The following is a 72,089-nucleotide window of genomic DNA, read 5'->3' as shown; positions in this document are numbered from 1 at the left end:
AATTTAAACCACTAGGACATATCGAATGGGTTCAATATAAGTTGGGAAAGGAAATCATTGTTACTAACCGTGTTGTATATAAATGTTTATGAACTTACCCTAAGTTCAACGAAGGAAACCTCGATAGCTAGAAACATACTCCCCTTAGTGATAGCCACAATATGATTTCGTATTGTCATGTTCAATGCATGGAGCCGTCAATGACCAATGACCACCATTCCTTCAGCCCAGCACCTTGGAATTTATTCTTTGACTTGTTTGGGAAATCCATAATCCACAATCCACACAACGTAAAAATCTCATACAATGCCTACAGCAGTCTCCAATGCTTCTTAGATTGTGCAAACATACACAACTTTGATGGATGGGGCACACCGGATGTCTTCCCTACGGATTCTGTCTACTTTGACGATTACTTCAATTACATGAAGGCAATGATTCACAACAAAATGAGAGTACCTACCAACAATTCACTTACATAGCAGTGACATGATTCACATGCCAAAACGGAAATATTCCATCCAAATATTATAAAGGATTGTTGGGATCACGTGTCAGACATACTTCCAGAATGGGACCATTATGATCCTTAGTTGAAGGATGTCACAATGGCTATTATAGATTACATTACATTAGAGCCATTAGAATTTATTAAACTTTTGTAAATTTCTCAAACCTCAAACATTTTGCGATGTAGAATTGAAATTCATTCAACATTCTTTCTCCTACTCGCTTGTCTTATTCTCAATTGTCTATTTTATTTTGCTAAAAGGAACTTCGAGCGGAATAGAGTATTATACTAAGAATAACCTTGGTTGATATGGTGTAGTAAGTTACCATGCCTCCTAGAGAAAATACAGCCGGTACAACTACCAATGTGCTAACTATACCTCAACATACCATCATTGATAGGGACATCAATGCTATGCTCTGCAAGTCTCAACCTGGGAACTTTAGCAAGGAAGGCAAAGATGTAGGAAAAGTTCTTGAGATTGGATTGAGCGCATGGATGACTACTTTGATTTGGCTCATTTATCTCTGCAAAGAACAAGTCTATTATTGCTAAGTTCAAATTAGAAAAGACAGTCAAGCATTGGTGGAGAAACCACTGTTTTGAGAATAATGTTGACCCTAATGCAACAACTTGGGATTATCTCAACTCAACTCAAGAAGGACTATCAGAACAAAGTATATCATTTGGACCGTATGAATGAGTTTCTTGATTGTACTCAAGGGACCAGAGATCTGGAGTCATATTATCAATATTTCTTGACTCTTGTCAACTATGCTCCACCAGGGATGACTCAAGAAGTCAAAGTAGCTCGATTCTTGTCAGGGTTACATAATCCTATGAAAGCTAGACTTTAGAGTCTTCATCTTACCAGCTTTGCAGATGTCCTTGATGCGGGCAAACCTATTGAGCTAAATTTATCAAATAGTGGAAAGAGGAAACCAAAACCTACTTCTCTTTGTGAAATCAAAAGACCTCATCTTGAGGAGGAGCAAAGGTCTGGAAATTGACAGCAAAGAAGAGAGAACTTATTACGTATGAAAGCTAGAAGAGATCATCTGTATTATACTTGTCTTGATCTTGACCATCAGTCCAGAGATTGTCCATTCAACAATTCAAACTTCACAGAATTGGTGGACAAATATGAACCCAGAAACTTCAACCCGAAACTGAACTTCAAAAATTTTAGACCTAGATCGCCTACAGCTTAGTGGAGCAATCAACAAAACTTTAACCAAAATCAGAGACAACCTCAAAACCAAGGGAATTTTAGACCAGGGAATCCACCTTTTGTACAAAATGGGCCACCCGCCAACAACAACAATAATGGGAATAACTTCAACCGCCAATCTTGTCCAGGAGGAGGAGGGGGAAATCAAAGACCTCAAGGAAGATCTCAAGCTAACAAAGTTCAAGGTGCTAGATGCAAAGGGAATCAAACAAATGCATATGTTCATGCTGCGATCAAACATCAGGGAGGTAGCCATTTTATCTTATTGATTGATACTGGGAGTACACATTCTTTCATCTCTCCTAGATGCCTTAGAAATCTCATTATGCCTGAACACCCTGATGCAGACCTTACAGTGGAATAAGCTACGTGTATGAAGGTTAAATCTTATACTTCAGTGAATAATTTGAATTTTATTTTGGATGGTCAAAATACTTCTACTCACTTCAAAATCTTACCCATAGGAGTATACAATGGAATCCTAAGAATGGATTGGCTTAAGGCCAATGATGCTCACATACATTGTAAAGATGCTTCATTGACTTTTGTAAATAACCAAAACTCTAGAATTATAGTTATTGGAAAACGGGGGAAACCAAAACTTAAACTAGTGAACTTTATCAAAATTATGAAGAGTTACAAGAAGAATGAAATGATATATGCACTAAAGCTTAACCCTACAGAGAAGAAGCCAGACACACTTGAGCCCTAATGACTGACAAAATTTGATGATGTATTTATCGAAGAAATTTCATAGTTACCACCTAAGCATGGAGTTGATCATGCAATAGAGCTTGTTCCAGGATCTCAACCAATTGCTCGTAGACCTTATAAGATGTCGGTACCCGAGTCTGCAGAACTCAAAGAGCAACTTACTTTACTTCTTGAACAAGGCTTCATTCAGCCCAGTGTTTCTTCATGGAGTACTCCTGTTCTCTTTAACCAAAAGAAGGATGGTACTCTACATCTTTGTATCAATTATCGTGGATTGAATCAAGTAACAATCAAGAATAAGTATGCAATACCAAGGATTGATGAGTTACTTGATCGATTACATGGAGCTTCTAACTTCACAAAAATTGATCTTAAGTTAGGGTATTACCAAATCCAAATCAAGGAGGAGGATATACCAAAGACATGATTCAACACTCGCTTTGGACATTATGAATTTATAGTCATGCCTTTTGGACTTACAAATGCTCCTGTAACTTTTAATTGTCTTATGATTGACGTGTTTAGAGAGCATCGTGATGATTTTGTTCTTGTCTTCTTTGAGGATATCTTGGTTTACTCAAGGAACAAAGAAGAACATGAACCACATGTGCAACGAGTACTTGGACTTATACGTCAGAATCAAATTTATGCTAAGCTTAGTAAATGCACCTTCTTTAGTGACAAAGTGGATTATTTGGGATTTATCGTATCCAGTGATAGTGTTTCTACATCCAAGTAAGATTGAACATATTGTAGCTTAGCCAGTACTAAAATTATAAAGGAACTATGCCAGGATTTCTTTGTTTAATAGGATGTATCGTACATTTATTGAAGGCAATGCTAAGATTGCATCTCCATTAACTCGTAGTAAATGCACCTTCTTCAGTGACAAAGTGGATTATATGGGATTTATTGTATCCATGATGGTGTTTCTACTTATCTAAGTAAGGTCAGACATGTTGTAGTTTAGCCAACACTAAAATCATAAAGGAACTATGTGGATTTCTTGGTTTAATAGGATGTATCACACTTTTATTGAAGGCTATGCTAAGATTGCATCTCCATTAACTAATACACTTAAGAAGACTAAAGTGTTTAATTGGAATGAACGTGCTCAAGCTAGTTTTGAGAAACTTAAAGAAGCTTCGGTAAAAGATCCAGTATTACAGCTTCCAGACTTATCAGAGACATTCACTATGCTCATTGATACAAGTGGACAAGAAATTGGTGGCATTCTTTCTCAAGAAGGAAGGCCGATAGCTTATGAATCTCGTAAGTTATGTACAATGAGTTGAATTATCCTACACATGACTTAAACTTATTGACCATTGTTCATGCTCTTAAAAGTGTGGCAACGTTATCTTCTTGAAAGGAGATTTGAATTACATACAGACCATAAGAGCCTCAAATGGATTTACACTCACCTTGATCTTAATATGTGGCAACGAAAATGGATGTAGTTATTATGCGAATATGATTTTGGAATTGAACATAATCCTGCAAAGGAAAACCTCGTAGCCGATGCTTGAAGTAGAAAGAGTATTTAGCAGCTATCACAACCTCTACTACCTCTTTAATTGACCTTGTTCGGGAAGGTATACATCATGATCCATATTACACAAAGATTCAGTATCTAATGAACTTGAATAATCGTACAGAGAAGCAAGAAAGGCAAATAAAAGGCTTCCATGTTGAAGACAATGATCTATACTTCAACAATCGTCTTAATTTGTATCCCAAATCATGGTGGGATTAAACTTCAAATACTACAAGAAGCTCATGATATATCTATTAAAGGATATCCAGGGTACATTAAAACTTACAATACTATAAGGAAGAGTTTCTTTTGGCTAGGATTAAAGCGTGATGTGTTCAATTATGTTACAAGATGTTTAACATGTCAACGTATTTAAGTTGAATGAGTTCAATACCGCGATAAGCTTCAACCAATTGATGCACTACATATGAAATGGGAATGAATATCCACAGATTTTATTACAGGACTTCCTACATCTTTAGGATATGACTCTATTTTTGTGGTTGTTGATATGTTTACAAAAATGACTCATTTGTTTCCAGTCAAGACAACGTTTACAGCTAAGGATATAGCTCACGTCTTCATGAAAGGTATCTTCATGTATCATGGTTTCCTCTGTCGTATAATTTTTTATCATGATGCAAAGTTCACCTCAAATTTTTGAAAGGTCTTATTCTTAGCTACAAGAACCTAGTTGGCCTTTAAGATTGCTTTTCATCCTCAAATTGTGATGGACATACAAAAAGAACCAACCCAATCATTGAAGACATGCTATGAGCTTATTGTATGTATGAGAAGGATAAATGGACCAGATATTTGTTTTGGGTTGAATTTGCCTATAATTTCTCATTTAACTTTCAATTGGAATGACTCCTCTTCAAGCGTCGTATGGACAAGAGTGTCTTACTTTATTAAAATGGAAAGACCCTCTAATACGAGTTCAAGCATCCAAAGAAATGTTGGATGAAATGCAACTACAGATGGACCTTATACGACAAGATATTAAGACTACTCAAGACAGATAGAAAAGTTACGCTAACCCTAAAAGATCTACTTGACTCTTTGAAGAATGAGATATGGTATTTTTAAGAGTGAAACCCATTCGTACCTCTTTATCAATGGATAAATATAAAAATCCTAGTGCCAGATATTGTGGACCTTTTGTAATCACAGAGAGGATCAATGATCAAGCTTACAGAAAATTATTATCACCACACATAAAGGTACATGATGTTTTTCACATCAGCTTGCTCAAGAGGTATGTACCTCATCCAAATCACATTCTTCGTGATTTTTTATTATCTACCTCTACTGATGGAACTTTTGAAGTGTATCTTGAAGCGATTCTTCACAGTATAAGTAAGCCTCTTCGTAATTGAACCATTATTGAACACCTTGTCAAATGGTCAACATACCTTGAGGAAGATGCTACTTGAAAACATGATGATGTAATGAAACTAAATTACCCATAATTTATGTCAAGGTGAGGAAACCTCGAATTTTTGAAGTGTGGGAGGATGTAAGATCCCCAAAAAATTGGGTCTCTTTTAAAAATTATAGATTCTAATGCATGTTTCATAAAATTTTGGTTTAGAATGCTTATTTAAAAAGCAATATCCTTTTTTTTTCGACACACCGAGGGCCCACAGGGGAGGTGCTTATCCCTTCCAAATATTATCCATGTTACATGGTTGGGCAAGCACAATGTACCATCCAGGCAAGAGCCACACGTAGGCATCACCATGGCCACCTAATTGATGCACACATGCTGGGAATGACGAAGAGAACTTGTAGCAACTAGCTAGGAACCTCCTCCTCAGGTGACCCACCCCAGGAGGAGGATGCACTTGAGTGTCCAAGGGCAAGAGCCCTAGCAACGTGAACACTAGGTGAGCACAAGGTGTCCCTCTAGAGTGTGACCCAACGAGGATTTGAACCCACAATCCGTAGGTTGAGAGGCCAAAGCCTTACCATTCGACCAACTCTTTGGAGACACAACATGCTTTTTAAGATGACCTAAACATATAAATACACAGCTTTTTAGTCTCCGTCGAATTTAAAAATGACTACTCGGAGGAAAAACGGGATTAAACAAAATTTTATGAGAATTATTTTTTATAAAAAGCGATATTATAAATACGCCAGGGTAGTATGGGAAAGTTATAATTATGTTAGGGTATCATGGTGCGGCATAGTGTAGTCACAGTTTCATTAGTTGCAGGGATACTAGCCAGTTAGTCAATTTTTATTGTAAAATTGAATGGCAAGTAGAAGAGTTGACCACCAAAAAGCAAGCCATGATTTTAGAAAAGATCCTAAAAAGTTGCAGCTAAGCTTAACAGAAGAGGTAGTGCTAGTTTTTGGCTTGGAGCACATTCCAACTTGGCTCAACACCTACAAATTGGCAGGGAGTGCTAAGATTTCATTGTCGATAGTTGTGTCTACTACAGCACGGTAATACGTACCTATTATACGGAGTGGTGAAAGCTCTTCATCACCATCTCCATAAACTCTTGTCTCTCGTTCACAGGAAGAAGAAGAAGAAGAACACTCTCTCACTCTACTTGCTTATTATCTCCTCTCTCTTTTCACGGTGTACGCGCTCTCTGACGGCCTTTGTGGTGAAAACCTTTACATAGCTCTCATTACCGCTCTCTTGCGGCAAAGCAAGAAGCCTTTTGACAGCCCTTAATCAATTCTAAAGCATGGTGAGAAGCTCTAAACTCGATAGCCATCATCTCTCTCTCTATGTCGTTTTTCTGAGTAGCTACCCTCTCGGTGGTTGCTTTTTTGTATACGAGTGTATGTATGGACTTGCCGAGTGTGTATGCAGTTGTTCCATACTTATTTAATCATGTTTAGCACGCTGAATTATGCACACGATGTGTTTATGGTTATGTGTGTACATAAAAAGCGCTTGTGCAGACTCTTCTTGATGCTTTGCCAGATTCTTACCAGACTTTTGCTAGTACGTGGACACTTAAGACCCAAGGAAATTTAAAAAGTTGTCAAGTTTGATGCATTATGCACATTGCTATTGCAGGAGTCACTTTCCAAAAAAAATAGGGTTAAAACTCCATGCAGCTGAACAAGCTTTTATTGCTACTCAAAGAAAAGGTGGTAACAACAATGTAACCACTTCTCATGGTTCTTCTAAAAGTGGAAAATTTTATGTTCCTAAAAATTTTGATGGCAGCAATTCGTCTGGGAATTCTGGTGAAAAGGGCAAAAAGAAGATGCGTTGCCATCATTGTCAATCTAATGGTCACTTGATCAAGCAGTGTCCTAAGTTGAAGGCCAAGAAGGCTAAGAAGAAAGAGGCTTGTTCCACTACAAATGTTGGCTCCGCTACAAATGCAGCCATTGTTGAGTCTTCTGTGAAAGGAGACAATGATGCTGATGTTGATGTAGAATGGGCTTTTAGTGCAGAGTGCACATATGATCCTTCTGTCATGATGCATGCATGTTAGTTACTTTAGATTCACATGTGTGGTATTTTGACGGTGGTGCTACAAAGCACATTACCTCACATCGTGATTTTTTTACCTCTCTTGAGTCTGTCCCTCATGGGAGTACTGTCACTTGTGTCTACAATGCCTCTTATCCAGTTGGAAAGATTGTGCTTACTGACGTAAATGGCAGTTCTTTCACACTTGTTGATGCATTACATGTACCTGGGATCAAGAAGAATCCTTTCTCGATATCTACACTTGCTAGACTTGGTCTTGTACTCGAATTTGTGGATGAAAAATGTACAGTACATGATCTCAGTTTTGGTGATAAAATTGTTGTATCTGGCATTTTATGTTGTGGGCTGTGTAAGCTCACTTTGTATGACAAGTGTGGGTACAATTTTTCAAATGATGTTGTGGATTCAAAAGCTATTTCAGATGCAAAACTTTGGCATGCACGTTTTGGACATCTAAATTTTACTAGTTTGCTTGGTTTGCAAAAATATGATATGGTTGCTCCTTCGCCACCTCTTGAAGCACATGTTAAGCATGTTTGTGAAAGCTGTATTCTGGTCAGATATAGCCTTCGAAGTTTCCAAAGGATGGTTCACTTAAGGCTACATGCAGGTTGCAGCTTGTGCATTGTGATGTTTGTGGACCCATGCAAACCTCGTCCTTGGGGAATTACCTTTACTTTGTGACTTTCATTGATGATTAGTCCAGGCATGCATAGGTGTATCCGCTTAAAGCGAAGTCCGAAGTGTTTATGTGCTTCAAGCAATTTCTGGCTACGACTGAAAATATCTTGAAAGGTATTATGGGCACCCTCCATTCAGATCGAGGGGGGGAGTAAATGTCTCATGAATTTAATGCATTTCTCGCTAGTCGTGGGATAAAACATCAATGTACAATGATGTATACACCTCAGCAAAATGGTGTTGCTGAGAGGAAAAACATGTTATAGAATTGGCACGATGTATGGTCAGAAGTCAAGCTTTGTAGCATTCGTTTTGGCTTGAGGCCATCATTTGCCCCACTTATGCACTTAACACATGTCCTACGAAAGCTTTGCAGTCTATGACTCCATATGAAGCATGGCATGATAGAAAGCCTTCTATTGAGCACATGCGTACTCACTAACACATATGCTGCAACATTACATTTATTTAATTATATTGCATGCTCAAAGGTCGATCATACAAGCTCCACGATCCCCCATTCTTGACAGTCACCTAGAAGGGCCACCCAAATTGGAGGAGAATGAGATGATGGAATTGTCTTGATTACTCTCAATACCTTTGTCAAAATGCCTTGCCTGACTTAAAAGATCATTAAGCATGTGTAGTGCTTTTTGTCCTATATAATGCCATAAATTTCCCTCATGCTATCCAAAAGCATTTGACCCTCATCCAACAAACCAGAGTGACAACATGCGTTAGGCATTTGGAAGGAGGCCTTCCCTTCATATTCAATGAAAACAACAGAGAGCTTCCTTGCCACAACCATGTTGGGCATATCCTGCAATCAAAGCGTTCTAAGAGATGATGTTTTAGAGAGGATGCTCATCAAGAACTTGTTGTGCTTTCTTGAGGGCATCACATTTTGCATACATATCAATCAAAGGACCGGCAAGCAATCCCATCCTGAATCCTCTCACCCATGTGAAGATCTTGCCTACGGCCATAAACCTTCAAGGTGCAAGCATAGGTGAATGCATTTGAAGAAAGGCCCTCCCTTCGCATCTGGTTAAACCAGCCAAGAGCTTCCATTTCACAGCCATGTTGTCATATCCTGCAATCGAAACATTCACCAAGAGAAGTGCTTTAGTGAGGGCACCATATTTACCTTACATATTGACCAAAGCACCAGAAACGATGACATCTTTCTTCAATTGCCTCGGACTAGAAATCTCATCGTGAATTCTCTCACCCATATCAATGTCTTGCGTATGGCCACCAAATTGCATCTGAAGTGAGGCTTTTCCTCTGCATGTACTTAAAACAACATTGAGTTTCCTTACCACAACCATGTTGGGCATATCTATCTATCAATGTGTTTAAATTTCAGATAAAAAGCTTATCAAGAATTTGTGCTTTTGTAAGGGTGCCGCATTTGGTACACACACCAACCAAAGCATCGCCAAGCACAATATGGTTTTCCAACAACCCAGCAATCTCATCGTGAATTCTCTCACTCATATGAAGGTCGTGTGTAAGGCCACATGCCTCCAAGGTGCAAGCAAAGATGAATGCATCTATGGGTCCTTCAAGTTGCAAGCATAGGTGAATGCATGTGGAAATGAAATGAAATGAAATGTTACATTAAACGTCTTCAAAAGGCCAAAATGACCTATGAGACCAAACTCATACAATCTTGGTGGATCTAATCCAATGTATGGGTACAATCATAACATAAAGCGAAGTATAGTGAAAGACTAAAAACATCACCATCATCATCAGTGCTCGAGGATGCCCGGCATTGGGTGTTTTTCGAGAAAGTATTGCATCAGTCATTGAAGAGCTTTGTCATCGGTCACCTCTATAAATAGTCGTACTAGGTGTCTCACATGTCATGCTAGAATAGTCTTGATCCTCTGATGGATCTTCTGTCAATGTCGTGGTCGCCCTCGTAGACGTGGGCGCCTAGCGCTCCCGAGCTCAATGGCTCTGTCAACTAATATACCTCTAGTATGAGTGGGCTCTGAAGTCTGTTGTGGAGCATGCTAATTTTTCTATTGAGCCCTTGCTCTAAAGAAGTCAATAATCTCCCTCTGTAAATGTCTTTCATTGCCTGATCTCCTCAAGAGACTCTCCCTGTGTCTGTGCAGCTCTAGCAAAAACAACTAGAGGCATCTCTGATCCTGATATCTCATGACTCTAGCCAATGGTCCAAAGCCCTCTCTGAATAGAACATGAAAGCGGCCTCGTATCTCATAGTATATCGAACAATGACAAATGTGATGTAGCTTTGTCCCTGGCTCTATATGACACAAATGGCATATCCTGGCCTCTGCTGGTACTCTCCTAAATCTGTCAGTCTCAATCTCTAACTGGTGCAATGATGTGCGCCTTTGACCCATAGCACATCGTATCCCATAGGACAAACTAATGTCTATATAGGCCGGTTTGATCACATATCCATCTTCTGCTAGTTCGAGAAGATACTCTCTATAAAAGCCATCTTATTACCCAACTCTTGTGTCGGCTGTATCCATGTGCTCTTGGTATCTAGTTGAATCAAATCTTTACGTATGATTCTAAAGATCTCTGTCTGTGTGAGAAAAAGGAGGGTGCGTCCAAGGAGTACTAGAACGGCATGTTGAAGCCATGTGACTAAAACCATGATGCCATCTGCCCATACCAACATGTTCTCCCCCTGTAGCGCTAGCTGTCGAGATGACTCAAGGGCTAGCTGAGCATATCTTTCTCTGGGAAGGTCCCCTAAATTATACATGAAGGGACTCGACCACAAGAGAGGGGGCAGCTAGCTCGACTCGAATAATCTCATATGGCACTGACGCCTTAGCTTGAAACACTCAAGAGATCATAGAAACTAGAGGCCTCTCCATAAATCTCCATCCATTAGTGGCTACCAGATTTGCCATGGTGGTCCACTTGAGGGTCCCCAAATCTGAACACCATACAGCGTGGCTTCATGGAAAATCTGGGAAGGATAAAAGCTATATGGTAAACAGGTTGTGAAATGGTCCTCTTGCGTTCTTCTGGTTAAAGTTTGTGGCTAAAATTGGTTGAAAAATTATATTGACTCCTTGCAGGACGTCTAAAATTTTAAATTGACTTTTACTATCTAGTGCTTGGCACTGACACAAGAAGCACCATATTGGACTAAGAATTGATTTTCATAAGTTTTTCATGCTCTAATTTTCACATGAGATGCAGTGACCCTAGGTGATCTTTGCATACTATAGTAGTTTGTTTCTTCCTCTCTATTTTGTCTTACATACCATCATACCTCTCTTCAAAATGTGGAGAGTTTTTTTCTTAAATCATGAATGATGGTTCATTTTCGCTCCTGATATCTTGTCCATTTATTTTGGTACCTCCTAGATTAGCTTCTTTAAGTCTTATTCTACTCTTTTAATCGGATTTGAAAAAGAAAACTCGTTGCTTCCTTGGCACAGCAATGTTGGGCATACCTTGCAATCAATGTGTTCCGAGTGATGACAGTGAGGATACCGCATACGTAATCATTGATGTGCTTTCGGATTGCATGTGACAAAAACAACGGGAATATTACGTGAGACTCGGTGCAAATTTGGGGAAACCCTTAATAGGGACAATCAAGATCTTGTATTTTCAACTAGATTTGATGCAGTTAGATTTGTCTTCTTTGCAGATGCTCGATATCTCCAACCACAAATAATTGAGTCTCCCCACTTGCATCAATCAAAAGGTACTCCTAATGGCTTCAAAAAAATTAAAAGGTATTCCTAATTCAATGATTCCTCTCAACAACAAGAAAAACGATGTGTTAGTTTATAGCACATAACAACAAGCAATGACAAAGCACATAGATTGCTAGCTCGAAAGGACGGATACACCATTGTGTGTGTGTGTGCGTGTGTGTGTGTGTGTGTGTGTGTGTGTGTGTGAGAGAGAGAGAGAGAGAGAGAGAGAGAGAGAGAGAGAGAGAGACGCTAAAGAAAAGATAACGCTCAAAAAAACAATGAAAGAGAAGAAAAACACCTATTTATGTGGGCACAAAAGGTCTTTTGACTTTTCAACTGTGTATTTTCATTTCCTAAACTCACTCTTTATGTTTTGAAAGAATTTTTATTTTTCTGAGATTGGGGAGACCTAATCCCTTCAAAAAAAGTATATTCACACCTGCTCGTAGCCTCACAAGTTCATTCAATTATCGCCTCTGTCCCTCACCCTCTCTCTGCGCGCCACCCTACCTTTGCACGTAACTACCTGCTCTACGCGTCGCCTTGTCCAGACCTTCTTGTTGTGCCTATTGCGTCGCTCAACACTTGCCATATGGCTTCGATTGTACCCACTCAACGCATCTCGAAAAATTCCCTTTTTTTTAATACCTTTCGCTTTTCGATTTTTCTAAGATTGAGGAGACCTAATCAAGCAACTTGCATCAACCGAGCAACTAGGCCTTGGCTGCTCTCGAGCACCATTCTTGATTCTCATGCATTCAATGTTTTGTGCTGCCTCTTGCCTACCATCATGTGCATAAGATCAGCTTGGCTTATGTGCCAACAGACGAAAACCTTGTAGATCTTTTCACAAAGGCATTCTCTCGTGAGAAGTTTGAATCTATCAGCAAAGCTTTAGGCTTCCTCCCCTTTGTGGATTGATCATGTCCTCAGGGCATGGCACTCTATGTGCCAGCTCTCATTCATCGCATCACTCCAAGGGGGAATTTGTTACCATATACATATGGTAGTGATGTGTGTGAACACACTTAGGACCGGTGGGACATTTTTTCACTCACTAGGAAGTTTTTCCCCGTGCATTGTATATACGCCCATCACTCTAGGGCTATCTATCTTTCCATTGCACGCTAAGTTATACACTCTCTGTTGTGTGCCTTTAGTTTTCTTTGTCTTCTCCAAGCTGTGTGCGTTTTCCTGCAACCCTAACTCCAACATGCTTGGATATGTTTTGTAGGTATCAAGAAACCAATCAATTGCAATCCATGTTATACCTAAAATTTTTTAGATTTAGGTATTGCCCTAAAAGTTAGTTTGTATGAAGTAGTAAGAAGAAAGCATTCTCTTTTTAATTCCAATTTTTGGTTTTATCAACAAGGGTTATCACTCCTTTTCTTGAAAAAAGTTTTTAATTCCATATTATGTTTTAGGTCTCCCTTTTTTATTAAAATAATTTTTATATGGTGGAATTGATTAGAACAAAATTTGTTTCATATTCCAGCAAATCTCGTGACATGATAGTAAAGTATGCAAAGCACTGCTTTTAAAAAAATAAGCCAACTTCTCCGAATGTTATCAAGACCGCATCACAAGTGGTCTTTTATGCCAACTTTTAGTTACTTGTTTTTTTTTAAAGATATTTCCGATAGGTTAATGATGCTATTTTTTCTAGGAGACATTGTATGACAAGATTAGTCATGAAAGCAAACCCAAAGTACTAAGCTTTGCAAATTAAGATAGCAACCTTATACAAAGAGAATTCATGACTGCTAGTAGAAAAAGGTTACCGATTGTAGAATAATTCTCAGGACAAGAAAATTAGTAGGAAACAACTAGCTGAAAACCAAATTAAAGTAAGAAGGCAAAGCCTTGGAAAATAAAAACATATCCTGTATGGAGACAAAAAGATCATGATGGCGGGATGTCCTCTATCGGAACACGTCGATTGTAAGGTCTTGTGAACATGGCTGTTTTGGATGGCCTTTATTAAGCTACAATCACCTATGCTTGCACCTTGAAGGTGTGTGGCCTTATGCAAGATCTTAACATGAGTGAAGGAATTCAGAGATTGCTAGTCAATGGCTGTTGGAAGAGCATGATGTGCTTGGCGGTGATTTACTCAACATGTATGCCTCATGAAAGCACAAAAAATTCTTGATGAGCGTGCGAAACATCCTCTCTTGGAGTGCATTGATTGCAAGATATGCCAGACATGACTATGGCAACGCACTACAGATTGTTATAACCAGATGCAATGTGAGGGTTTCTCGCCAGATGAAGTCTCTTGGCACATTCTAATAGGAGGATATGCCCAGCAAGGGTTGTCTAAGGAAACTCACCCATGCTTGCACCTTGAAGGCGTGTGGGCTTACACAAGACCTTCAGTTGGGGAGAGAATTCATGACCAAGTTGCTAGTCAAGGGATGTTGGACAAAGATGTTCTTGTTGGTGCTTTGGTCTATATGTATGCCAAATTTGGGAATACCATGGTTGTGGCAGGGAAGCTATGGGCTATTTTAACCAGTTACCCGATGCGAAGGGATGGCCTTTATCCAGCTACACACACCTATGCTTGCACTTTGAAGACGTCTGCCGTAAGATCTTAGCATGAGTGAAGGAATTCATGATGAACTTGCTAGGCAAGGGTTGTTGGAAGAGCATACTATGCTTGCCAGTGCTTACGTCGATATGTATGCCAAATATGGTGCCCTTGTGAAAGCATGAAAAATTCTTCTTGAGAGTGCAAGTTGTCCTCTTGGAGTGCATTTATTGCAAGATATGCCAAACATGGCTATGGCAATGAAGCTACAAGCTGTCACAACCAGATGCAAATTAAGGCTTTCTCGCTAGATGAAGTTTCTTGGCACATTCTAATAGGAGGATATCCCCAACAAGGACGTGAAAATTTTGGTTTTCGACGAGTGATTTTATTTTCTGGCGAGTTATTTTTTTTCATGCATGATAGCTTCTCCTCATAATAGGGGCTTTACAAATGTGCGTTTTTAACACAGAAAATTACAAGGGGTAAATCAAGCTCCATACTTAACAATCTCCCACTTAGAAACTGATCTCTACACCAAATCTGTGACTGCTTTCCATCCTGGCTTCTTATCGTTGAATGCCAATTGACGATGAGCAAGAGCTCAACTTTTCCTTGTTGACCACCTTTGTAAACATGTCTGCAAGATTTTCACTTGTATGCACCTTTCCTAGCTTTAGTTGTCCATCTTCCAAAAGGCAAACGCGCATAAAACCCTAGAGTGTACATGGTCATCTAAGAAGCCCAACTAAAGGGACATTACCATATGTGCAAAGTGGATAGAGAGATGCACGAGAGCAAATCATTGCACTGCATGAGACAAGGGAGAAGACAATCTTTCCATTCAAGGTGTGCTCACCTGCACCCACTACTCACCCACACTGTGAGGCACACTTATGAAGTCCAAAAATCAGCCCCCACTCAAAAATGGGCGCCGCCTCTTGGATGAGGCTTCTAGAAAGTGTGTGTTGGCCTGCATGCAGCTCCCCTTCTGCCAAGAGTCCATTTGACTCCCTTTGGTTTAATTTCCTAGTACCCACCAACTTCAAAGTCCTGCCAAGGGGCCTAAAGAACTTTTAATTGAGCCTAGCTAACCTTTTACTGCTCGGATTTCAATGTTGACTAGCCCGACCATCTCGTGGCGACCTACCCTTCTTAATTGGGAAACTCTCGGCCAACGACCGTTTCACACCGGTCATGCAATGTCTGGGCATTTGTGATTTTAATAAGAGGGTCCCAAAAATTATATAAAATCAAGGGAAAGAAACCAAACATATATAGTGGTTGCCACAGTCTCACATTCTCGAGACAGTGACAAGAGGGAGGATGCTTGCATCCATATTAGATCCACCTCTTCTTAAAATATCATAAATGGGAGAGGAAAGGCATGCATGCCATACATCACAGCATTCCAAAACACCGTTATGTCCAATGGGACTCATGCATACACCCAATGTATTTGAAACCACACCCAAGGTTAACAAAGCCAACATTTTTAAGTAAGGTGAAGAGAGCAGTAGTCGGGCAATCTTAATGTGACAGAAAACCAAAACAAGAGGCAAAGTGTTTTCTGTTCAAGCAAGGGAATGGTGCTGCCATACTTATAGGAACAAAAAGTGCGCCTGTTGGCTCATTCAAAGGGGGAGTAAAGTCCCCATTTGATGGCAGAAAGAGAGGGGGAAGCTCCGAAGGCATGACAGTAGTGCAAGGAAGCCAGAAATGGGACAGAGGGAAGAGCCAAAATCAGTCCACACGGTGGTATTAATGAAAGTCCAACGTAGCAGATAGGTAAATTAGAAGGTGAGATTGCCACCACACAAGTTACCAAGGATGTAAACATTTTGAGAAAGTAAGAGGCTGTTTTCAAGGGGATCCCATGACTTTCAAGTAATCCTCACAGGAGTGAGTAAGAGGCAACTCATATGAAGTTCCTTTGTGTGTACAAGCAAGCCTGGCATCAGTCGCTAGTTTAAGTAAGGGGAGGACCCAAAGTGGGTAAGTATTTATACAAACCAAAAAGCATTCCATAATGAAGTAGAAGCATTAAGGCAAAAAGCCCAAAGGATGGGGCTTTTCAGATCAAGAAGGGAATGGTTAAGTCATACTTTGCCAAGGAGAATGCATTGTCGTGTGCATAGAGTGTAGAAGCTCCTATGCTTGAGATATCAAAATGAAGTAACTTGCAAAACTGCCTCCTGTGTGCCATGGCGCATAGGGGCTTTTTTTGCCCCTCCCAGCCCCGCCAAGCGCCACGGTGCACCGTGGCCGCACGCTCTGCATGGCCTCCCAATCGACCTGTTTCGACAAAAAATTGCCCAACGGTCATCCACAGCCTGCAACCCTGCGACCGGGAGTTTGTGTGTGTGTGTGTGTGTGTGTGTGTGTGTGTGAGAGAGAGAGAGAGAGAGAGGGGGGGGGGGGGAGGGGGCACACCTTGCAGTAGCCAACCTTCAAATTCTCCACTACAACGCTTCTGACAGCTTCAAAAAATGCAACCACTGAAACTTTTTAAAACTGAGCCTTACATTGCAGCATCTCTAAGTTAACTGCATACTTTTAGGGCAATCCTCCCATTGCAAAAAGTAAACTGCCTTTCAAAGGGCAGTGCCAAAGACACATCCCATTCTGGAGCCCAAATTGCAAAGATGTTGGTAAACCCACTGCCTTTGTCAAAACTGGAATCAAGGTTCTACACACTTTTTAAATGCCTTAATGCATGCAGAAGAAAACTTACCAAAATGCGCTTTTAAGCCGGTCAGTAAGATAAGTCACCCCTATTACCCTCAAAAACCAGTGCCCAAAGCTCGTTCCATAAGGGGCTACAATTGAAGCTATTCTGGGCAATACTGGATATGCTAGAGTTCCTAAAACAAACCAGTTGAAGCTTAGAAGTGCGACAACGTCAAATCCAGGTCCATTGCATATGGACAACAGAAACTGTGCCACCGTCTTCAAAGACATACACACCACCATAAACACAGCCCCTATGAGAGGGATGCACGGGTCTTGCGCTTCCCATGCAACTGCTCCGACGAGTAAAGTCAGGAAAACGCTAAATAGGCTTGAGACTATTGCAGCTTTCCAGGCCTCATATTTCGCTATATGACTCGCTATGCACTTATTGGTGCTGCCAGGAGCACCATCATACTTGTGATCAAGCTGTAAGGGTGTCTTTCCCGTAACACGTATTAAGTCTGGTGTCCTTGGATACCTGGTATGCATGAAGAATTCGTCCTTGTTGTGGTTTCTCTCCATGTTGCACTCTTTCTTGGGAGACTCCATAACAAATCTGTTGTTTTCCAGGTTTTTCTGTTGTAGAACCAGAATGTTTCTTTCATGGATACCTTTCAAAGCTCTCTCCTCTCGCGATTTAAGTAAATCATTTTCCTCTTCCAAATGCATCACCTGATATCAACCAACACATTAACATCTCAGTACCTAAATGTCAAGCAACACAACTATATACCAGCACTGTAGAGAAGACAATGAAAATTCAACCTCACTTCTACGTGTGCTTTCTTCTCTCGTGTGTGTGTGTGTGTGTTTTCCAGATTTTCTTTTTTTGGGCCGGGGGAGGGGGGGGGGGGGCGCTTTCAAGAGCTCTAGCTTGTCTACAGAAAAAAGCAGGATTCATGCCCGTCCCTTACTCGCAATTGAAGCACCTGGAACTTTTTCAAAATGGCTCTTTTTTCACCTTCAACCTTCTCAAGAAGATTCTTATGCTGTCTACATTCATCCAAAACTTGCTCCAACTCACACACTAACTCCCTTAATCTCTCTTTAGACTCAGTATGAAGCTTTATCATTTGCTGCAGCTCTTCTTCCATCTGCAATTCATCCAATAGAATTTGAAAAAAAACCAATCAAACTCGAGATGATGCTGTGCGCACACATACTCGAGATGTACACATGGAATAATCAATATGTTGCATTACTTCACATTTGTGTAACAATAATCAATACCCTGTATTACTTCACATTACTCTTACATAATCCTCCCATCTATGTAGATATGATACACAACCATACATACCAGGTCCTCTTTCTGAATGGCATTGTAAATTCGGAATGGCAACACCAGGATCTTCACAGTGAGAGAACCAATCTCACTCCAGAGGCAAACGTAAACATTAAAGCAGAACCAAAACAGATTTCGCCATGGCTGTATAAAATACTCAGCAAAGTTCAATAGTCCATCCCACACTGCTTCATGGATGGTGTTTAACTGCCTTGTAATAAACGGAAAAAGTAACTCCATCCTCCGTTACCGTGCTGCCTTGTGTTCATTGGTTAGAATTTTATGCTGTGGAACCTGTATGCCACAAAAAAAAAAGCTTCATACTGTGTTTCACTCACAGTTTACAAAGCCATTGCTATCACTTGTGAGCACAACAGTATATGAAAATTGTAGCATGCAGAAAAATTGGCAACAACCAATTTGTCGGGCTCTAGAAATCTGCTGAAAAGAGTTGGGAGTATAATTCTGGGGCTTTTCCAAAAACCAAATTTTTCTTTGTGATATGATACCCAACGGTTGCATAAGACATAAGTAGCTGCCTGTTGGAAACCTCCTTGCCAAAACAATAATCATGGAAGGGAAAAGATAACCCAGCAGCACACTGCCCAAGAACTGCCAAAGAATAGTCCCTGAATAACATGTATCTCTGGCTGTAGTCTCAAAGGTATCAGTAGGATACATTCATTGTAACCAGCTTGGTACTGACAAGGCGATAATCTCACAGCAACACACGAACAGAGCTGAAAACTTTTAGCACTTGAAAAAACAACAATTAGTGGCAACACAAAGTGGCAAGATTTCTACTTCAAGATGTACTGATCCCAAAGTCTGGCGCCCCTTTCGGAACTTCCTTTTGTATTAGGAAATCACGTAGTACAACTGTCGGGGAGTCAATCTGCGATCTGTGTTTCCAAGCTGATTTGCCGAGAGTGACTCTTTGAGCATCCTTTTAAAGGCCACTGGCCTAAAAGCAATAAATAAACAAGCTGGTGCTGCTCAAAAGCAACTGCTCAAAACACTCGTGACCCAAAAAGTCAACGATGCAAAGCTGCCCGGAATTTCCGGAGCGTATTGCAACCGCAATCGTACGGACTAATGCCATGTCATCATCTGAGATCTTCTCTCTCTCTTCGTGCCATGTCACCACTTTGTGACATGCATTTGACACTGACTCTATGCTTACATGCATTTGACGACTCAAGCCATGCACTGACACAAAGGCACAAGTCACTGAACAATCATAAGCACCATCCCTGTCGAGATGTTAGAAATCAACCTTGATCATTATGACTTATTTAGCCATCACATCCACACCACGATGATCTCTCACGGATATCTTGATGCACTGAATCTCGTCACTCCGAATCACATCAACTAGACAAAATGTTGAGTCATTTCGTCTTTCACGCATACTTAGACAAAAGAAAACAACAATTGTAGTACACAAACTATTCAGTTATTAAGGAGTTCCAATTCACAATCCCAAAATTATACTCAACTTTCATGTTCATATCATAAAGTCACTCAACAGAGTACTGTCAGCCTATCAACACCTCCAAAATCTCAAAGAGAAATTGGTTAAATCTATTCTCTTTTGGGCAATTTAGGAGCGATTCCTCTCTCGTGCAGCACACATGGCACCAAATCCAGCCCGCTGATTCGGCATGCACTTATGGAATAGTCGGAGCTAAACCAAAAGCCTCAAGGTAAAGCTCTAGAATCTAAGGATTATCTGTCAAGTCATCCTCCATCCACTTTGCATCAAGAGCTCGATAATTCCTAAACTTGACCAAATATCTAAACTTGACCAAATATCTGTGGACCAGCTTACCCTTCATTTGCCTTTCTTTATGACTAGGACCTACTCAGTAGTACCTGCTCATGTATAAACATCTTTTTATTTTCTTCTACCTCTAGTTGCTCTCGCGCTCCCTGTCCTCTTCACCTTTGAAAGGTCTCAATAACTCACGTGGAAGGCATTGTGAATCTTCCAAGTATCTAGCAACTTCAGTCAAAAGGACAACTCGTTGATCTTTCATGAATTTGGAAGGGCCCATAGTATCTTATACTTAGCTTTGGAAAAAGCCTCCCCTTAACCTCTTCTTTCTAAGGCGTCTCTTCTCAAACCTAAGAAGCATCCAATCACCTTCCTCCAATTGCAAGTCGCAGCAATGCTCGTCTGCTACTCTCTTATGTCATTCTTGAGACGTCTGCAAAGACACCTTAACTTTAGCACAAGGAGTTTCAGATCCTGGACAAAATAATCTGCCCGAAAAATCATGTTCTTAGTGCACAAACACATGCGGAATCTTTTTGCCACCCTCAACAATCTCAAATGTGCCTTCCTTGGTGAAGTATGAACAGTGTTGTTATAAGAAAATTCCACCAATGGCAAATACTTCTCCCATTGAGACTTATTTTCAAAGATATAGCACTTCAACAAGTCTAAAACCGCTGAGTTGATTATCTATGAGTGTCCATTGGTCTGTGGACAATATGACCATCAACTCCACCAACGTGGTCATTACCCAATAGTGGGTGTAGAACTAGGTACCAATATATGCTCCCCACACCCACACACCACACCCGCACACATGAGCATACATCAATACAAAGATTTTCCTATTGAATTTCTGTCATAACTCTAGAGATGCACGGCAGAAGCGGCCATAAATGAAGCCTACTATTAACAAAAGTATTAAATAGGAAAAATTAGCACAAAAATAAGGAAGTTGAAAGGATTGAACCAATGAGGAGGAATAACATTGACGGAAGTATGGGTAGTAGGAGGATATATAAAAATGAAGCAAGCCTGGAGCGCCTCCAAATCAATCCTGTCATCTATCGAATAGTGTCACCATTGCTCAGCCAAGTGCAACAATTGTCATACCACATACTACGCATGAGTGTAACCAGCTGGAAACATGTGCCAGGTCACTTTTGAGACGTGCACAAAGCAAAAAACGCAAAAAACCATCTGCAAGGGCTGCCCTGCCATGCCAACAGAATCTCCACGCAGCTGCTAGGTCATTTGCCATTGGCAAGGAGGTAAAATCATTGCAACAATCGCTGAACTGAACCAAACCGATCAACACTTGAGCTTGACGAGAGATCTTCATACTGTAGACAAGAGACACATTAACGGAGTTCCGACCACCTTACAAAGCGAGTAGAGCTCAACAAGAAGAAATCATTCTGATCAATTGCTGCGTTTTTTCCTATCTTGGGGCTGCCCTCGGGCAAGCTGGGGCAGCCGTCTACTAGCCCTTCCCACCTTTTCCGCCGTCACCACGAAGTTGCAGCTTTTATGGGCTGATTTTCAGCCACATTTTTTCTTGGTCATGGACGATGCAGCCTCCTCTCCGGAATCTCCTCTCCTACGGAAATGTCAGACCTTGTCATCGGATGTTCTTCCTCTAAATCTCACACCTACACTGGCTGGATCTCATCTTCCTTTTGCGTTATTGGCATCAAAGGACTTCTACTGCGCATCAAAGCTTGGAGATCGGTTATGAGGGTTTCATTTCAGAGGAGATTCTACAATGGAGATTGACAACAGATTAGCCTTTGGACACCCGTCTACACCTGTCCTACGAGTGGTTCAGCGACGATGGCGACATTAATACAGTTGTTTTTGAGCTACATGCTGTTTTCCCCTGTTTTCAGCCTCTTGACGGCAGTGCACATGGAGATCTTCTGTCACAAGACGGTCACCACATGCCAATAGAAAAGAATAGACTGAACAGACTTTTAGCACTTTGATAACAACTAAACTGAAAAAGAGAGAGCACACACGACACGGAGTGGCGGAATTCCACCCCAAAGAGTACTGGCCCCAAACCTTGAAGCCCCTTCTGGTATTTCTTTATATTGCATAAACACAATACAAGCCGGTATCCTAGGACCCAAAAGCAGTTTACACGAAAATCCTTCTAACTCAAAAGCATGTGGTCCAAAAGCAATGCCCAAAAGCCAACGTAAATCACGGAAATCCGTACAACTGCCAAGACAACAACGCAAATCACGGAAATCCGTACAGGCTGCCACGTCAACATGTCACCGTAATTTCTGGCCCGTCCGTACAGTTCTCACGTCAGCATGTCAACGTAAAATGCGGGATTCCGTACGACTGCCACGTCAACATGTCAGCGTAAAATACAGGATTCCGTACAGGCTGCCACGTTAGCATGTCAACGCAATTTCCGGGTTGTCCATACAGTTGTCACGTCAGCATGTCACCCTAAAATGCGGGATTCCATACGGCTCCGCCACGTCAACAAGTCAACGTAAGATCCTTCTATTGCTTCTGCTTCTTCTAGGGTTTAGGCCCCTTGGCCGGTAGCTCCGTTCTTCAGTGACGACACGTCAGCAGTTTGTGACGTCTCCCCTTCTTGAAAGAGAGTAATTGTCCGTGATTACACAACATATCTACAAAACAACTCAAGTTAGCTTAAAAATTTGTGAGGACATTCCATGGGACATTCTGAGGGACAATCAGTTTGCTCTTTTTTTTATTAAGGAGTTGGCTTCTCCTTTCGGCTCCTTTGATCAAGGAGTTGGCTTCTCCTTTCGTTATCGGAATTCTTGATATTCTGGCGCAGTAAAATTAGCTATCACACCCAAACCGCACTGATCTTCCACAGGTGTCTTTGATGCACCAAAATTACATACCCAGGCAATCTCATCCAATTAGGAATAATTAGTAGTTGGCACATCACAATGCAACACAAATGCATGTTACAAGACACAACAAATAGCGCCGCTAAGCACTCTCCCAAGACAAATGGTCTGCGGTATGAAGCTAACTACCTCGTCACTCCCCCTGCAAATAACCTAAACAGGTCTAGGCCATGAGCTCAAAGGACTATATAACCAAACGCTCCCCAGACCACAGTATGCGTCGCTTGGAGGTTCAAGCATACGACCAAACGCTCCCCAGACATCGGCCTGCGTCGTTCGGAGGTTTTCTAGCATACAATGGAACGCTCCCCAAACATCGGCCTGCATCGTTCCGAGGTTTTCAAACAAACAACGAAACGCTCCCCGGACATCGGCTTGTGTCGTTTTGAGGTTCAAACAATACTAACACAATATTTCTCACTTCTCCACCTGGGAGTACAATCAGCAATCAATGAAACCAATATAGAATTCGTCAAACAACTCAAATCGGCACGAAGATAGGTTCAAAACAGATACCATCAATTTCAAACAAATTTCAAACAAGTTCTCAAACAGAACTCAAACTTAGAAAGCAATCTCGACATCAGTCGAGCTCGAAAAGTCGACTGACTTTCCATCTTGAAACCTGCACAAAAAATTAGGGTTAGGTTCATTCCATAAGGTCGTAGCCAACCACAACATGGTCCATAAACTCTTGAATAGTCAAAACAAGCCTCGACAAGCAATGTTTCAGTGGCGGTGATGGTAGTCCCAAGACATACCAATCACACTGGACCTCAAAGGTTATCAGCTTGAGAAGAGACATCAGGTGAGAGATGTCCAAGAATTTCAAGTCGTAATCTGCCACGGTTTTTGTGGCAAACATTTCAGGATACCCCACTCTGCCAGAAGCTACCAGAAACCATATAACTTTGGGCAAAATTTTTCTTGAAAGCTTTGCCAAGTCTTTGAAGTGTGTGGCTTGGTAGCTATAGGCATCAACATCTGCATAGCACTGCTTTTGAGAAAAACAGTGACTAGAAACAAATATTGGATCCTTCTCTTGCAAGTGATCTTTATGGCTTATGCCCTGTAAGACATGAGCGGTGGAGACGGAAGCACGCCCGATGCGTTATGAAGTAAGGGTGGGAGTGGCTAATAAGTCCGGGATCAGAGCACGAACCTACTTCGAATAAAATTCCAATAGTCTTTGGTTTGCTCTGTCTGCTCTTTTGTAGGACCGGTATGCTTTCAAAAAAGCAAACGCCTGATGCTTTGATACCACTGTCACAAGACGGGCACCACGTGCCAATAGAAAAGAATAGACACAATAGACTTTTAGCACTTCAATAACAATTGAACTAAAAGAGAGAGAGAACACGCGACACGGAGTGGCAGAATTCCACCCCAGAGAGTATTGGCCCCAAACCTTGGCGCCCCTTTCGATATTTCCAACACAGTACAACATAGTACAAGCTGATACTCCATCCTTTGCACCTTCATCCAGAAGCATGCCAGAGAATGAGCCCATGGCCTCATATTTAAAGGCCCTAGGCCCCAAAAGTAGTTTACATGAAAAGCCTTCTAACTCAAAAGCATCAGGTCCAAAAGCAATGCCCAAAAGCTGCCAACATAAATCACGGAAATCCGTACATCTGCCACGTCAGCAACGCAAATCATGGAAATCCGTACAGTTGCCACGTCAGCATGTCAACGTAAAATGCAAGATTCCGTAAGGCTCTGCCACGTTAGCAGGTCAGCATAAGATCCTTCTATTGCTTTTGCTTCTTCTAGGGTTTAGGCCCCTCGGCCGGTAGCTCCGTTCTTCAGTGACTTGACACGTCAGCAGTTTGTGACATCTTCCCTATTTTGAACCTGGTCCAGACAAGCACAAATTTTTACCGAGCATCAGCATTTTCAGTCCCTTGCATGAGTGATTTTGGATAGACAAAAGATTCAAAGTTTTCCACTTTGCATCTTCTAAGGTTACCCACCGACACGACACCGTCCATTAAAGTCCGTGCGGTATCTGATCTATGCTTACGGCATATGGAGACCTCGACTTCTCAAAGAAGACACCACCATCCATTGTTGGATAGAGACTTATGATTGGACCTTCATACAAGATGTACATCATCTTGCAAGAGCACTCCCTCAACCTTGATCTACAAACTCGAGTGGAGCTTCATGTAACGAACTTGGACACTCCAAGTCAAGATTCTACCGCGACACAACAGAGATTCACTTCAAAACAATTCACAATTCACACTTGATTCGACACGGCCTGGCGGAGTTCCGTGCCTAGAGATATTGGCCCCAAAGACTAGCGCCCCTTTCAGTATTTCTTTTTGTATTAATCTGTGTTCAAAGTACAAGAGAGTGGGAGGGTTCTCACTCTCAGACTCTGCGTCCAGATACTCTGAGAAGTGAGGGCCCTGCCCACTAATTATAGGTTTACAAGGGATGCCCAAAAGCTTCTCAACTCAAAAGCTCTTAAAATAAAGCAGCTAATCCAAAAGCTTCTAAATCAGCCTGCGTAGAATTCAGCCCTACGTAAAAACAGATTTCCGTATGCTTTGCCACATCAGCAGGTCAGCACAAAAATCGGGACTGTTGTACGGATGCCACGTCAACAATGCATCGGGTTTTCCGGGCTATCTGCCACGTGTCATGCTGCCGCATTTTTCGGGCCTCTAGCCTGTGTGAGTGTGTCCAGGCATGCCACATCACCAGTTTGTGACATACCCCCCTCTTGAAAGCATTGTAATCGCCCTCGATTATGCTTGCAAAACGACAGAGGCCATAAACTGTCTTAGCAAACATTGACTGTTAGTACCGACGTACTAGGAACAATACATCTAGCACATGTATCAATCGACAGTCACATCACAAGACATCACATGACAAATCACATTCAAAAATCATCCCAATCTCAAACCATGATTAATCGGCAATGTATTTAGCAATTGCATCTAGATCCAGTCGGGACCTCACAGATGCCCAATTAACTAATCCTTATTGCAATAATGTCTATAGAGATCTATCAGACCGAAATGCTGCAGTCATCTCGTCTATCAGTTCCAACACTTAGACAAGTCAAGTACAAATCAGTATCATTATCATTATCATTATCAGGAATTCCAAATCATAAAGTCATACAACAGAATACTGTCAGCTCAGCAGTATCCTTGAAACCCAAAGGGACATCAGTGACTCTATATCAAATCAAGGTATCGAGGCAATCCGTCGTCAAAGGAGTGGAGTGACTCCCCTCTTGTGCATACCCACTGTCACAAACTGGTGACATGGCTGCCCAGTACATACACACACCCCCAGGAATTTCCCCTGTTGAAGCTAATGACGTGGCACTACCGTACGGACAGGCCTGCAGAATCCGGAAAGTCCGTACTGCTGACATGGCAACTTGTAAAACGCGGCGGAATTTGCGACAGTTTTGACGACAGCTTTTGTTATGCTTTTTGGCTAGCAAATTTGAGAGAGAGAGAGAGAGAAATGAAATGAAATGTTATATTAACGTCTTCAAAAGGCCATAGTGACCTATGAGACCAAAAAGTTACAAGGTGGTGGATCTGATACAAAGTCAGAGTAACAAAATAACAACAGTACAAAACAAAGATATATACTATGGGATCCTAGATTGGTCGATGTGAACTAAGCAAAAATGGGGGGGCGGCTTGCTGGGATAGCTGAATCACAAGAGATCTAGCATCGGTCATTGGCGGATCTCATCAATCTCCTCCATGGTTAGTAGTCTGACAGGGCGTCGTGCATGCTTGGCCAGCGTGCTCCGAATCTTCTGACGTAGCCTCCATCGATGCTGTGTAGTCCTCCGCAGTCGTGGGCGCCTGGATTTCCCCAGTTCAATCGCTCAGTCGATCAGTGTGCCTCTGGTGTGAGACGAGAGGGAGCTCTGCTGTGGGAGTGGCTCTTGTGGCTGTCCCGTGTCTGCTCTGAAGAAGTCTGTGATCCGTCTTTGAGACTGGCTAGCCTTGCCATTCATCAGGCTATCTCTGTGTCCAGCTCGAGCAAGAACAGACCCAGGCATCTCTGATCTTCGTATCCCATGACTCTTGAGAGTGGTCCAAAAGCCTCTCTGAACAAGCAATGGAAGCGGCCTCGTATCTCGTAGTAGACGGGGCAGCGGCATGTATAATGCAGCTCTGTCTCAGGCTCCATGTGACACAAGGGGCATGTCTTGGCCTCTGCTGGTACTCCGCTGTATCTCCCAGTCTTAATCCGCAACTGGTGAGAAGATGTGCGTAACTGGCCAATAGCACAACGTATCCCGTGAGACAAGTGGGTATCCATGTATCCGGGTCTTGTCACAAAACCATCTTCCGTAAGCTAGAGAAGGTGGTCTCTGTAGAAAGCCATCTTCGTGCCCAATTCCTGTGCTGGTTGTATCCATGTCCTCCTGGTGTCTAGCTGGGTCACGTCTTGGCGGATGAGCTTGGTGATCTCTGACTGTGAAGAGTGAGAGATGGTGCATCCAATGAGTACTGGAATGGTGGCAGCCTGTCTATGCTGAACCCATGTGCCTGAAACCATGATGCCATCTCCCCATACCAGCATGTTGTATCTCCTTGTATGGCTTAACTCTCAAGAGGACTCAAGTGCTATGCGAGCATATCTGTCTCTAGGAAGTTCCCATGTGCGGTTTATGAAGGAGACTGATCTAGTGAGCGCCTCCACCACTAGTGGGGGGGCCGCTAGCTCTGCTCGGATAATGGCCCGTGGTACTGATGCCTTGGCTCCAATGAGCCGCAAGATCATAGAGACGAGAGGTTTCTCCATGTTCCCCCATCCATCTGTGCGACCCGGCCTCCTGCGGTGATCCAATGAAGGTCCCCATATCTCAGCTCCATAGAGCAATGCTGAAGCCACCAAAGTGTCAAAGAGCCAGAGCTTCGTCCTGGGCTCCTGAAACTGAACCTGCGAACACATCTTCTCTAATCTACCCAGTGCTGCCTGGGCTCTAGTCAATCTGGTCTCTGCTGCTCTTCTGAGTGAGAATGCAGGTCCGCTAAAAACCACTCCAAGGTAAGTGTAAGCATCTGTGTACTCCACAGCCTCCTGGCCGTATGTGAATGTAGGTGCTGACCTCCTGATCCACTGTGGAGTGGTATTAAACACCATAACCTTGGTTTTACCAAGGTTGACAGACAAACCACTTTCGTGGGCAAACCTATGCAAAGCATTCAGTTGACATTGCATTCCCTCTGGAGATTCGGAGATCAACACTATATCATCAGCATATAACAAAAGTGGAATCCGTGTCCCTGCCAACTGTGCACCTCTATCCCCATCGCTCTCAATGTGAGAGAGAGAGAGAGCTCTCTCTCTCTCTCTCTCTCTCTCTCTCTCTCTCTCTCTCTCTCTCTCTCTCTCTCTCTCTCTCTCTCTCTCTCTCTCTCTCTCTCTCTCTCTCTCTCTCTCTCTCTCTCTCTCTCTCTCTCTCTCTCTCTCTCTCTCTCTCTCGCTTTTGCTTGATTTGGCAAGGCTTTTGATTTTCAGCTTTTGGGGCTCTGCTTTTGGCATCCCTTGTAAATCTTTGAATTAGTAGTTTGGGCTCTCACTTCTCAGAGCATCTGGATGCAGAGTCTGAGAGTGAGTCCCGACTACTCGCTTGTACTTGGAGTTGCAGATTAATATAAAAAGAAATACCGAAAGGGACGTCAATCTTTGGGGCCAATATCTCTAGGCACGGAACTCCGCCGGGCCAGTGTCAAATCAATTGTGAACTGTGAACTGTTTCGAAGTATTTTCTTGTGGTGTCGCGGTAGAGTCTTGACTCGGAGTGTCCAAGTCTATTACGGTGGTATCAGACCACGGCCGATTTCTCTTCTACGGGAAATCGGATCCTTTTTACGCGACGCTTATGGGTTCAAACAGAGATCAATCGACTTCCTCTGCATCTGGAGATGCCGGAAAAGATCACAACGAAGATTCACGCGGGGATTATGGCCCACCTTGGCCTACTCAGGCGGAGCTGTAAGAGATGGAGCGTCGACGATTGATAAATGATGCAACAAAGATGATGCCTAATTTTGCGAACGACCCAAAATTTGCAAAATATATGAACCAGACCTCTTTTGATAAGGTATGGCGGCAGACCACAGAACCACCCCTCAAACGGGCTCTCAAGAAACCTCCTACTCCTAGGATGTATACATAGCAAGAATTAAAAGAGGTGGTTGATGCACGAATTGCTCAACTTTTTGACTCCTAAAATAAAGCTAAAAAGCACGACAAAAAGCAGAAGAAAGGAACTAACTTCCCGGGTTATTTGGGTTGTCAGTCTACATTTGAATCGGCAAGAAAGCAGAAGAAGCGTGTTCGATTTGGAGTACCCAGTTCTTCTTCTTATTCTTCTTCTTCTGAGAGTCCTTCTAGCTCCTCTGACTCGAGCGAAGAAGACAGAAAAGGCAAAAAGCGAAGCAAAAAGCAAAGCTTCGGAAAGGCCAGGAAAAAGACAAAGAAGCCTAAATCTCGCCCCGTGGTTGAGAGTTCTACAGAGGACTCGTCTTCAGATAGTTCGGACTCTGACGACAGTAGCTTTTATGCAAAGAAGAAGAATCTTTATAAAGCCAACCAGTATGACTTCTTGAAAAGTCCGAGAATTCAAGGAAGGTGGACAGTCAATTAAATTTGACACGTTTTTTGGTTATAGAGATGCTTCGAAGGCTTTGTCTTTCATACAGCAGTTTGACATAGCTTTCTCAAGAGGGCGTTACTCAGAGCACTCCAAGATTCGGAGGGTTGCCTCTTACTTCAAGGGGAATGCTCGAACTTAGTGGTCCACGCTCCTATTAAACAAGACAGCGCCAATTAAATGGCTGAAATTCAAAAGGTTTTTTATTTCTTCTTGGTTGACTCGAGAGTATGAACGCGACATACAAACTGCTTGGAACCATCTTCGGATGACCAAGAAGGATACAGTGGACGCTTATTGCGAGAGATTCTAGAGCTCTTTTCTACCCGCCTCTTCATTTAAGAAGATCTCATTCAAAGAACGGATTGAGCGGTTTACCTTGGTCTTCCTACAGAGATCCGAGATCACTTGTCATGTGGCACATCCAACCCTATGTGTCCATGGACAAGCTACAGTATGACCAGGGTTCAGTCCGTCAAGTCAGTCTAGAATAGGAAGTCATCTGGCACTTTTGTGAGTCTGTTCGCAGACCGTGCATGTCCAGAAAGTTAGTGTAGATGCATATCCTCTGGTTGCAAACAGCATGATCATAAGCATTCCCATCAGAATCCTTCAAGGCAATTTTCCAGTGCATTTAGCCTATTTTTTCCTATTTTTGACATTTTCACTTATTATTTTTAAGTGACTTTTGTTGGAAAGTAGGTAGGGCAAATTGAGTAAGTTTGTATATAAGCAAACCTAGACTAGCACTAAATGGCAGAAGAGGCAACAGGAGCCAAGCTAAGCAAGCAACTTCTCAACAAGAACTTGGTGGACTTTCCCCCTCCAAGCAAGACCATCTCCCCCCTAGCGTTTTCTTCAACAGCCTAAGCCTAGCGTATTTGAAGGAGCATCAGCCTGGCGTTTTTGCATCAGCAACCATCGCCACAGAACCCCCCATCAGCTAGCGGTTTTGGATTTCCCTTCCACTAGCGTTTTGTAGACCACAGCGTTTGCAGTTTTGCAGCGTTTTCAGCAAAGAAGACCCTGCAAATTCAGCCCTAAGAAGTAGCAAATTCAGCCGGAAAGACCATCAGTTTTCAGCCTTAAAGAACCTCAGTTTTCAGCCCTAAACCTGCAGATTTTCAGCGACAAACACCCACGAAAACAGCCCCCAAAATCACCGTTTTGGACTAGCCGCAGATTTCAGCCCATAGCGTACCTGCAGATTTTCAGCGACAAAGACCCACGAAAACAGCCCCCAAAATCACCGTTTTGGACTAGCCGCAGATTTCAGCCCATAGCGTTTTTGGACAGCAATAGAAAGATTGCAGATTTCAGCCCTAGTGTCGGCCTCGTCATCCCCGTCGTCGTCGTCAACATAGCCTAGACTTGCATCAGTCTCATGCATACCATTTGTACCAGATTGTGCGATCATAAGTAGGCCACTCTCGCCGACGAGAGTGGGGCCTTCGGAGGAGGGTTTTACAACATCTCTGGTGTCGTATCTCTCTATCTCTCAAGTCTCCTACACTTGCACGCACAGTGTCCATTCACTTTGTTTGTGATCATAGCATTCTCTCATTAAGAACGGAAGGCTCTACCTTCCATAAGAACGAAAAGGAACCTTGAGCACAGTTCGGAGCACTCATCTTGAGCAAAGCACAAACATTCATTCCGCTGCACCTAACATCACTACTTAGAACAAAAGTCAGCTTCCATTCCGGAGTTGATGAGTCATGCGAAACGGGGTTTTGCCATTCACTCGAGCAGTTTGACCCACCCCACAGATGAAATCGTGACGCAAAGGGCAGAACAAACTTCGACAAATGAAAGTAGAAAGAGGAAGAGAAATCCAGAAAAGAAAGAGAAGGATGCACGACCCAAACTCACTCCTCAAGAGAGAGCTCTCTACATCAAGGAGGGGAAGTGCTTTGGATGCAGGGAAACTAGGCATATCTCCGTGAAATGCCCTAAAAAGGCACCGAAAGAACAGAACAACAAGGACGATGAAAGGCCTGAGAGTTTGAGAGCAGTTGAGAAACGTGGAAGAAAAGGCAAGATGAAAACGGGACTGATTCCAGATTACATGGGTACTGACCCCAGCACGATGGACGAGAGTACAGAACTTTGTCGAGCTTGGGGCAAAGTGAAAGACCAAGAAGCCCTGATCTTCTTTGATGGAGGAGCCAAGGCCAAATTCAATTCACCGGAATTGGGGGCGCGGCTCGAGATCACTCCCGATCGGATAGGATCACTTGCAGAGGCAGTTCTAGCGGCACTCGGCAGGGACGTAGCCATTAAACCTGTCATTGGCAAACTTCGGTTGCATTGTCAGGGGTATTTGGGGCATGAGGACTTCTACATAATGCCTTTGGAAGGTTGTGATGTCCTCTTGGGAATTCCCTGGTACCACAAGAACAATGCCGTGATCGACTATCAGGCGAGGAAAGCGACTTTGACCACAGAGAAGGACAGAACCATTGTACTCCATGTAAAACTTAAGGGCGAGTGTCCCTATTGTATCGGCTTCGACCATTTCAAAATTAATGAAATCCAATCTGTTTGTTTACTCGATCTTTTTGAAAGAGTTGAATGATGAGGATAGGACAAATATGTCTGAACTTGATAAAGAACACCAAGATTTTCTCCACACTCATGCCGATTGCTTCTCAGAGGGCCTGCCAGGAGAGTTACCACCCGCTCGTCCTGAAGATCATATACCATTGATTTGGTACCTGGAAGCACACCACTGAACCGGCCACCTTACCGTGTGAGCCGGGCCCAGAACGAAGAAATTATGACCCAAGTGAAAGACCTCTTGGAAAAGGGTCTTGTCCGGCCTAGTACATCACCGTACTGCTCTCCAGTGTTGTTGGTTTTGAAGAAAGACGGATCTTGGAGAATGTACATCGATTATAGAGCTCTCAACAAACATCAAGAACAAATTTATGATTCCTAGAATCAATGATATACTTGACCAACTTCAGGGGTCCTCGTGCTTTAGCAGGATCGACTGTAAAAACTGCTGACGTGTCAAAGCCTAAAGAATGGAGCCAACTTACAGATGTGGCCGAGGGGCCTAAACCCTAAGAAGAACAAGTAATAGCAGAAGTGTCACAAAGTGGTGACGTGGTTGCCCGAGAGCAAAAACCCTAACCCTAATTTCTGCCAAAACCCTAATTGCTGAAACCCTAATTCTGGAAACCCTAACCCTAGAACCTGCAAACCCTAATTTTGGAAACCCTAACCCTTAAACCTGCAAACCCTAATTCTGAAAACCCTAACCCTAAAACCTGCAAACCATGATTTTGGACCCTAACCCTAACCCTAAGGGCAACAGGGAGATTTTCAAAAATTGCGCTCGCTGATGACGTGGCAGGTTGTACAGATTTCCGTGATTTACGCTGGCAGCTTTTTGGCTTTGCCTTTGGACCAGAAGCTTTTGAGTTTTGAAGGCTTTTTATTATAACTGCTTTTCAGGCCAAGGGCCTTTAAGTATGAGGTTTGGGCTTCCTGGAGAAGGTGCAGAGTCTCGAGCTTGTACTTTGATGATGCAATATAAAGAAATACCGAAAGGGGCGCCAAGGTTTGGGGCCAATACTCTCTGGGGTGGAATTCCGCCACTCCGTGTCGCGTGTCGTCTCTCTCTCTCTCTCAATTCAGTTGTTATTGAAGTGCTAAAAGTCTGTTTCAGTTTGTTCTTTTCTATTGGCACGTGGTGCCCGCCTTGTGACAGTGGTATCAGAGCATCAAGCGTGTGCTTTTCTAAAAGCATACCAGTCCTACAAAAGAGGAGACAGAGCTATTGGAATTTTATTTGAGGTATCTTTGCGCTCCAACCCGAGCTCATTAGCCACTCCACCCTTACTTTATCGCGCATCGGGCGCGCTCCCGTCTTCACCGCTATCACTTACAAAAGAAGGATCCAAGATTTGTTTCGAGTCACTGTTTTTTCTCAGAGACAGTGCCATGCAGAAGTTGATGTCTACAGCTACCAAGCACCATACTCCAAGTACTTGGCAAGCTTTCAAGAAAAAAAAAAAAATTTGCCCGAAGTTATCTGGTTTCTGATATCTTCCTTCAAAGTGCAATTTCTGGCAGAGAGGGGCATCCTGAAATGCTTGCCATGAAAAACCCTAGCAGATTATAACTTGAAATTTCTCGACATCTCTCAATAGATGTCTCTTCACAAGCAGATGACCTTGGAGGTTTAGTGCGATTGCTATCTTGGGACTACCATCGCCGCCAAAGCAACACTGTTTGTCCACGAGCTGATGGACCATGTTGTGCTCAGCTACGACCTTATGGAAGGAACCTAGCCCTAATTTTTGGTGCAGGTTTCAAGATGGAAAGTCAGTCTTTTCGAGCTCGACTGCTATCAAGATTGCTTTTTAAGTTTGAGTTCTGTTTGATCTTGTTTGGTGATCCTGTTTGGAATTTGTTTGAAATGGATGGTATCTGTTTTGAACCTGTTTTGGTGGCGATTTGAATTGTTTGACTCTTGTTTGATACTGGTTTCAATGATTGGTGATTTTACTCCCGGTGGAGAAGTGAGAAATACTGTTCTGGTATTGTTTGAACCTCGGAACAACGCGGACCGATGCCTGGGGAGCGTTTCGTTGTATGTTTGAAAACCTCCGAACGACGTAGGCCAATACCTGGGGAGCGTTTGGTTGTATGCTTATAAAATAATTGTTGTTGTGACTCCCGGCCCGGACCTGGATGGTTATGTGGGAGGAGTATTAAGAAGTCTGAGCAATGGTTACTCTCAGCACTTCCAAACGACGCAGGCTGCGGTCTGGGGGACGTTTGGTTGTAAAAGGCCTCTATATCTCCCTGCCCGGATCTTTTTAGGTTAGGCGGGAGGAGTGATAAGGGAGTGTTGAATATCTCCCGGCCCGGACCTTGTTAAGTTATGAGGGAGGAGTGTTCATCGGTGGCTTTATGTTTCTATGTCTTGTAACATGCATATGTATGCATTTGTGTTGCATTGTGATGTGCCAACCACTGAATATTCCTAATTGGATGAGATACCTGGGTATGTAATTTTAGTGCATCGACACCCGTGGCAGATCAGTACGATCTAGGTGTGATGGCTAATTTTACTACACCGGAATATCAAGAGTTCCGATCTGGACGAAAGGAGAAGCTAACTCCTTGATCAAAACAGCCGAAACGAGAAGCTAACTCCTTGATCAAAAGAGCAGAAAGGAGAAGCTAACTCCTTAATAAAAAGAGCAAACTGATTGTCCTTCGAAATGTCCCTCGGAAATTTTTGAGCTAACTTGAGTTGTTTTGCAGATATGCTGTAATCGAGGACAATTACTCTCTTTCAAGCAGCGGAGATGTAACAAACTACCGACGTGTGAAAGCCTAAAGAATGGAGCCAACTTACAGATGTGGCCGAGGGGCCTAAACCCTAAGAAGAACAAGTAACAGAAGAAGTGTCACAAAGTGATGACGTGGTTGCCTAAGAGCAAAAACCCTAACCCTAATTTTTGCCAAAAACCCTAACTGCTAAAACCCTAATTCTGAAAAACCTAACCCTAAAACCTGCAATTCCTAATTCTGGAAAACCTAACCCTAAAACCTGCAAACCCTGATTCTGGAAACCCTAATCCTAAAACCTGCAAACCCTAATTTTGGAAACCCTAACCCTAAAACCTGCAACCCTGATTCTGGAAACCCTAACCCTACGGACAGTAGGGAGATTTCCGAAAATTGCGCTGGCTGATGACGTGGTAGACTGTACGGATTTCCGTGATATACGCTGACAGCTTTTTGGCTTTGCTTTTGGACCAGAAGCTTTTGAGTTTTAAAGGCTTTTTATTATAATTGCTTTTCAGGCCAAGGGCCTTTAAATATGAGGTTTGAACTTTGGGCTCATTCTCTGGCATGCTTCCCGGAGAAGGTGCAGAGTCTCGAGACTAGCTTGTACTTTGATGATGCAATATAAAGAAATACCAAAAGGGGTGCCAAGGTTTGAGGCCAATACTCTCTGGGGTGGAATTCCGCCACTCCATGTCGCGTGCTGTCTCTCTCTCTCAATTCAGTTGTTATTGAAATGCTAAAAGTCTGTTTCAGTCTCTTCTTTTCTATTGGCACGTGGTGCCCGCCTTCTAACATCGACTTGAAAAGTGGATATCATCAGATTCAAATCGTGCCGGGAGATGTCTACAAGATAGCCTTTCGGACGACTTTTGGGTTATTTGAGTTTTTGGTGATGCCTTTTGGTCTAACCAATGCTCCTGCGACATTTACCGGATGATGGACAGGATTTTTCGAGAGTACAGACTATTTGTTGGCATTTTCTTTGACGACATCATTGTTTTCTCCAAGGATGAGGCAGAACATAGAGAACATCTGCTTCAGGTCTTTCAGGCATTACGAGATCACAAGTTGGTGATTAATGCGAAGAAAAGTGAATTTTTCCTACCAGAGATACACTTTTTGGGACACATTGTGTCAGCAGCAGGAGTGCAGATGGACCCGGCCAATAGAGACTATCTGTCATTGGCCTGATTTGAAGAATGTCCATGAAGTTAGAAGCTTCTTGGGATTGTGTTCGTACTACAGGCGGGTCATTAGAAAGTTTGCAGAGGTTGCTTCCCCTTTGCATATCTTGACACAGAAAGGAGTCCCTTTCTCGTGGGGACCCACAGAGGTGATTGCCTTTCAGACTTTGAAAGAGAAATTGACTACGGGACCAGTTTTGACTTTGTCAGACTTGCAGAAGTCATTTGAAGTATATTGTGATGCTTGTGGTCGTAGTCTGGGTGCGGTCTTAATGCAAGAAGGCCATGTCATTGCTTACGAGAGCCAATTGTTCTCAAGGCCAGAATTGACAGCACAGATTTATGAGAAAGAGCTTTTGGCGGTTATCAATGCTCTTACTCAATGGCGACATTACCTACTCAGAGCTGATTTTACTGTCTTTACAAACCATCAAAGTTGACGCTACTTCTTGTCACAGAAGCAGCTATCGAAAAAGCAGATGCGGTGGGCGAACATGTAACAGACTTGGACACTCCAAGTCAAGAATCAACCGCGACAGCACCAAATAACCACTTCAAAACAATTCACAGATTACAATAGATTTGCACTGGCCCGGCGGAGTTCCGTGCCTAGAGATATTGGCCCCAAAGACTGGCGCCCCTTTCGGTATTTCTTTTTGTATTAATCAATCATCAAAGTACAAGAGAGCGGTTAGGGTTTCACTCTCAGACTCTGCGTCCAGATGCCCTGAGAAGTGAGGCACTCACCACTTATTTAAAGGTTACAAGGGATGCCCAAAAGCAGAGCCCCAAAAGCTTTTAAAATCAAAAGCATCAGTTCTCTCTCTCTCTTAGAGAGTCTTTTCTTTTTTTTATAAAAAAAAGCAAAAGCAAAATTCGTGTCGCTCATCATTTTCCACAAAAAATAATAATAATAATAATAATAATAATAATCCGCCTCCGCGATTTCCGGAAATTAGGGTTTTTGGCAAAATTTAGGGTTTGCAGGAATTTTAGGGTTTCTGGCAGAAATTAGGGTTTCTGCTGCCCGCCACGTCATCACTTTGTGACATACCCCCCTCTTGAAAGCATTGTAATCGACCGCGATTACGCCTGCAAAACCGACAAAAGCCATAAACCGTCTTAGCAGACACTGACTGTTAGTACCTACATACTAGGAACGCACATCTAGCACATGCACAAAATCGACAGTCACATCACACGACATCAGAGGACATCACAGGACATCACAGGACATCACAGGACATCACATGACATTCAACATTCATTCAGATCTTAGACCATGATTTATCGGCAATGTAGCTAGCAATCACATCAAGGTCCAATCGGGACCTCATCGATGTCCGATTGACTAACCCCTATTGCAACCATGTCTATTCGAGATCAATCAGACCAAAATGCTGCAGTCATTTCGGCTATCATTTCCTGCACTCACAAGAAGTCAAGAACAAATCAGTATCATAATCAGGAATTCCATTTCATAAAGTCATCCAGCAGAATACTGTCAGCTCTCAGTATCCCTGAAGCTCAAAGAGACATCAGTGACTTTAGTATCAAAATCGAGGCATCTGTTGACAAAGGAGTGGAGTAACTCCCCTCTTGTGCATCCCACTGCACCAGATCTCCGGCCAAGCTGAATTATGGGTTCCGTTTGGAGTAGACTATGCTAAACCAAAACATCGAGGTAAAGTTTCACAATCCGAGGAGTATCTGCTAGGTCCTCCTCCATCCACTTCGCATCAAATGCAGGAAAGTTCTTGAACTTAACCAAGAACCGCCTTCGGACTTTACCTTTCTTCGTATCATTATGTACCAAAATCTGTTCAAGAACAAGGATCTCCTCGTTTTCTTCCACTTTGGGTTGCTCATCAGGCTCCCCATCATCAGGCACATCACCCTTAACAGGGTTCAAGAGACTCACATGCAATGCATTGTGAATCCTCCAAGTATCTGGCAGTTTCAATCGGAAGGAGACATCATTTATCTTGTCAGTAATCTGGAAAGGTCCGTAGTATCACATACTAAGCTTTGGAAAAAGCCTCTCCTTTCCCTTTTTCTTTCTTAGGCATGCCTTCTCAAAAGTAAGAGCACCCAATCATCCTCCTTCAGTTTCAAGTCGCGACGATGGCGATCCGCTGCCTTTTTCTGTCGTTCTTGAGACTTCTGTAAAGTCTCGCGAACCTTGGCAAAAGCCGTATCCAAATCTCGCGAATATTCATCCGCTTCAAATTTCTAATCTTTCGTGCTCAGGAAGGATGGAACCTTCGCAGCAGATTCAACAATCTCACATGGCGTCTTCCCCGTCGAAGAGTGTATCGTGTTATTGTAGGCAAATTCCACCAAAGGTAAGTTCTTTTCCCATTGAGTCTTCTGATGCGAGATACAAGACTTCAATAAATCTAAAATCACTGAATTGGCAATCTCAGATTGCCCGTCAGTCTGCAAGTGGAACGATGACGAGAACGGCAACCGCGTGCCAATGTTCTCCCAAATTGCCTTCCAAAACAAACTCATAAATCTGGGGTCTTTGTTGGAGACAATCGTCTCAGGCGTGCCATGTAATCGGAAAATCATCGTGATCATTCTGTATTCTTGGGAGATCAAAAAAATGAAATCCATTTCAATATTTTCCCAGGGGCGGGTGGGTATGGGTAAAGGCTGTAACAATCCCTGTGCCTTATGCCTGTCAAACTTGACCTTGTGGCATACCAAGCAACTGCGCACAAACTCTTCCACATCCTTCTTCAGTCTCCGCCAAAAGAAATCTCTCTCTCTACCCCTTTCATGGTGGTAGCAATGCCGCGGTGACCCGTAAAAGGTGGACAGTGGCAATCAGTCATAACCTTTTCCCTCAACGGCTGTGTAACGCACAACATAGTCTTTTTCATCAAGTAGCCTTCCCGAAGGGAGTATCCAGCTACTGTCTCCCCATCCCGTATCCGTGTGAAAATATCTGCAAAATCTGTATCTGTGGCACACTGATCGACCATATCCTCGAAGCTCCTATGATGTATCGCGGAAATAGCCAGAACCAACGGTTTTCGAGACAAAGCATTTGCCACCACATTCTTCTGTCCCTGCACATGGACAATCTGGAAGTGGAACTGTGACAAGATGTTCACCCACCGCATCTGCTTTTCCGAAAGCTGCTTCTGTGACAAGAAGTAGTGCAAACTCTGATGGTCTGTAAAGACAATAAAATCCGCTCCGAGTAGGTAATGCCGCCATTGAGTAAGAGCATGGATAACCGCCAATAGCTCTGTCTCAAAAATCTGTGCTGTCATCTCCGGCCTAGAGAACAAACGACTCTCGTAAGCTATGACATGGCCTTCTTGCATCAAGACCGCACCCAGACTATGACCACAAGCATCACAATACACTTCAAATGACTTCTGCAAGTCCGGCAAAGTCAAAATAGGTCCCGTAGTCAATTTCTCTTTCAATGTCCGAAAGGCAGTCACCTCTGTGGGTCCCCACGAAAAAGGTACTCCTTTTTGTGTCAAGGTATGCAAAGGGGAAGCAACCTCTGCAAACTTTCATATGAACCGCCTGTAGTACGAACACAGTCCCAAGAAGCTTCTAACTTCACGGACATTCCTCAAATCGGGCCAATCACGGATAGTCTCTATCTTGGCTGGGTCCATTTGCACTCCTGCTGTGCTGCTGACACAATGTGTCCCAAAAAGTGTATCTCTGGTAGGAAAAATTCACTTTTCGTAGCATTAATCACTAATGTGTGATCTTGTAATGCCTGAAAGACTTGAAGCAGATGATCTCTGTGTTCTGCCTCATTCTTGGAGAAAACAATGATGTCGTCAAAGAAAGTGCCAACAAATAGCCTGTACTCTCGAAAAATCCTATCCATCATCCGGTTAAATGTCGCAAGAGCATTGGTTAAGCCAAAAGGCATCACCAAAAACTCAAATAACCCAAAAGTCGTCCGAAAAGCTGTCTTGTAGACATCTCCTTGCGCTATCCTGATCTGATGATATCCACTCTTCAAGTCAATCCTGCTAAAGCACGAGGATCCCTGTAACCTATCGAGTATATCATCGATCCTAGGAATCGGAAATCTATTCTTGATGGTGATTTCGTTGAGAGTGCTATAATCGATGCACATTCTCCAAGATCCGTCTTTCTTCAAAACCAACAACACTGGAGAGCAATACGGCGAAGTACTAGGCTGGACAAGACCCTTTTCCAAGAGGTCTTTCACTGAGTTCATAATCTTTTCATTCTGTACTCGGCTCACACGATAAGGTGGCCGATTCGGTGGCGTGCTTCCAGATATCAGATCAATGGTATGATCTTCAGGCCCTCTCAAAAGCAATCGGCATGAGCGTGGAGAAAAAAAATATTGGCGTTCTTTTCTTCAGGTCAAAACATATTCAATCTTTATCCATCGTTCAGTTCTCCCAAAAGAATGAGTAAGAAAACTGAAGTTCATCAAGTACAATCTCTAAGCCCTTCATTTATCAAAGTCGCTTTCTCGGCCCGGTAGTCAACCACGGCGTAGTTCTTGTGGTACCAAGGGATCCCGAGTAGAACGTCACTCGCGTGCCCTGAACACCCCTGTCATTGCAAATGAAGTTTGCCAATGGTCGGTGTAATGGCAACATCCCATCCGGGTGCCAGTCGAACTACCTCCGCCTGTGGCGTCAGTCTGTTGGGCGTAATTCCAAATCGAGTCGCCAATTCCAAGTGAAAAGAAGTTGGCCTTGGCTCCTTCAAAAGAGCTTCCTCATCCTTCACTTTGCCCCAAAAGCGGCAAAGTTTGTACTTTCATTCATTAGATTCGGTGCAGGTCCCACGCCATGTGGTACCAGTTCTGCTTTTCTATCTGCCTTTTTTGCCACATTCCTCAGCTGCTCTCAAACTCTTAGGCCTGTCGTCGTCTTTATCATTTTGTTCTTTCTGTGCCTTGTCAGGGCACTTTGCGGAAATATGTCCATGTTCCCCGCATCCAAAGCACTTCCCCTCTCTGATGAAGCGAGCTCTCTTCTCAGGAGTAAGCTTGGGTCGTGCATCCTTTTTTTTCTCTGGGTTGCTCTTTTTCATTCTACTTACATTCCCAGAAGTTTGTTCGGCTCGTTGTGTCATGGCCTCATCTGTGGGGTAGGTCAGACTGCCAGAGTGAATGGCAAAGCCCCGCTTCGCATGACTCATCAACTCCTGAATAGAAGCTGACTTCTGTTCCAAGCAGTGATCTTGGATCTCTGTAGGTAGACCCAAGGTAAACCGCTCAATCTGTTCTCTGAATGAGATCTTCTTGAATGAAGAGGCGGGTAGAAAAGAGTTCCAGAATCTTTCACAATAAGCATTGATTGTATCTTTCTTGGTCATCTGGAGATGGTTCCAAGCAGCTCGTATATCTCGCTCAAACTCTTGCGTCAACCAAGAAGAAATAAAAAGCTTCTTAAATTTCAGCCATTTAACTGGCGCACTCTTGTTAAAAGAAGCGTGGACCACCAAGTACGAAATAGGTAGCTCTCTGAATCTTGGAGTGCTCTGAATAGCGTCCTTCTGAAAAGCGATGTCAAACTGCTGAATGAAAGACAAAGCCTTCGAAGCATTTGAGTATCCTGAAAAGTATCAAACTTGATCGAGTGGCCACCTTCCTTAAACTCTCGGACTTTCTTGCTTTTATCTTCGAGAAAGTCATACTGGTTGGCTTTGTAAAAATTCTTCTTGTTCGCATAAAACTTTCCGTCATCGGAATCTGAGCTGTCTGTAGACGAGTCCTCAGTATAACTGTCAATCTCTGGGCGAGATTTAGCCTTCTTTGCCTTACCCTTTCCAAAGCGTTGCTTCTTGCTTCGCTTTTTACCTTTTCTGTCTTCTTCGCTCGAATCCGAGGAGCTAGAAGAACTGTCAGAAGAAGAAGAAGAAGAACTGGGTAGGTCTTCAAACTTGACGCGCTTCTTCAATTTCTTTGCCTTGTCAAATGTCGACCGACGACCCAAATATCCCAGGAAGTCAGTGCCTTTCTTCTGCTTTTTGCCGTGCTTTTTGGCTTTCTTTTGCGTGTCAAAAAGCTGAGCAATCCGTGCATCAACCACGTTCTCCAGTTCCTTCTCCGTATATTTCTTGGAGGCAGAAGGTTTCTTGAGAGCCGGTTTCGGGAGTGGTGTTGTGGTTCTCTGCCACTCCATCTGTACCTCTTTCAAAGAGGTCTGGTTCATATATTTTGCCATCTTCGGGTCCTTGGCAAAATTGAGCATCATCTTTGTTGCATCGCTGATCAACTGGCGACGCTCTATCTCTCGCCGCCCTAAGTAGGCCAAGGCGGGCCATACTCTCTGCCTGAATCTTCGTTGTGATCCCAGCCCGCATCTCCAGATGCAGAGAGAGTCGACTGATCATTGCCTGAAGCCATAGGTGCCGCGGAAAAAAAAATTTCGGGGATCGGATTTCCCGTAGAAGAGAAATCGGCCGTGCTCTGATACCACTGTAACAGACTTGGACACTCCAAGTCAAGAATCAACCGCGACAGCACCAAATAACCACTTCAAAACAATTCACAGATCACAATAGATTTGCACTGGCTCGGCGGAGTTCCGTGCCTAGAGATATTGGCCCCAAAGACTGGCGCCCCTTTCGGTATTTCTTTTTTTATTAATCAATCATCAAAGTACAAGAGAGCGGTTAGGGTTTCACTCTCAGACTCTGCGTCCAGATGCCCTGAGAAGTGAGGCCCTCACCACTTATTTAAAGGTTACAAGGGATGCCCAAAAGCAGAGCCCCAAAAGCTTTTAAAATCAAAAGCATCAGTTCTCTCTCTCTCTTAGAGAGTCTTTTCTTTTTTTTATAAAAAAAAGCAAAAGCAAAATTCGCGTCGCTCATCATTTTCCAAAAATAAAAAATTAAAAAAAAATAAAAATTTAATAATCCGCCTCCGCGATTTCCGGAAATTAGGGTTTTTGGCAAAATTTAGGGTTTGCAAGAATTTTAGGGTTTCTAGCAGAAATTAGGGTTTCTGTTGTCCGCCACGTCATCACTTTGTGACAGAACATCTTGCCACAATTTCACTTCCAGATTGTCCATGTTCAAGGACAGAAGAATTTGGTGGCAGATGCTTTGTCTCGGAAGCCGTTGGTTCTCGCTATTTCCGCGATGCATCAAAGGAGCTTCGAGGATATGGTCGATCACTATGCCACAGATACAGTTTTTGCAGACATTTTCACTCAGATACGGGATAAGGAGACAGTAGTTGGGATATTCCATTCAGGATGGCTACTTGATGAGGAAAACCATGTGCGTTACACAGCCGTTGAGGGAAAAGGTTACTGACCAAATGCCACCGTCCCCCTTTTACAGGTCACCGCGGCATTGCTACCACCTTGAAAGGGATAGAGAGACTTCTTTTGGCCAAGACTCAAGAAGGATGTGGACGAGTTTGTGCGCAGTTGCTTGGTATGTTAGAAGGTCAAGTTTGACAGGCATAAAGCACAGGGATTATTACAGCCTTTGCCCATACCCACCTGCCCCTGGGAAAGTATTGCAATGAATTTCATTTTTGATCTCCCGTGAACACAGAGTGATCATGATGGTATCTCGACTATTATTGGTAGATTTAGCAAGCAGGCTCATTTCATTCCAGTGAAGAAAACAATCAAGCCGGATCACTTAGCGAGATTGTTTGTGCCCCAGATCTTCAAATCACATGGCATGCCTGAGACGATTGTCTCCAACAGGGACCCAAGATTCACGAGTTTATTTTGGAAGGCAATTTGGGAGAACATTGGTACGCATTGCAGTTCTTGTCATCTTTCCACCCGCAGACTGACGGGCAATCTGAAATTTCCAATTCAGTGGTTTTAGATTTATTGAAGTCTTACATCTCGGATTAGAAGACTCAATGAAAAAAGTATCTACCTTTGGTGGAATTTGCCTACAATAACACGATACACTCTTCGACGGGGAAGGCGCCATTTGAGATTATTGAAGGTGCTGCGAAGGTTCCACCCTTCCTAAGCACGAAAGATAAAGACCCTTCCTAAGCACGAAAGATAAGATTTTTGAAGCTGATGAGTACACGCGCGACTTGGACACTGCTTTTGCCAAGGTCCGCGAGGCTTTGCAGAAATCTCAAGAAAGACAGAAAGGCAGCAGATCGCCATCATCGCGATTTGAAATTAAAGGAGAATGATTGGGTGCTCTTACATTTTGAGAAGGCACGCCTAAGAAAGAAAAAGGGAAAGGAGAGGCATTTTCCAAAGCTTAGTATGAGATACTACAGACCTTTCCAGATCTCCGAAAAGATCAATGATGTCTCCTTCTGACTGAAACTGCCAGACACTTGGAGGATTCACAATGCATTTCATGTGAGTCTCTTGAAACCTTTTAAAGGTGATGTGCCCGAAGATGGGGAGCCTGATGAGCAACCCGAAGTAAAAGAAAACGAGGAGATCCTTGTTCCTGAACAGATATTGGCACACAAGGACAGAAAGAATAAGGCTAAAGTGAGAAGGTGGTTCTTGGTTAAATTCAAGAACTATCTTGCATTGGAGGAGGAGAACCTAGCAGATACTCCTCATATTGTGAAACTTTACCTTGAAGCTTTTCGCTTAGCATAGTCTACTCTAAATGGAACACCTAATTCAGCTTGGCCGGAGATCTGGTGCAATGGGTTTGCACAAGAGGGGAGTTACTCTGCTCCTTTAACAACAGATGCCTCGATTTTTGAATACTAGAGTCACTGATGTCTCTTTGAGCTTTAGGGATACTGAGAGCTAACAGTATTCTGCTGTATGACTTTATGAAACGGAATTCCGGAGTTTCATGAAGGTGGAGTATTGAGCATACCTAACAATCTCTTATAGAGGCTTGAATTGTTTCCAATTCTTACCTGTAGTGACTTGTAGTGGCATTGTCGTCACCCCTTCTACTGCGGCATTTGTAGACAATGCCTTGAACCAAATGTTTCATCGTCAATGCTTCTAGACGGCATTTGTATACAATGCCTAAACCAAAATGCACCTTACCGTTGTTAGGAAATGGAATGCTATGTGAAGATTAATCTAGTGCATAATCAGGTAAGGGTCACAAACCATCAAGCACAATCTACACATGAGCATGCAGCATGGAGAACATGAGGAACAACAAACGGATCCTCCTATAAGAGAGAATCACAATCCTTATGGCGAGTGATGTGGCCAAAGACGTGGCAGTATGGATCAAAGTTCTTGAAAACTATTTCCTTCTTGACCTGTCCAAGGAGATTGATTTTTCCATCAAGTGTTCAAGAGTAACATCCATTGTAATAAGAAGTCATCGAGTAGACATATGTCCATTCCACAAAGAGTCCAAAGGCACCTGAACTCGAATGAAACTATATGACGCACAAGCACTATCATTGGATCAACTCAAATTTAGAAACTCGTCCCCTTAACTGATATAGGTTGTGGCCTAAATAACTAAAAATACTGTTCTTTTCCCTCAATCTAAATCAAGCATCCCTCAACTTGACACTCACTTTGAACCCTTAGGCTTGTTTTACAAAACATTAGTAAACTTGAGACTAAACTTGACACAACCCCGTGCATGGAAACACTCAATGTGACCATATGGGACTGCTGTTATGTATAGCTGATAACCAAAACACTTGCAAGCCTAAAGTCATACACCACAAGAATGCCTGCGCAAAGAGGCTTCTCTTGGAGGGGAAAAGTAGACTGAAACTCTGGAAGTGAAAGTGAAAGGATACTGATCTCCCACAAAAAAACACTGTTACATGGATGGAGGGATCACCACTCAAGTCGCAAATTAAAATTAGTGCACATTGTATCACCAAATGAAGAGGTAACAGGAGTGAAAGGGCCCTCTCTAAAACATCTAATGATAGGCAAGGACCAGACTCAATCATAACATGTTTCGCTAGTTAACATGAAGATGGTCAACCGCCATTTCAAAAGCGTAGGCAAGCCTCTAATAGTAGAACATCTCAGCAGTAAACCATTCGAACAATAAGCTCATTGACCCCACGATCTTTCACCATTGAGCCAGTGATGTTGATTCACATTTGAATAGATGCAGCTCCAGTGCAGATCTCTTTGAAACCTATGCCAGTACTCTTGAAGAGATTAGCAGTTTCACAGTGCATTTGGATGCATCAGAATTTGGCAGACTTGAAACTTTCTGCCTCTGTGAAAAGTTAAGAAGAGTGGGCTGCCTCCAAAAATCTCCCCTTTACTTGAAAATCCATGCTTGCATATTCTTAAATGAGCTCACGTGTCTCGAGCTGTACATGTAAAAGCATTTGCACTTGATAATGCATCAAGACACGATATATATATCGACAAGCCCAAGTGCCATCGAAGCAGCTCCATGTTCAAAGTCCACCATGTTTTAAGCAACACCCAAGTTTGAATTCCACAATGTCTGAATGAAGCAGCTCCAAGCTTAAGGCGCCCTGCTCAGCAGTAGCAAAGATCGTCCCAACCAACAGAAAGGAGTTCAAATCCTGCTACATCGTTTCACCAACCCACTCATTCATTTAGGTGAGCGTTCACCACTAGCCTAACGTTTGAAAAAAAGGCCTCATGTTCATCTCGGCCTCACTTGCGCTACACTACAGAATCTCTCTCTCCCTCTCTCTCAGCTACCAGGAAAAATTTGCTTACCTGCAGGTCCTTGTCAGCTGCAAAACTTGAGCATAGCACGGGTGACGGAACGTAAATATATGTGCTAGCGATTCTTGAATCGTCGAGAGATGCGGTCATGGTGAGCACTGAAATGCGATTTTTTTGAGCAAGCGGAAGGTAAGGAGACAGCGACGAGAGAAAAGCGATGTGCGCTCCACCTGTTCGGGCAGCTGGCACGCGAATAGTTATCCAGAACTCTGTCGATTACGAGAGAGAGAGAGAGAGAGAGAGAGAGAGAGGAGAGGTTTAGGCTAGCCAAGTCATCCCTTTCTGGACACAGTTGCCTCATATAGCCTAAAGAAAGGATGCTCTTGACATGCCACGTGGATATGCGTGAGAGAAATGCACACGTGCCCTTTGTACGAAGACAAGTAAGGGGTGGTTTTCCATGGCCCACATAATAGACCTGTCACCTATTCATGGAACTCTTGAAAGCAAGTGTGGATCATTTAGTCAGCAAGTGCTAGCTCAGTTGGAAGAGTCATAGCCTTTGAATTCAAAGGTGGTGGGAGTAAAACCCCTCCACACATGTTCTAGCCCTTTGGGATATTCTCCATATGGTTTGGCCAACCTTATCCGATCAGGAAGACTCACCTTAAGAGTCGGTTTGCCTTCACCTTTGAGGTTTGGCCAACCTTATTCGACCGGGAAGATCACCATAAGAGCTGGGTTGCCTCCACTTACTAGGGTTGAGTTGTGTGTGTGTGTGTGTGTGTGTGTGGGGGGGGTGATTTTAAAGTTGTAGGTAACTCCCTTTAAAAAAATAAAATAATTGTGGATATTTTAGAGTCAGGTCTCACTATGAATTAGTGATTTTAGGGATATTAAGGTGTAGAAATGTGCCCATGTGTCCCACTACCTTCATCAATTTTTAGGAAAAAGGATTGCAAGATTTTTTACTCCCATATTTGAAGAGTTGCTTGTTACTTTTCTAAGATTTTCTCCTTTCCTTTGAGGGGAACAAGCCTCGTAAATTCTCGTTGGTTAGTTTGGTTAGTTTTCCAAAAGGGAAGATAATACTCAAAATAACTCACCCTAACCTTGTATTAGGCTATGAGGGTAACATTTGAGAGTTCAAGGTGTTATTGCTTGCTTTGCGTGTCTTTTGTGATGTTAAACAAGGTAAAGGATCATGAAAGGCTGCGCAGGAAGTGCTATGAAGTAAGAGAGTGGGGTAGATGAGTGCTCATGTAGTGCAATTTGTACTTGGAGGAGTGGTTTTAACTAATAGAAGCAAGAAGCTTATGGAGAAATAGCAAGGAGGAGTCATTAGATCCTATATAAGTGGTGAGAAAGGTGTTCGTTGGCCTACTCAAAAGGCCTATGAGAACAAGGGATTAAGGAGTGCATTCATAGGAGCTTGATCCATGGTTGTAAAGTAGTCGTAAAGTATTGAATCATTGAAGTTTTTCTTAATACTTTAATCGATAAAAGAGTCTTTACATTTGAGTATCTCATAAAGGTTCATTTCATTACATTGTTTTATTATTTCTTATGCTTATTAGACCTACCTTTTCTTATAAAGTTTTTCAATGGTCTCTTTATTCTATTGTTTTCATGTGAACCTTTCACCTTGTTGGTATGCTAAAAGCCTTAGTATCTATACAAGTCAAGGCCGTTCAATTCTAATTGTTTGACATATATTCCTAAAAAGACCTCAAAAGTCTTGAAGATAAAGAAATCAAATCCTTTCAAATGCTATTTTTCAAAAATTACAAACTAGCGGTTCCAAACCAGTCTTTTGGTCAGTGTGGCCCCCACCATTACCTTTGATGACGGATTGTTAATATAGGAAATGCACTTTCCCTTCATTCCTAGTCTCCACACACAAATGCACACACATCTATATAGAGGTGAAATGGTCAACAAATAGTGAGATCAAAATTTGTGTAAATATAAAAAGAAAATAGGAGTTTTTTTATGACCTTCAAAATGAAAAACAAGTGAAAGAGTCACGGTGGCTTTCTAATATAAGTGGAAGGGTCACGACGGCTTTCAAAAACAATAAGAAAGTGATAAAATTGTTTAAACTGGTATCAGTGTTTGAGAAAGGATTGCATCAACTTAGTCTTGAGCCGATTGAAAATCGAGACTAGCTAGTTGCAAACCATGGTAAACGAAAGAAAAACGTATGAAATATGTGAGAAAGTTGTCCAAACATTTTGCAAATCTCAAAATTTTTGCTAGTATTCCCGGTTTTTTTCTTTGTGAGAAAGAAACTCGATCAGTAGCCGCTTAATAAAAGAGACTTTTTTGAATATTAACACTAATTGGAATCAAGCTATAAAATGCAAGAAATGTAAAGCCATGTGAAGTTGTGAAATGTAAGGTGAAATAAAAGAACTAATTAATATATGTGTGTGTGTGTGTGTGTGTACAATTTATTAGAATTATGCAAAGTGAAGCTTCACTATAGCATTCTAAAACAATAGAATGCAAAAAAAACATATATGTGTGTGTTTGTAAAATTTACTAAAATTATGTAAGGTGAAACTTCACCTTAGCATTCTAAAACAATAGAATGCAAGAAAAGCAAAGACATGATTGTGAAATGAAAGGTAAGTCTCCATCGTGCACTGAAAACTATGAAAGTCCCCCTAACCTAGCCCAACACTAAGGGTTTCTTTTAGAAAACCAAAAATAAGAAAGTGATAAAATCATTAGGATGAGTTTAATTAGGTGAAGCATTGTTAGAGAATGTCTCTTTTATTGAGTGACTGAGTTTCCTCCTTACAAAGAAGCAAACCGAAAATAATAGCAATTTTTTTTAAATTTGCAAGATTTTTAAACTAAGTTCTCACATATTTCATTGATTTTCTTCCTTTACCATAGTTTGCTCATTAATATATGTGTGTATGTGTGTGTATGTGTGTATCTATATGTATATGTATATGTGTGTGTGTGTGTGTGTGTGTGTGTGTGTGTGTGTGTGTATATCTATACTATAATAAAAGGGGGAGGGATTCCGACCCCCCTTGCCACGCGTCAGCAGTGCCTCAATCCGGCACACTAGGAGCTAAGTCCGACAAGTGTTTCCTGATGCTCGGCGGCACAGATGACCAGAGGCTCCGTGAACAGAGAGAAAGAAACAGGTTGCACAGTGTGTGTGTGTGTGTGTGTGTGTGTGTGTGTGTGTGTGTGTGTGTGTGTGTGAGAGAGAGAGAGAGAGAGAGAGAGAACACTTATAAGTTATTATAGAGGCATGCTCAGTATTGCTGAAGTCGTACGTACGCAAGAGAAAGATTTGATGCTGGTCATGAGGTTGATCGTTGCTATAACTACGATTATGCAGATTGGAGCTCCAGGCTCCCTCTCTCTCTCACACACACACATACACATGCCTAAGTACACTGCCCACGGGCGACTACCCAGGTCTCTGTGCTCTTGAGTCTTGCTGCTGCAGCCTGCCATGCATGATGTCGCACAGACTCACACCCCGCTCTGCACGTGCGCCTCTATTGTGACCATTGACCTGGTACCATGTAGTTTGTCCAGCTCAGAAATGGCAGCTCTTGCGCATCTAGCAACCTGTACACAAGCAACGCCACTAATTGCGCTCCACAGAGCCCACATCCGGGATGCGTCAGGCCACTGCTCTCAAACCTACCACACCTGAGCACCTCTATCACAAACGCCTCCATTCTGACATGACATGCGCAACCAGTTAGGGCCTCGAGATTAGAAACTTAGAAAGGTAGTGATTAGAAAGGCAATGGAAAAAGCATTAATAATCACATTAATCAGATTCTGATAAATGATTGAGCGCAACAACTTCCAAAGAAATCCGTTACTCTGATGAGTGCTCTCTCTCTCACACACACAAGTTATGTTAGCAGTTTGCAAGCCGTAGATGCAGGAGTTTCCATCTCTCTCTCTCTCTCTCTCTCTCTCTCTCTCTCTCTCTCTCTCTCTCTCTCTCTCTCTCTCTCTCTCTCTCTCTCTCCACCATTCATCTCCTATTGGCATGCGCAGAATCAATCCAGCTTGAAAGGATCACCATTTGGCTCTTTTTGCACCTGAGAAAGAGAGAGAAGAAGAAGAAGGAGGAGATAATTTTAACATCTCTCAAATGAGAAAAGCAAGGTTTTCAAGATGTTGAGTTATTGTCAGTATACATTCCTTTGTTTGATAGATGTTCATGTGTTCTTTCTTGAAGATGTTTAGGTAGATGTTCTCTATGTGCGCATGCGTGCAAAAGAGAGAGAGAGAGAGAGAGAGAGAGAGAGAGAGAGAGAGAGAGAGAGAGAGAGAGAGAGTTCTTTGTGAGTACGCACAGATTATGGAAATGTGACTGCAATTACTATTGAGAATGTTGTGTTTATTCTCAATAACCTATGTAAATGTATTTTTATGTAATGTATGCAATAAAGGTTTAGGCTTTTTTATTGTGTATTCTAATGCAGTGATTTTGCTATCCTTGCACAATTTGTTTATAGTAAGAAAAATTACTAATGCACTAGAAATAAATGCTAGCTTTAGAGTCACAAGCAAGCACTAGATTTAATGGTGTATTGAGTTGTCATAGAAAGATCCATGAGGCTTGCAATTGGTGGGCTTGACATGGAAAAGAGAGGGAGACCATTTTCATCGGAGACTTAGTGCACACATTATGCAGATGGAGGAAGGGTCCAATGAATGGCATAGAAAATAAGTGATCATACATAAATAAAATCAAAAGGTCAATACGTGCATCTTGATATCTACTGTTTGTCCATATATACATAATATGAATATGTTGAAATTATGTAGGATAAAGGAAACAAACTAAGGTGTAAAGAGATGGACAAATCATCCAGTTCCACTAAGAAAAGTTAAAGCTAGCCAAGAAGAAAGCTATTTCAGTTACACAAGAATTTTACTTGATTATACATAGTGGGAAATCTAAGTCATGGAGAAATTAGGGTGGGAGGCAATGTTGCCAATACCAAGGGGAGTTGACAAATCTTCATGATAGGATCCTTTAGTCGATGAAGTGAATATTCATGAGCATCAAGGGCTTACAATGGCAATGATAACTTTGAACTTGAAGTAGATATTTCTCGTGGAAATTGGTAGTTTTCAATAGTGTGGGGCCACCAGCTATGTATTCATCTTCCTGAACAACCATGTTGTCTCATGGAGTGCATTGATTATGTATAACAAGGACATGGTCAGGAAGCTTTAGGCTGTTTTGTGGAGATGCAGAGAGAGGGCATCTAATGCTAATATGGACAAAAGAATTCACGATAATATTGTTACTCAGGGGTTGTTGAAAAGAAAACGTCATGCTTGGAGCTGCCTTGGTCGACATGTATGCCAAATGTAGTGCACTTCATAAAGCACAAAAAGCACTTGAGGAGCTTCCTATTTGGGATGTCGCCTCTTGGAATGCATTGAGCGTCCCCAGCTGAGGAGCCCCATGAGTAGTTGAGAGAGAGAGAGAGAGAGAGAGAGAGAGAGAGAGAGATGAAATGATATATTTACATCTTCAAAAGGCCAAAGTGACTTATGAGACAAAAGAAATTACAAATGGTAAATCTGATACAATGTCTGTGTAAAAGTTAAAAAAACTAAAAATTGAAAAATTGAAACTGAACTGAGCTAAAGTGAAATGGAACGAAATGAAATGGGATGAAATGAAATGAAATGAAAGGATGAGATGTTGGAATCAAGATCCTATCCTATGATATCCAACATCGGTCTTTGGCGAAGCTCATCAATGTCCTTCTCAGTGAGTACTCTGACTAGGAATCTCCCATGTCGTGCCAGAACAATCCGAACCCTCTGATGTAGCTTTCATCGATGTCTCGATGACCCTCATAGTCGTGGGCGTTTGGATCTCCCAAGCTCAGTGGCCCTGTCAGTCAATGTACCTCTGGTATAGATGGACTCTGAAGTCTGTTGTGATGCCTGCTCATCTGAATTCCATGTATGTAATCTGAAGAAATCGGTGATCTCCCTTTGTGAGTGTCTCCTACTGTCTGGTCTCCTCAAGAGGCTCTCCCTATGTCTGTGCAGCTCCGAATAAAAATAGCCCAAGACATTTCTGATCCTGGTATCTCATAACTTTGGCCAATGGTCCAAAACCCTCTCTGAATAGGCAGTGGAAGCAAGGGGTTTGAGGGAAGAGGGGCCATGCCGCTGCCAAAGGCAGCGCTGTTTTACTAGTATGTATAGAATTTAGTAGAATTATGCAAGGTGAAGCTTCACTTTAGCATTCTAAAATAATAGAATGTAAGAGAAGTCAAGCCATATGAGGAGGTGAAATGAAAGGTGAAATAAAAGATCCATTTAATATTTTAAAACGAAGACAACATTTAAGGTAAGTCTCAATCATCACTGAAAACATTGAAATTATGTCTAACTCAACTCTCCTCTAAGGTTTCTTTTGGAAAGCCAAAAATAGAGACACTTGGATGCCTTGAGGTCTCACCAATTTTCCCAAGCTCCATAAAGAAGTAGTAGAGAAGCCTTGTTTGTTACGACGGGGCCACATAAACAACAAGGTGAAAAGATCACATTGGCATTTTAGAATAAAATATAAAAGTAAAATAAAATTAATAAAATAAAAACAATAAACTAAAAAAAGTAATAAACAATAACATAAAGAGACTTCATTTTAAACTAAAAAGGTCGGTTTAATAAGCAAAGAGAGTAAAAAAAATTCTTTTGACAGATCCTTAAATAAAAAGATTCTTTCACGATTGAGATATTGACACATCTCACGTCATGGGATCAACCTTCTATGGGTACCCTCCCCAATGTCTTTTTCTTTAAGGACTTTTCCAGCAAGCCAATACTATTTTAATGCCTTCATAAGAAAAAGTAAGTTTAATAAACATTCAAAAATAAGAAAAATAAATAAAGAAATGTTGTTTTAAGAAGTTCGTAAATGAAAATATTGCAATATTTCACATCATTGGATCAAACTTCTATGAATGCACTTATAATGCTTTCTTCTTTAAGTTTTTTTTTAGCAGTCCAAATAAATAAACACAAAAAAAAGAGGTAAGAGGGCTTTAAATGAAGGACCAAATCACAATGACATTCACAATATAAAAGGAAGATATAATCTTTGCAAGTCTTTTCTTTTTAATCAAAGAGGACACGTGTCCACCATCACAAGGCTCTGATCAACGGCTGAAAAAATTGCACCATTTCTCCACCACCCCCCTACAACCTTCTTCATGCCAAAAAAGCTTTAGAGAACAAAGGATTAAAGACTGTATTCATAGGAGTTTGATCCATGATGTGAAGTTTTGACTCTAGGACTTCACAAATATTCATTTTATTAAATTATTTTATTATTATTTATGCTTATTAAATCTATCTTTTTTTTAATGAAGGGATTAAAATATTCTTTTGTTTTAGTTTTTCAATGTGTCTTTTATCTTATTGTTTTTTTAAACGATTTTATTTTGTTTCAAACTAGTATGTCTTGATTGCTTAGGATTGATGTAGGGTAATGGATGTGAAAGAAGGTAATGAATGGCAAAATGAAGGACTAGGTGTAAGGAAGTAGCTCTTGTGGAAATGCGAGGTGGAAGGCAAAAGTTTCAATGTCGAAAACTTTATCCATGTAGAACATAAGTGGAAGAGGATGTGGATGGTAGGGTAGGTAGTGAAATGCAGTAAAACAAAAGGAAAGCAAGGATTGTCAAAGGTGAGATGTTGTATTTAAAGCTATTTTATTAAAACCAATTAGTTGTTGATAAATGGTATTGTCTCCATAGATCATTTTGAAGAACAATAATAGACAATCAAGCTAACAAAAGGCGAGAAAAGAGCCTTGTGGTTAGATAAAAGCAGGAACAAGATCGTTGTTATGGAGCAGTTATCAATAGTGCACAATTGAATAGGGCAGAAGAGTAGTGAAAAGAAATGAACGGGGATGTATAGGGTAGAGAAGGAAGTGAACTGCAATAGTAAGGAAGACAAGCAACATTTATCGAAGGCCAGTTGATATATTTCAAGCCTAGTATTAAAAGCCAAGCATTTGTTGTTGCTACATGGTATATGTCCTTTGCTCATTGGTGAAATCAGTAGGAAAGCTTCTTTTACTCGTAAATGACGTTCACGGATGTTGCTAAGTTGAGCTCTTCATAGTTACAATGCCTTTTTATGAATGTTGTTAAATCGATGGTTTCTTGTGGAGCTACTTTATGGAAGTGGAAATCAATCTGCCTAAGGATCTGCAGCTTTGTCAATATGCATATGAATAATAGAAGGTGTCCTTTCAAGGGGCATTGATGCAAACGATTGACTTTAATATGTATCTTTTGTTGGAATTAGGGTTGCAGAGAAATGCACACAGCTTGGAGAAGACGAAGGAAGCTCAAGGCACACAATGGAGAGTGTGTTACTTTGTGTGCAATGGAAAGATAGATAGCCCTAGAGTGATGGGCGTATATACAATGCTCGGGGGAAAAAACCTCCTAAAGAGGGCAAAAATGCCCCGGTGGTCCTAGTGTGTTCACACACATCACTACCACATGTATACGGTAACAAATCCCCCCTGGAGTGATGCGGTGAACGAGAGCTGGCACATGAGTAAAGGGAAGTGCCATGCCCTGAGGACATGATCAGTCCACAAAGGGGAGTAAACCCAAAGCTTTGCAGAAAGCTTCAAGCTTCTCACGAGACAATGCCTTTGTGAAAATATCTGCAAGGTTGTCCTGTGTTGGCACATAAGCCAAGCTGATCTCTCTTGCAGAGAGCCTCTCCCTGACATAGTGGTAATGCACCTCAATGTGCTTTGTGCGAGCATGAAAAACTGGGTTCCTCGCAACTGCCAATGCGCTCTGACTGTCAGTGTAGATAGTGTTGGCAGTGTCCTGTCCAACACCCAAATCAACCATAAGGCGTCTGAGCCATACACACTCAACCGTAGCTGTGAAGACTGCCATGTACTCAGCCTCACAACTCGAAGTGGCCATAGTAGGTTGCTTCTTGCTCAACCATGATATACATGAACTGCCAAGCATGAAACAAAAACCTCTTGTGGAAACTCGCGTGTCAAAACAACCAGCCAAATCTGAGTCCGAAAAAGCATGTAAGTCTGGCGGCAATGATCCCCCCTTGGGATAAAACAAGCCAAGATGTAAAGTGCCACTAAGGTAGCGGAAAATCCTCTTGACAACTTGCCAATGCTTAGACCCTGGGCTATGCATAAATTTGCTGACCTGTGAGACTGCAAACTGAATATCTGGCCTCGTGTTGCGTACATAAATGAGGCAGCCAACAACAGTTTGGTAAAGAGTGACATCAGCAGGATCACCAGCATCATGTAGACACAACTTCAAACCTGTTTCCATGGGAGTGGCAATAGGTTTGCAATCCTCAAGTCCAAACTTACATAGCAATGTCTCTATCTAGCTTTTCTGACACAAGGCAATACCACCATCACACTGCTTAAACTGTATACCCAAGTAATGATGCAACAACCCCAAATCTTTCATCTTGAAAGCAGCATTCAAATCAGCCATAAATTCAGCAATATGTCTCTCATTTGGTTCAGTGATTAGCAAATCATCGACATAAAGAACCACAATGAGAAGTACATCACCCTCATGCTTTACATACAATGTGCTTTCTGTTGGACTGTTACGAAAGCCTCGTTTAACCAAATGAGTGTCAGCTTTCTCATACCAAGCACGAGGAGATTGCTTCAACCCATACAAAGCCTTCTTACATATGCACACTTTGTCCTCTTGTCCTTTTATGACAAAACCGCGAGGCTGCGTTACATAAACTTCCTCAAATATGTCACCATTCAAGAAAGCAGTAACAATGTCTGATTGATGTACATCCCAACCAAAATGAGTTGCCAATGCACATAGAAAACGCACAGTAGTCATACGACAAGTGGGAGAAAAATTCTCTTCATAATCTATGCCTTTTTGCTGTGCACAACCCTTTGCAACAAGTCGAGCCTTATGGCGATCAATCTCACCATCTGGCTTGCGTTTCAACTTGTAAACCCACTTCGTACCAATGGCCTTTTTGCCGGGAGGAAAATCACATAAAGTCCATGTGTCATTTTCTATAAGTGCATCATATTCTGATTTCATGGCAACCATCCAATTTTCTAAATTCTATGCTTCATCAAAAGACAGAGGCTCCTCAACATCATGTAAGCTAGACACAGCCAAAGCATAACAATCTGATGCATAAGATGCATGGCGAGAGCCTGAACGAGTATGACTAGACAAAGGTGCATCCAATTTACTGTCACGCAAAGTGTGCACCAGCCATTTTGGCATACCTCTATCCTGCTCATTTTCAGCCCTTTCCTCATCAAGTACATCATGTACATCTGCATCAGTAATAGGCTGATCTACGACATTTTCAGAAACCCCCATAGGCTGTACATTTGCCTCATTGGAACTTACATTCGTATTTCCACCACTGAAAAGAGGCAACAAAGTGTCATAAATGTCCTGTGAGCTTACATTACTGTCTCTAGTACATGACAGCAAGGGCTGAACAGAATCTTCCACAAACACTACATCCCGTGAAACCAGAATACGTTTTGTTTGCGGATGATACAACCTGTAACCTTTGCTTTCAGCACTGTAACCAACAAAAATACATTTGACAGCCTTATGATCCAATTTTCTGCGCTGCACTTGTGGCACCAAAGCATATGTCAAACAACCAAAAACACGCATGTGCTCAATAGAAGGCTTTCTATCATGCCATGCTTCATATGGAGTAACACACTGCAAAGCTTTTGTAGGACACCTGTTAAGTACATAAGTGGCACACATGATGGCCTCAAGCCAAAAAGAATGCTGTAAAGCTTGACTTTTGACCATACATCGTGCCATTTTCGTCAGTGACCTGTTTTTCCTCTCAGCAACACCATTTTGCTGAGGTGTATAAGGCACTGTACATTGGTGTTTTATCCCACGACTAGCCAGAAATGCATTAAATTCATGAGACATATACTCCCCCCCTCGATCGGAACGGAGGGTGCCCATAGTACATTTCGAGACATTTTCAGCCATAGCCAGAAATTGTTTGAAGCACATAAAAACTTCGGACTTCGCTTTAAGCGGAAATACCCATGCATGCCTGGAGTAATCATCAATGAAAGTCACGAAGTACAGGTAATTGCCCAAGGACGGAGTTTGCATGGGCCCACAAACATCACTATGCACAAGCTGCAACCTGCATGTGGCCCGAACTGAACCATCCTTTGGAAACTTAGAACGTTGCATCTTACCCAAAATACACCCTTCACAAACATGTTTGATAGGTGCTTCAAGAGGCGGCAAAGAAGCAATCATATCAGATTTTTGCAAACGCAGCAAACTGGCAAAATTCAAATGACCAAAACGTGCATGCCAAAGTTTTGCATATGAAATAGCCCTTGAATCTGCAACAGCATTTGTAAAATTTTGTCCACACTTGTCATACAAAGTGAGCTTATACAGCCCACGGAACAAAAGGCCAGATGCAACAATTTCATCACCAAAACTGAGATCATGAACTGTACATCTGTCATCCACAAATTTGACTACAAGTCCAAGTCTAGCAAGTGCGAATACAGACAAGAGATTCTTCTTGATCCCAGGTATATAAAGTGCATCAACAAGTGTGAAGGAACTGCCATTTGCGGCAGTAAGCACAATCTTTCCAACTCCCTGAACCGGATAAGAGGCATTGTTGGCGCAAGTGACTGAATTCCCATGAGGGACAGACTCAAGAGAGGTAAACAATTCACGATGTGAGGTAATGTGCTTTGTAGCACCACTGTCAAAATACCACACATGTGAATCTGCAGCAACTGACAAGCATGCATCATGGACAGAAGGCTTAAAAGTGCACTCTACGCTAAAAGCCCATTCTGCATCAACATCAGCAACACAGTCTCCTTTCACAGAAGACTAAACAAAGGCTGCATTTGTAGTGGAACCAACATTTGCAGTGGAACCACCCTCTTTCTTCTTAGCCTCTTTGGCCTTCAACTTAGGACACGACTTGATCAAGTGATCATTAGCTTTACAATAATGGCAACACATCTTCTTTTTGCCCTTATCACCAGAATTTCCAGACGAATTGCTGCCAGCAGAAGCATTAGGAACATAAGTTTTGACACTCGCAGCAGAACTATAAGAAGTGGTCACATTGCTGTTACCACCCTTTCTTTGAGAAGAAATAAAAGCCTGTTCAATAGCACGCTGCCTAGTTTTGTTTTTTCTAAAAAGTGACTCTTGAAATAGCAATGTGCATAATGCATCAAACTTGACAACTTCAGGATTTCCTTGGGTCATAAGTCTCCAAGTACTAGCAAAAGTCTTGTAAGAATCTGGTAAGGCATCAAGAACAGTCTGAACAAGGGAACTGTCTGAAATGACTTCACCTACAGAAATAAGTTGCTCATTGATATCCTTGACACTAGCAAGGAAAGTGTCCATATCATCTTCCTCATGCATAATCTTCGACTCCAGCTCTTTACGCAGCAAAGCATTTTGAGCCTCATTGCGGCTTGCATAAAGACTAGCCAAAATATCCCAAGCCTGTTTTGTAGATTTTGCTGAATGGATGTGAGGAACAATGGTGCGCTTCACAGACAACGCAATCAATGCATGAGCTTGCACATCCTTTACATCCCAACGAGCTTGTTCTACTGTAGGCAAAACAACTCTAATAGCAGCAATCCTTGCAGCAAGACCTGCAACATCCTCAACATCACCTACATCCTCAGAACCAGGACATACATCAATGCCCTGCACAATATTCCAAACGCCCTTTGACACAAGAACTTGTTGCATCATATAAGCCCACGTAGGGTAATTCTCCCCATCCAACCTGTCCTCAACGCCAAACATCTTGAAGACATCTGTGTTGTTGTCAGCCATGGTAAATGCTACACCTGATGTGAAAACTGCTTGAAAATAGGAGAAACGGAGCGGAAACAACACGTGCTATATAGCACAAACCGTAGAAGACTGTAAGGCACCTGTTATGCAAAAAACGGCACTAACAAAAACTCTGCACAGAATGACAAAATTGCCTTTGCAGACCTGCCTGTAGTGGAAACGAAGGCCGAAATGAGCCCGAATCAGAAATCCGAAATTTTTATCGACCTGCGAACGCTTGCCAAAGCTCACTGAAATCGGAGAAAGTGAGCAGGCCTGTGCTGGAGCAGCTGGCGACTAAGCCCAGGAGGATGCCACTTGCTCTGATACCAATTGTTGGAATTTGGGTTGCAGAGAAACGCACACAGCTTGGAGAAGAAGGAAGCTCAAGGCACACAATGGAGAGTGTGTTACTTAGTGTGCAATGGAAAGATAGATAGCCCTAGAGTGATGGGCGTATATACAATGCTCGGGGGAAAAAACCTCCTAAAGAGGGAAAAAATGCCCCGGTGGTCCTAGTGTGTTCACACACATCACTACCACATGTATATGGTAACATCTTTGCACCTGCTTCATTCCATGTAGCATAGTAAGGGATCCAAAAATTGTAATGATAGTATGTTGTGAACCAATCACTGTCGTCAAGTCGGTGAGGCTTGCTCTTCCACCCATAAATGCATGTATTCCTTGAGTATGAGAATTTGGAGATTTGTTGGCAAATAGTATTGCAACAACTGAATGGCCTGCTGGAATGGATCGTCCAGTTCCATGGTTGCTAAATTTAATGTACGATGATGTTGTCGATGCCAACCACATGATAAAATGGAAGGACATTGTAAAAACTTAAATATACGAGTGTCGGAGAACAACTCAAAAAAGAGTAGATTCAAAAGCGAAACCCTACATCAAATAGAGAAAATGACTACACACTAGATCTTTTTATGTTGTTTCAAGTCATAATATTTCAAGCACTGAGGGGGATGTCCCTTTAAATTATTGTATCCTTTGGTAAAGGTTACATCATGAGAAACAATTTCTCGCGTTTCTAGTGCAATAGCAATAGCCTTATTGTTAGTTCTGTGAAAAATCCGGAACTCAAAGTTTCCTGCAAATGAAGGAAAGGATGACACATCATCTCTCATCCGTTTTGGAGGATTGGTAATATGCGCTCTTTTCCTGGCTTCAAAATCAGTCATGCCTATGTAAATATGGTTGTTTATTTTGCATCTGATGGCGGAGTAGATTTTTAGCTCTCTTTGTTTATCTGTAATTCTTGGGAGGTGGAGGAATGTTGAGATGGGAATGTCATCTTGCAAACTTGTTGCTTGATTGATTTGCTCCTTGTTGGCATCCAGTTCACTATCTTGCACTAAAGTGGAGTGTGCTTGGTTTTTTTTTTCTTTAGCTATTCTCATAAAGTCAATCAAATGCTTACCACTTGGTAGTTCAATTTTTCTGAAAGGGTTCGTGGATTCTCCGAATCAAGTATTGAAAAGGTCTTTGTTGAAATGCCACATGCACTTCTTGTCATTCAAGGTGGCTCTCTTGTTCCCTCTGAATTCATTGCCACACTCTTTCACCATGTTTGATAGCACCTGACTTGTTGTATTCTTGTTGAGGTGGGCCAACTTGTCAAGCATAATCTTATAACCATAGTGGAGCATCTCGATTGTGTACGTGGAGATTCCAACAGTCTTAATATTCAACAGTTCTTGGGCTTCTGTGTCCAGCAAAGCAGGTTAGCTAACTCATCAAAGTCAATGCCCAAATGCAGGAGCATTTCTTTGTGCAATCTTGCAGAACAAGATAGAGTTATCTGATTGAATATTGGGCAATAACGAGGTAGATAATTGTTGCAAAGAATCATACTAGTTGAAATATCTATTGCCAACTTCAATTCATTGTTTTCGTATTCTTTGTTTTGATTGTTGTATTTGTTGATGTACGAGTGGAGAAGCCGAGTAGTACAAAAACCCTCAATGAATGCACTCGGGGACTCAATGATATTTTCCAATCTCATTTGATTTGATGTTGGGTATACACATGCACCATGTCTTATTTGCTTTTGAGGTAGAGGAGTTCTTGATTAACAGATCAAATAGATATACAATGGAGGTATATCAAGACTATGGGATTGATATGCTGAAAGGTGTGCAAGAAAGTGATGAATTTGAAGAATGCATATTCTAGTTATCTTGTCTGTGTCCATGATAAATTGTCATAGTCCACCTGGTTGCTGAAAATCAAATCTGGAATAGAAAAGAGCATTGCTTGGCAGCTAATTACATAGTTTTCAAACAATATGAGTTAAAGATACACAATAAAAAAATCATTTTGCCTAAAGTCACATGGAAATAGCTAACCATGGGGAGAAGAAGAAGAAGAAGAAGAGAATTTTAACGTCGTAAGAAACTATCCCAAGAGACCTTAAAGATCTATCGAACGAGGAGAGTTGAACTCAAGACCTGTTATTGAAGAGGGAAATGGCATAACCAATCTACCACACTTGGGTGATAGAAAGGTTATACCATTTTCCTCTTCTTATTAGCACATACACCAGGCCCGAGAAGAAGAGAATTTTAACGTCGTGGGAAACTTGTAATGGAATTGATATTTTACTATTTATTGCAGCTGACAGGTGGACAAAGAATTAGCAGCTAATGGACTATATGAAAGGATATGGCATTTTATGTATATTTTATTATTCAAGTTCTCTTTGTGAGATTTGACCATTTATGACCGGCCTGCCAGTTTGTACTCAGTTTTGAGCATTCAAGAAATCTATAATTAAATACGTGCAAGAGGGAAATGCTCACTTTTGCACGGGGGGAGATTGCACCCAGTGCATGTGTACTTCTTCTCGCCTCTCCTCTCTTCTCTCTCACCGTGCTGACGTAACACTCTGTTCTAGGAGGTGCACCTGCACATGCTATCTCGCTATCTATCTCTCTCTATTTGTGTATGACATTGATTATGTGCTACAATATTTGCCAGGTAAGCAGATTTGGGTGTTTCATGGATTGCAATATGTTGTTTTTCGGTATTGTGCAAGGACACTGTGCCTCCGTTTGTAGCAAAACTATCCCAAGAGACCTTAACGACGAGGAGAGTTGAACTCAAGATTTGTTATTGAAGAGGGAAATGGCATAACCAATCTACACACTTGGGTGATAGAAAGGTTATACCATTTTACTCTTCTTATTAGCACACACCCACACACTCACCCCAGAAGAAGAGAATTTTAACGTCGTACAAAACTATCCCAAGAGACCTTAAAGATCTATCCAACGAGGAGAGTTTAACTCAAGACCTGTTATTGAAGAGGGAAATGGAAAACCAATCTACCACACTTGGATGATAGAAAGGTTATACCATTTTCCTCTTCTTATTAGCACATGCGCGTGCACACACACACACACACACACACACACACACACACACACACACACACACACACACACACACACACACACACACACACACACACACACACACACACACACAAGAAGAGAATTTTAACGTCGTAGGAAACTATCCCAAGAGACCTTGACCGACGAGGAGAGTTGAACTCAAGACCTGTTATTGAAGAGGTAAATGGCATAACCAATCTACCACACTTGGGTGATAGAAAGGTTATACCATTTTCCTCTTCTTATTAGCACACACACACACACACACACACACACATACACACACACACACACATACTCTTGAAGAAGAGAGAATTCTATTGGCGGGCCAGAACATATTGGCAGGCCAAAACATTCTTGGGCTTAGCATAGTGATTATTTTGAGGTGGTGTCTTTTTGTCACGCAAGAGAACAAGACATATGCCAAGCTTAGGGCAAAGGCTTGTTTTATGATGAGGATGGCTTTCCTCAATATCGTGGCTCCTTGAGATTTGTGTCGTAATTGCATACGCCAACGCTAGAGGAAATGTGCTTTTGTGAAACCATTTGCTATTGATTGCCCTAGTAGCATGCTTTGTCCTTCGAACAGTCATGGTAGCACGAATAGAAAATATGTTCACTTCTATTGCAACAACCTGATTGGTAATGTCACGTGATATAGATAGTATCCGATAGATCAAGCCATTTGCTGCACCTATAGCCAAGTTAATGTTCTTTGTAAGCATACACTTAGCACCAATCACAATCTTTTCTAGCTCATTGAAAGCCTTATCATGTAGCCAATACTGCAACAATGACTGGTCAAGGGCATTGATCCTAATTGCAAGAGTGGCTAAATTGCATGGTGGGAAAGACTTTTGTAGAATTAAGAAGTTGTTATTACAGACATATTCTCTATGTGTGCATATTATTGTGGTTGAGTCATCAATGGTCTTGAGGAGTTCACGCTCATCAGTTACACACTGTGATAGCGTCTCTACTAATTGTTGCTCTATAGGTTGCATAACACGGATTGCCTAACATGGATTGTGTCCAAGAACTGGATGTACATGGGCTCTGTTGTATGACAAACCGAGAAAGTCATGTGGTGGGTGGTGGATGCAGTGATGTGCACCGAACTTTGTGTGTTTCATAGATGACACATCGGTGTTTGGTGGTGGCACACTGGTGGTAGTTGCACAAGATCTCCAAACAATAGGATGAGCTTCCGACAAAAAGGATCAAGTAGTGTTATATTACTTATGTTCAATTTTTGACCAACGATCATGTTGAAAACTGTGCTTGCCAACATCGCTATTTCGTCTATGATAATTGTGTTTACATCGTGTATGGCTATAAATCTCTTGTCAATGGGATTTATTGCCTGTGGAAAATTTTTCTTTGAGACGGTGGAATTTTGAATTGGTAGTGAAATTTTGTCGCTAGGCTACTGAGACGGGCAACTGATGTGCCAGTGCATGCAGTGAGGATAACGTTTTTATCATCTCTTATGAAAGATGAAGTCAGGTATTTGGTGAGGAACGTCTTTCCACACCTTGGTACACTGTTATGATATGTGGACTTTTCTTCAGCCTTGAAATTTGTTCAAAGATGGTTTGCTGCCTTGAAGTCCAAATCGCATTGTTGGTCTCATGGAATTGCTGAAGCAAATGGAGCAGTCTACCACGATGGGAAATTGGTGGCTTGAAAGGTTGATTTGTTGCACATGTGATTGGATTTTCATGATTGAGGATTAGTTTTTGATTTATCATATTTAGTGTATGTCTTGCATTTTCAGCCACAAGCATGTTGCATTGTGCGTGTTCATTTATATACAACTCCAAGTCTTTGTCATTGAGAATCAACCCACGTATCTTGCACTCCATAAATTATGAAGAGGATGTATTATTTGTGGAGAGAAGCTCTACTTCATTCGTAAAGGGAACATTTTGCAATAAGATATAGAAGAAGAACCCCTCTGTTTGGTGTCCTGGATCGTACTCTATGAACCTGACAAGGCATTCGAGCATGACAACACTGTTGTTATATGAATCACAAAAGACTTTTGTAGTTGTATGCTCATTCACTTTAAGAATTTTGTACTTTTCGTGGTACTCATAGAATGTGATACTTCCAAGATGTATGGCCTTGCACAATATAAATCAATCGGATGCATGAATATAGTCTGGCTATGAGATAGCAACCTTTGATGAAGTGATGGTGGGGAGGAGTCAATGTATTCAACATGTTCGCTCCTTGTGATAATATGTATCTTTAGATAGTTGATTGCTACTTTTTCTGCAGAGTTGGCTTTGAAAATATTGAGGTTGCAATCAGGCCGGGCTTGACTTGGTACAGTCCATGAAGTCCAATCCTTGCAACATCATCAGTGGAGAGGTTCAGTTTCTTAAAGGGTTCGGGCTTCATTGCATACTTGAGAAGGTAATGTGATATAGATGAATCTTTGACTCTCTGAATGTTCAAATGTGCTTTCCATAGGAGGAGGACGATGGGTTGATATTGAAGAACATTTTGGTGTTTGTAACTAGGGAAATAATATAGCCATCGGTGATGATCAAGTAGTACAAGGATCCATAGTTAAAGTTGTACTATTTTGTGTTTAAAATGGAAAGTGATACTTACACACTTTTCCCTCTCCCATCACTTTGCAAGATTCCATGCACTTGTGTATTTGTTTTGTAATGACGAGGTTTCATAGCTCAAATGGGAAACCATTGTGTGATTCAGCTAGTATGTATGCGGCAATCTTGTTTGTTACTCGGGACAAATCATCTTTGGAGATCCATAGGATAACATGTGCATGCAATGAGCCTCGGTTCTAAATCTCATAGCACACCAGGTTGTGCTCTACATGTCCTAGCATATTGTTTCTACCAAGGATGTATCTATTCAAGAATGTGTGCAAGCGGTGATGGAAGAGGGCCGCACACTCAACGGCACAATTGTTCCATGTAAAATTTGAATTGTAGCCTTGAGCAAGCTTCTCAATTGTGATAACCTCTTGCCATCTAATTTGAAAAACCTCATCAATATTGAATGTCAAGAACAAATGTGGGAGTCTCCATGTGTCCACTATTGTAATGAGGTCTCTGAAGTTTCTCTGAAGCCACGATGGAGTGCCTGTCATTGTTGATGGTAGGTTGTATCAAATAATTTAATTGCATCTTGGAGAGATGCATTTTGGTGAAATCGCTTGTAGTTATCGATGTCCCTTTGTAGGAATGTACTGTTTGCCAAGTTTGTGATCATGATAGCTTATTTCAGCTGGTACATCATGAGCAAGTACGGCTTGTATAACATGTATATAGAAAGGAAACTTCCCACCCTCATTATGATGTACTCACTGAAGCCCATTTCACCTTGGTAGTTGCCTTTTCCATTTGAGAACTCAAAAGGAAATATGCCTGACTCCATTGTGATGTCCTTACGATCAAACTCATGGATTGGTAGTCCATTGTACTGGAAAGTGACTGTCCACTTGGTTAGTTGAGAGATATCACATATTTGTATGGAGCCAAACTCATGTGAGGATTTTGTACTAAATGCAACTCTCTTTGTTGTGGTGTACAGATTATGCAAAATGCCAATTTCGCAATGAGCATCTGCTTGCTACATAAGTTCGAACGGATCATTCTTGCAGTGGTTCTTGACGATATTTTCAATAGCCGACGGTGACAATACACATATGGATGTCTTATTGTTAGGTTGCTCAACAATGGACTTGTAATTCTTTAGAATCGGGTTGTTTTTATGTTGTGTGCTAGTGTTGTTACTAGTGCCGTGTTTGTAAGCTATGAAATTGAGCAACATATATTCATGTCCATTGACCAACATATTAACAAGTAATGATCTTCTATCAAGTAGACCTTTTGCAACCACATTTGCTATAGCAATGACACTAACTGTGATGTCAATGATGCTAAGGAGTTCTCAAGGACTTGCCCAAAAAGTTGGTTTGGATGGTTCGTTTGCACTCGGGTTGCAAGATAACAACATTTCTCTTTCTTGGGCTTTTCTGGCAACTTGGACAACGAGTCCAATTTGTTGTGATACTGTGGATTGCAGATGTTTGTATTAAGGTCACATATGTAAACTTCTTATGTGTGTTTTCCACAACCGTATATTGGTCGTCTTTTTTGGAAAGATTGCAAACACCGCACCCTTCGCAGATGAAAATATTATGGGCTATGATATTGCATTCATCTATCCATGCCTCGTAAATGCTACGAATGTCATACCATGAAGAAGCAGCAGGTTAGAGCATGTGCTTTCGCTTGCTCATATCTTGATATGTGGCTTGTTGCCGACGTCTTTTACGATTGTCATGGAGTGCAATTACTAGTGTCATTGTGAGCATCTACATTTATGCGGAGTTGTGGATGCAATGCATACAAATAAATCTTTTTGCACATTTCGAAGACAACACAGAGGCAAGTAGCTGTAGCATAGTGTTTAACACTGTTTAAAATAGGTCGGAAGATTTGATGAGTTCTGTAGACATTGTTGAAGAAAGAAATACCCATTTCAGAGAGGGGACGTACTACTCATGATGCAGGTGAAGGTGTTGTAGCTCACGGTCTAATTCAGCTAGCATCTTCCTTTGAGAGGGACTGTTCCACAGGTAGTCGCTATTGATTATGCATTGTATGACTTTGATTTCAATAGAGGTCCTAGTCTACATGAAGTCAGTCTTGTAGTGGTTACAAAGTTGTTTGTAGAATATGAAGAGTTGATTGATGACCCATGCAAGTGCACACACATCCCCGTTGATTTGCTCCAAGTTCATGGGGATTTGATATCCAAGAGTTTTGCTACTCACCATTGCCTAACATTGTGTTCTTATCACTTGCAAACATAAGTTGGCCTTCTCTTGAATAGTGGTCCAAGGGCAAGACCCCGATCTATAATGCCCACATGTGGTGTTCCTTCTCTGGTGAAGTCAAGCATTATATTCCATGGGTGAAGGTCATTATGAATAACACCGTTGTCATAAGAAAACGCGAGATCTTGCACTAGTGCATGAATCAAAGTGATGCATGGTTGACGATGATAAGCCTACATTGTCATAGCTCAAGTTCAGTTGGTTTCTTGCTGCCTTCCTCACCTTGAGCCACCAAAATTTTGCTGAGGCTTCCATAAGGTGAGGGTACACAATCCATCATATCACCAAGGGAAGGTCCATTGAAATGAGGGAATATAAGAACCCATGGTGATTGACGAGTGTGTGTTTGTGTGTCAATGTTCCGTGCTCAATTGCATTTCTCCTTATCAATCTTCCAAGAGTTATACCAATGTTGTAATTTTCCCATGTCTATGCCCTCTGGCAAGTCGCCACGCAGGTCTGCAACACACTTTGGCATGCTCCCAATGATATTGAGCAAAAGATGCTCATCTCAAAACATTGATGCAATATCATCCAACGTAAGTGCATTCACTATGTGTATTAATTGGGTGCACAATCGTTTCGTCACTTCCAATGCTTGTTTAGGATTCATTCTACCTACAAGCAGTAATATGAGTTTATGATGTGATGATCAAAGCATTTATCAATCTAGAATCCAAAAGTAAACTTGGAATTGGTTTAGAGATGGTGGGACCCTCATGGTTACCGAGAAGGGAAGGAAAACCAAAGATACAATATATCTAAGCACATTTTGCTACTTATGTTAAATAGAATATAAATCAGTAAATCTACTCGAGAGCAAAAACATGCTCAATAATTGAGAGCAAGTCTCTACATATAACCTATGAGAATGGCCACATGCATTGTATGGCATTAAAAGACAAGCGTAATGAGTGATATCGTTCATGCTCCCGCAAGGTTGGCTATCCAAAAACCTTTTAACGAAAGAATGATGGCATGTGTGAGAAAAACGTCTACCGGTGTCGATCTACAATCTCTAATGTGGGTGGTTTATGATTTCAAAGTGTGCTTGACATGATATTGAAAATGAACTTGAAATTTTCCTTGAGAGAGAATGTGTGTGTGTGTGCATGTGTGTGTGTGGGAGATAATGCAAAAAGAAAGCCCCCTACAAGCCTTGGTAGACCCCTCCTTCTAGCTCATGCTTGCACCTCATTGGCCCTTGCCAAGCTTAGCCAATCAATGGTCTTGGTCATAACTAGCAATAGAGGTAGCATTTGGACAAGTGTCCTCCTTTCCCTTTGAGAGGGGGCTTCAATAATGCTTGGATAATTATTTAATTAATCTAAATTCTCATTGGACCTCTCTAAAGGTCATCCAATAGGCTTTAGGCACATTATGAGGGCAACCTTGCTAGGGGCTTGACATGTGTCCTATATGCCTCTTGTGGAAGGGGTGACCCTTGAGAGGGTGCATGTGTGTTATCTCTCTTCCCCTACTTCTTAGGCTCGCCCCCTCCTTTGTAGGCACCTTTTTGACTTCAAGCACCTCAAGCATCTTAATCATCAAGCACCTTGGCCATCAAGCATGACAAGCACCTTGTTCATCAAGCACGACAAGCACCTCAAGCACCTTAGTCAGCTCAAGCACGACAAGCATCTTAGTCAACTCAAGAACCTAGCTTGCTTAAAGTACCTAAAGGTCCTAGGTCTAAGGAATTTTAACACTAACCTTTGGAGGTATTTAATGAAGTTAACCCTAAGGTAATTTTAAGCTCCATTACCTGCTCATTGCTCTTTGGTAGACCATCTCCTTTTTGGACCCTTCAAGAGATGTAGCATTCTCTCCCTTTGTTCCCATGCTAGAATAGGTCTAAAAGCACATATCTATATTCTAACTCTTGCTCCTATTCATTTTCCCACATTAAATTATCAATTCAATATGAGAAAATCATTTGGGATAGTTAGATATTAGATTTTGTGACATTACCTCTCTCTTGAAATTGTCCTCGATTATGAGGTAGAGAAGATAAAGCCTTAGTCACTAGTCTATCTTTCTTAGAGGATAGAGGAACCTTTTTACCCTACGACATCATTCCAGAATGGATGACTAATCCATTTGGTGCTTGGGAGACTTAGCTGTCGCAAGCATGTCTGCTCTTTAGTCAATATCATACTTTCCAAAGTAGAGTGACAAATCGTACTTGGTGTTTGGGAGAGGAGCTCATCACAAACATGATTCTAAGCATGCATACTACTCAAATTTGTGCACAATAAGAAGAGAACTAGTGTTATAAGACAAAAAAAAACATTTTCTTACTCTAATGTAGCATTGTAAGCAATGACATGGTTCATACTATCCTTAAGTTGTGTTCCTTGCATCCATCTAGAATCTTCAAGAGGATGATCTTTGAACTTAATAAGATATCATTGGATAATCTTACCATGTATTAGTACCTTGTCTTCACGTTGAAGGATGGATTCAGGCTGAAGCACCTCTTCTTGATCCTTGATCTTGAGTGGTCCTCAATTATTGGTTTTCTTGGTGGCTCTTCTTTGTAATGCTTAAGTCGGCTCACATGAAAAGCATTGTGTATGAGCCGATGATTGGGAAACTTTAGTTGATAGGCCATCTCATTGATTGGTTTTAAGATTTGAAAAGGACCATAGTATCTTTTTTGCTAGCTTAGCATAATACTTTTGGTGGCCCGTAGGATTTTTGCCCGTTGTTTGCCTCAATCGAGCCTTGGGAAACTTGAGTAGGACCCAATCATTTTATTTGAAAAGTTAAGGCCCTTTTGTGCTTGTTAGCATCAATTTTTTGTCTTTCTTGTGAGATTCCCTCCTTAATCTTTTGGAAAGATTCTTGTAGGTCTCGGCTATACTCATCAACACAATGAAGATCTTCCCATGTACCTTAGTAGCTAGGGACTTTTTGGTCTTCCCTTAATGATTTCAAAGGGTGCCTTCCTTGCAATAGTATGGACAATGTTATTGTACGCATACTCTGCAAGAGGTAGGTACTTCTCCCATTGTGAGCGTTGATCTACTTCCGTGACATAAGTCTTGATTAGATCTAGAATTGTAAGGTTAGCTATCTCACTTTGGCCATCAGTTTGTGGGTGATAGGCCAAAGAGAAATTAGCCTTGTTCCTAGATTCTCAAAGATACCCTTCCAAAAATTATTGGTCATTTAAGGATCTCTATCTGACACTATGGATGTTGGCAAGCCATGGTACTTGAAAATCTGAGATATGAAGAAAGTTGCCATTTGATGTGCCTTAATAGTCTTTTTGACAGGTATAAAATGTGCTCGTTTGCTAAACCTATCGATTATTGTCCATATTTACGTATTCCCATGGATAGACTTGGGTAATCCAAATATAAAATCCATGGATATACTCTCCCATGGTGAATTAGGAATTGATAATGGCTGGAGTAATCCAGGTTGTTTCCCTCTATCGTACTTGGTCTTTTGGCATACCACACATTTTGAAATATACTCTTGTATGTCTACTTTCATGGTAGGCCAATAAAAATACATCTCTACTCCTCGAAGATTAGGTCGAATCCCTCTCTGCCCCGCATAGGGAGGAACATGGGATTCATACATTACTTTCTCACGAAGGGAGTTAGTAACACATAGCCTATTGCCATGGAGAAGATAACCATCCTGCAAGGTGAACGGTTCTTCTTTCTTCTCTAAGGCAAGGGTTGAAATTATATCCTTGAAATCATGGTCAATATCATACTCATCTATCATAGAAGATAGATCATTGTTGTGAGTTGCTACAAACACTGCATTTACTTTTGGTCGTTGTGATAGTACGTCAACCACTTGATTGTGCTTGCTAGCAATATGAAAATTAAATTGCGAAAGAAAAATTTCCCACCTCATTTTTTTGTTGGAAAGCTTGGTTTGCATCATGAAGTACTTAAGACTTTGGTGATTTGTTTGTAGGATGAATGGTGTCCCCAAAAGATAACGCTTCCATGTGTCAAGGGCATGTAGAATAGGTAGTAGCTCCTTTTCATATATACCCAACACTTGCTCATCAAAATTGAGTCTTTAACTCTCGTATGCTATGGCAT

General features: G+C 41.8%; 1 protein-coding gene across 1 annotated transcript; it reads right to left on the bottom strand.

Moving 5' to 3' along the window:
- Window positions 1-16,124: 16,124 nt before the first annotated feature.
- On the bottom strand, window positions 16,125-47,119 carry LOC147454826 (uncharacterized). The gene is made up of 7 exons (XM_086516651.1): window positions 46,859-47,119; window positions 18,423-18,701; window positions 18,037-18,216; window positions 17,124-17,794; window positions 16,944-17,049; window positions 16,823-16,862; window positions 16,125-16,684 (listed from the first exon to the last, which is right to left on the bottom strand). Exons 2-7 carry the CDS (start codon window positions 18,645-18,647, stop codon window positions 16,464-16,466), a joined length of 1,443 nt encoding a protein of 480 aa, XP_086372777.1. The 5' UTR covers window positions 18,648-18,701; window positions 46,859-47,119; the 3' UTR covers window positions 16,125-16,463.
- Between the last annotated feature and the right edge of the window lie 24,970 nt (window positions 47,120-72,089).

The sequence above is a fragment of the Adiantum capillus-veneris genome, chromosome 7, assembly GCF_014529385.1.
Source record: "Adiantum capillus-veneris isolate H3 chromosome 7, ASM1452938v2, whole genome shotgun sequence".
Classification (NCBI taxonomy): domain Eukaryota; kingdom Viridiplantae; phylum Streptophyta; class Polypodiopsida; order Polypodiales; family Pteridaceae; genus Adiantum; species Adiantum capillus-veneris.
This window is presented reverse-complemented; position numbering and strand designations above follow the sequence as displayed.

Bases quoted from the DNA above. Each gene is read 5' to 3' on its own strand.
- LOC147454826 (XM_086516651.1), bottom strand. From the start codon at position 18,647: ATGGAGTTACTTTTTCCGTTTATTACAAGGCAGTTAAACACCATCCAT. The intron at 17,795-18,036 runs GTAAGGGACGGG...GGTTGATATCAG, and splicing joins TCCAGGTGCTTCAATTGCGA to GTGATGCATTTGGAAGAGGA. The intron at 16,863-16,943 runs GTATGCAGTTAA...TGAAGCTGTCAG, and splicing joins ATGGGAGGATTGCCCTAAAA to AAGCGTTGTAGTGGAGAATT.